Source organism: Sander vitreus, chromosome 4 (assembly GCF_031162955.1).
Source record: "Sander vitreus isolate 19-12246 chromosome 4, sanVit1, whole genome shotgun sequence".
Classification (NCBI taxonomy): domain Eukaryota; kingdom Metazoa; phylum Chordata; class Actinopteri; order Perciformes; family Percidae; genus Sander; species Sander vitreus.
In genome coordinates this window covers 9,661,426-9,733,514 of record NC_135858.1, presented here as the reverse complement: position 1 = coordinate 9,733,514, position 72,089 = coordinate 9,661,426, and the positions used below count along the sequence as shown (strand labels likewise).

The following is a 72,089-nucleotide window of genomic DNA, read 5'->3' as shown; positions in this document are numbered from 1 at the left end:
TTTAATCTTAATGCAAGTCTATTTTAGCCTTTAAAAGACTTTTAGGTTCAAGACACAGAATGGATTGACAGCCACCACACCCCCCTGCTCACCCAATGAGCATTAACAATGAAAACCAGGACAGTTATTCCGTTTTGGGGGTTTATAAGGATGTTGGATTAATCTGATGATAACTTCCTCAGCTGAACCTTACAATGGCACAAATCGGGGGAAATTACTATTCCCTGGAGCCCAAATGTCTTGTTTTGTCCGGCCAACAGTCCAATACCCAAATATATTCAATTACAATGATACCAAACTGAAAAAGACAGCAAATCCCCACAAGTGACAAGCTGATACTAGGTAATGTTTGGCATATTTGACTTTGCTAATTCGAAAAATTCAATACATTTTTTCGTCTTTTTTTCTCTCGATTAACTGATTAATCATTTCAGCTCTAGTTCAAGTATTGACAATATCATAATTCTTAACAGACAGAAGCTGAGAGAAGAATTGATCACGTAGTGTACAATAAGCACTGTTTGCTCCGCAACCAGATAACCCTTACGTAAGAAGTAATTGATGAACTCTGCTAAATCGAGGAGTAAAAAGAAGGAAAATCGGTGTGTACTGGAAGCCTGGGGTTTGGGAGTCTGAGTTACACAGCGGCAGTGGTCGATGAGCAAGAGATGAGGCCTGCTGTAATTATGCGCAGTACCGCAGACCTGACTCTAGCGTGTCATTTTAACTGGGTGGTGAAAGCTGCAAAATAAAGACATTACCCTAATTTTGGTGGCGTAGCTGGAGGAAAGTCTAGGGAGTTTCCCTTTCTTTTTACCCAACAAAATAGCGGAGGCAGAACAAGTGCTACTTAGCATGCAGTGAAGCAGTGACTCATCTTTTCCTCCTTTGATTTATTCACATCATGGCTGAAATGACACGCGTGTGTCTCATAATCCAGGGACTGACGGGTCCCAGGTTGGATTTAAAGACACAACACTGTCTGCAGAAGCATTAAACATTTGATAGGCCATCAATTCTAAAGAGTAATGGTCTAGTGGTCTGGACTAAATTAAGATCAACATGTCTGAAAAAACACCCTTGTCATATAAAAGAATATCTTTTAAAACCTGCACCTAACCTACACTACATAAAAAGTCCAGTGATTAAATATTTATTACTGAACATCCGGCCAACTTTTAACTCAGGTGGAGTTGAAGGAATACCCCACCAATTTTTGCATGAAATGACACAACCTGTCACATTTATCAGTGTAAATTTTGCAAAGTTTGCACCATCTGCATCCCAGTGTCCCAAATGGATACATCTAACTTGCACCTTCTAATTAGTTGACATAAGATGTCAATCAGCGGGTAATTAATTCTCAACTACAGACGGTGTGAACCTGAGGGACAGAGAGTAGAAACTTGTTAAGTGCTAATATAAGAAATAGTAACGTTTCATGCCGATGACATTGCACAAGGAGTGCATTCCTTAGAATATGGTCATTTGTGAATCTGTGTATTACTGCTGCAGTTTTAGTTGCTGTGAGATATTCATACAGGGAGGTGCCAATGTGGACCATGGCAGAAGTCCAATACCACTCATAAGGTAGCTTATCTCCTTCTGTTCTACTCGCCATTTCATTTCAAGCTCCTCCGTTGTCAGACTATGTGATTACCAAACAGGAAATACAGGCCATAGGTTTTCTTTGTCAAGTGCCCTGCTGCTTACAGAAAAGACACAAGTGAAAACTAAGCTGAAAAAAAGATTTGGACCACAGCCTAGGTGTTAGATTAACTTTCATCAAAGTCAATATTAAGTGATCATAAAAACCCACCGTCCACCAACACCCACCATCTAACAAAACTAATTAAGTGGTACTATTAGTGCCTGGGCGTTGAAATGAAATGTGATTGAGGAAAGGGCAAGATATAACAAAGTGGGTAAAGCGAAGGATCCAGACAGCATTTCAAAGAGGGATCATTTTAACTACACACAGACGTGCAGAAGAGAAAGGGGAAAGAGGGAAATAAAAAACCTCTGGCATCACGTTCCAAGAATGTCAGCAATGAGCTTACAGACCACATCCCAACACAAAGAGTCAGAGTCGGAATCACATCCAGACTTATAACAGCACTGGAGGAAAGAGAGGGATTGCTGTGGAACGCCTGAGTGGGAGAAGGAGGCCTTGTCTGACAGTCCAATAAGCATCCTCCATCTACATCACATGACGCAATCCCACAAATGGTTCTGAAATTGTTCCATGCTGCCAAAAGTTTCTCTTAAAGGGAAGAGAGAGAGAGAGAGAGAGAGAGAGAGAGAGAGAGAGAGAGAGAGAGAGAGAGAGAGAGAGAGAGAGAGAAGATAACGTAAGGCGATGTGTTTTACTGCATACCTCGGACTGGGTTACTACGAGTACAGAAGAGACAAAACATATCAGATCTGGAATGACCCGGGCTGCAGAGAGAGCTAGGCTACAATGGAAATACATGGACTTGTGATTCACACATAGAAGTACATTTAGGCCCACAATAATGGCAAAAAAGGGTGGGTGAAAAATGGAAATCTAAAGGAGGAGGAAGGTGGGAGTGAAGAAAAAAACAGGCACCATTAAAAGAAAACATGATCTGGGATTTGTGACAGAAGTGAAATTCAAATAGGCTATGCTTTGTGTTTAGAAATTGCCTAAGAAAAAAAAAAAAACATGGGGAGAACAGAAAGAGAACAATGGACAAAAAGAGACAATGTGGACCTAACAACAACAAAGCAGACAAACTGAGTCTGTAATGCAGCTAAACAACTGGCTGAGCAGACTAGTCCAGTCCTGTACCTTCCCTTTCCTCTCTCTCTCTCTCTCTCATTCTCCCTCACGTAGCCTCTACGGGTCTATCTCATGCTCTTTTCCTACGATCACAGGGAGCATGTTACAGCAGCAGTAATAGCACATGACAAGGTGACCTGTGCCCCACACAGGATGGGCTAAACTGGGGTGGAAGAGATGGGGGGGTCACATGTCCCATGTCCAACGCTATAGTCTCTGCACCACTTCCCCCCTGTCCAGGCCCCAGTGCTGGCCTGCAAGGCAAGAGAGAGGCAGTGGCGGTAGCCTGCCCCCTTATGCTGGGCCCCTTGCTGGACTCTGGAGAGTGGAAAGAGACGAAACAGGGAGAGGGCCTCTCCAACACACACCGAAAGTCCTGTTTATGTCTATGCCGAATTTGACAGAGAATGCACATTCTCAAGCACAGAGAGCCAACTGGACAGAACCGGACAGCAACAGACATGTGGGTGATGTGGGTACAAATGCAGTTAGCCCACAAGTCACAATTAGATAACCTCCATAAAATGCTGTCTCTCTTTCAGGAAATACTTTGAAAAAATTATTATAAGAAATGACAGCTGTTGAAAAGGTGAAAACAATTAAAATTTAAAATTTCATCCATAATCCAGTTATACACTGAGATTAATTTTAAAAAGAAATCTGGATATACATCCACTGTACTGGATATCATATAGTGACTTATATCTTGCTTTGCAGGAAAATATTTTTCTGCATGGCTTGTGCTGCATATACAACAAATATTACCTGTGTGATGTGTTTGGCCTAGAAACCATTAACCAAGGGAGGTAATTGAGGACCTAAAGACATTAGGGGGAACTTAACACTTCATTAGTCTCAAAGGCAACTGAACATATGCGGCAAACAGCATGCATGTACAGAGGTACATACAGGAGGGTCTTTACAGTTAAGTACAGCAGCCTCTTTCTATAGGGTTACATGTGAGAGGAAGCAACCAATTACTGTAGTCACGAAAGGGGGGTGGGGGCAGGGTATTTCACTGTAGAGGAGACCTAATGGACTGTACCATCACCACAGCACACAGTTCCATGAACAACCTGCTACAGTTAAAGTCAATAAAGACACCAACCATGCCCATTTTGTATCTTTTTATAAACATGTACACACTTAGTTCTACTTACAAATTAATTCAAAATGTATTCAATAGCTGAAGCATACGTTATCCTCATTTGGGTAGAATCTCCCGTTCTGGCCCAAATAACATGGTTATCTCGTATAGTTCCACATGATATAAATTCAGAACATGTGTGACCGTTGATCTCAAGTGCAGTGCACTGAGTTGTTGATAATTTTTCCGAAACAGGTGATGCAGCAGCTGACATAAAAACAACATCCTATCTGCTACTTTTTTCAAGCGTCCAACTGTTCATAAACAGAAATGGATAGGTGTGAGAATTATAGCACGGAGCTCATTGGGAAAATAGGTAGGAATATATAAATGTACTCCTTGCTATTAGATGTATTTGGTCCACCTCAGATTTACTTTGAAGTGGTGAGCGGCAGAGAGAGAAGAGCTGTAGGCTGTTTACATTTCAGATGCAAGAAAGACAAGAAGCTTGTAGTAATTAATTATATAATTATTAACCAGTGGCTCAGTTCTCTACAACTAGGAAGTGAGTGGTTAAGGTGTAAAAATATAAATAAGTGTAGATATATAAATAATTCTTAGAAAAAAAGCATTTCTTTATGTGGTCTAAATGTATGTTACCTGACAAGAGGGCATAATTCTGCAGTGATTAGTTCAGATCACTGCAGCTTATTCTCTCTTTTTTTATCATGTGCTAACACAATAAAAATGTGAGTTGATATTTCACGGATATTAAAAGCGGCTAACTAGCTAGTAGTAATATTAATAATTTATGGGGGGAATTTTCACTCTGTAGCTGTATGATATAATGTTCTCATTTGGACAGAAAAACACCCTATACCTAAATGGACTGTATTGATAAATTCCTTTTCTGTTGTGCATTTGTCATTACACAGCCCTTTAAGTCAGGCCTTTGGCTTAAGAAGATGTCACAAATGGACAGGTCACATTAAATTAACCTGACATTTTCAATTTCATTTCATTCTCCAATATTACAGTCGTATTAATGGCAATGTTGATTAGTTCATGGAGTATACTACCTTATTCTTACAGAGATTTCTTGTGTATGATGAGAGTGTGTGTATGTCAAAGTATCATAGTTGTGAAATCAAGAGACTGCAACAATCCCATGAAATCTGTGCAAAAATGTGTAACTTCAAAGCAACATAAATTATATATCTTTTTTTTTTTTAAAGACAGCAAGCTATCAAGTTAACGTTATACGGGGAATGCCTTAAAAGCAAAAGAAAAATGTCTCACCTGAGGTTTTTGCATGCCCTTATACAATAGTAAGACTTGAAACCGTTCTTCAGTGTATTCCAAGTTGTTAATCCTGTTCAAAACAAAAGCAAAATGGCATGTCGCAAGTCACTGAGTGGGCCTATAACGTCGTAGCTGACCTGCAGCTGCTCTGTTTATGTAACACTGAATTACTTTCAACAGCAACATACACACTCAATTGCAATCATCACATATAGCAGTAAGGCAAGTATGTAGGCAAATACATTGATAAAAGAAGATACTTAAACTGTGATAAACCTGTTTTTATGTGGTCTTGAGCAACAGAAATTACAATAACTCAAATATCGGTTCCAGCATTCCTCCTGTGCATGCGAGTTTCATACCTCAGCTCAACTTTTCCCCATCAAGACCGAGTTGCTTTTAATCCTCTTTAGTCGCCGTTTGTCGTCGTGTTCATGCTCTTGCAGAGTGTGTCCCCTCCATGTTGACTGGGTGGGTTCGCTTTGAGGAGAGAGGACCGCGTTGTACTAAACTCAAAAATGTGAGGAGACTTGGGGAGAACACGTCAAACTCGTACGCCCTTCCAGACGTTGGCTCACACAGCAGCGCTTGTAGTAGCTAACGTTAGCAACGTGGCTAGCTGGTTGCTTTAAACCTAAAACGCGGCGCCAAGTTCAGCCAGCTTATTAATCGATCTGCGACCACGGCCAACGAACATCCAATGAAAAAATGGCTGAGACGCAACTGTATTTCACTGACGGGCAAACGTACGCACCAACATGAAGAAAACTCAATCACACATACGGTAGTCCGACGTGAAATACCCCTCCTTCTTCAGGACCCAAATAGATGGTCTTTACTTTTTGTTATGCACCGCCCCCTCTACAGGACCTCTACGGAAAAGAGGGATTTCCCCCCCAGCCCCTCCGGTACCCAATCACTGGTGGGCTCGTCATGTCTCCCGTGTTGTGGTTGGTGACATTTCGGCCCAGACCGGCTTTGTTTGGCCGGCTACGGTGTCCATAAGGCGGAGAGCCGCCCCCTCAAACAGGGGTGTGTCGTTACGTCAGAGGTAAGGAAGAGGTAAACAACTTTGACCGCGTGAGGTTTAAAGCAACATCGTTTGCCTCTAATCTCTGAATCAATGGACACCGTGTGGGGGGTTACCGCATTAACATTAGATACGTGTGATGTCTCAATAGGTGGAAATAATCCAGTTGAGGTCCTGTATGTCTTTTGCAGCGGAGTGTCTTTGTTTTGCTGCTACAGGCTTTGAGCCCTATATTTGAAATACGCCACAACAGCATCACCATCTATATCACGCATTTGAAATAATAACATGAGCTGTCTGGTCGTAAACCTTTAATTTAATGCATTTTGCTCCATTTTTTTTGGACTGATTATTTCTCTTTCAGATGTGTGCAGTGAGGCGTGTGTATTAGAGGGGTGTGTCTACTCTGCAGTACACTGGTAGGCTGGAAAGCAATGCCGCTGCATGGCGATCTTGCCATACATTTGCAATGTATGAGAGACGGGAGAGCCTATGCTAAAAATAGACTATTAAACAACTCCTCTACACGATCAAACTGGGCAAACACTGCTGTTCTTAACCAAGATAAAATCTCATGTTTTTTTAGGTGGCATTTGTTCATTCATGGTTGTGTGCACAAGGAGCTCTGGTATGTGTGTGTGTGTGTGTGTGTGTGTGTGTGTGTGTGTGTGTGTGGGGGGTGAAGGTCAGGGGTGTGTCTATAATGTAAACAGAAAAGGCGACAGATATGAAGGGGAGAGGGGAAAAAGAGAGGAGGCCCCATCCGGTTTCATATATCCTCTTCCACCTAATCGTTCTTTACTTCTGCGGCAGCCTGAAAACAAGAGATTGGCCTAGATAGGGTGTAGATTGTAAAGAGAATACAGCTCTTTACAAATTACAGAGATTGTCATATGATAGGCCTACAACAGAATCTGCCTTTCAAGCACACATTCATTTTCACATTTTTTTAAATAATAGCATCAATAGTTTTACTATGGTAAAATTGTACTATTTCTATCTCATTTTCTGTCTAATCTGTTTGTGCTATTTTGAATTTATCTTTATTTTGGTCTTTAAGTTTGAATAAAATATTAAATAGGCTACAGTGCATTCAACTGCAACAGATAAGTCAATGAGTCAAAAACAGATTATAGCAATACCCCCAAAAAATGAAGGCTAAAATTATTGTGCCTAACCCCTCACAATTTAGAAAATGTCTAAATAAGCTAAACCCCTCTGTTGTGTTTATGAAATGTGTATCAGACATTTATCCCCTACATCCCCTGATATATCAGTCAGCATTGTGCTAGAGCTATAGTGTGTTGTACACTGCTTTTATACTTTCTATATCCTCTGCCAGCACTGCCTTGCCTCCAAAATGAAAAAAAGTTTCACGACAAATATGCCCTAAATATTCCAATCCACTCCACATTAGCAGTTATACATTTTTACCCTTTGTGTGGCTAAATAGTTCAGACCAATCAACAACAACGGCCACACCATAAAACCCAAGAATAATAACCTTAGAATTAGCATATCCTGAGCCCTCCAGCACCTTAGACATGTGTAAGCTTGTTGACTGTTGATTCATGTAGAGTAACTGGTGGTAAAGTGTGTGGGTGTTAGTTTCATGCTTATGGAGAGTTGATCCTTGTCCTTCAACTTGGGCAGTCTCCAAGTGTGGCACCAGTTCTGGATCAAGCCGTTCTGCTAACAGGGATTTATTTGGCTCCACAGCACCCATGTCAGGCATGTATCCTTGTCCAGCCATTTTGGTTCATCACATGCGCCGGCCCTTAACAGTATGCTGGCTTGCTGTTTGGAAATCAGTGGAAATCATAAATCAGTAACACGCACTGAAACTATCTGAATATGTATTCATGGCACTGGAGCAGGGACATAAATAACTTGCATAGTAACAGCACATACTGGAACATGCCTAACAGACAGAGTTAACTTTAGGCTGTTCTATAGTGCAAAGTACAGGACAGGTAAACATCAGTTGAACATACATATTTGGAAAGATGCTTTATTTGTAAAGTGGAACATTGGTCCATTATGGTCAATTATGGTGCATTATAACGTTGTCATTAACGCCCCAATAAGATGAATTAAAACATTAAAGAGAAAGAGCATCATTTTCTGAAGTGGTGGACAAAGAGTGAAATTACACAGGACACCAGGTGTAAGTTGTGTGCAAAATACTGTTCATGTATTGTTAAACTAAATAGTAAGGTCATAAACAGTAGCAGGGTAACAGACATCAAACAAATAACATCAGTGACAATAGATTGTCAGGGTACAAAACTGTCATGTTGCAAGGAAGCAAATCAGATTTTACGATTCTGAAGAGAAAAGCTGACATACACATGCACACACGTACACACATTTACAGTAGCTACAGCTGCAGGTACATGCACATCTGATAAGATGAGCAATATAACAGTAACCTATTTTATCTTCAATAAATACATGAAAGCGTGACCAAACATCATGTGTCTGAAAAAAGCTTCCATTACTTACAGAGAACAGACAGAGCCACAGAGGGAAGCCTAGTTAAGCGTCACATACCTCCCCCCCAAATAAGCCGAACACACCTTACACATGTTTTGATAATTATAGGATGACCCAGTATGTCTAAAAGAGTACTCACTGTGGGCAGAGCTAATGTGGGCAGATCACTCAGGTGCACCAACCCCCTTACAGTACCTGAAAGCCTCTCTGGCAGAAAGCATGTGCTGATCAGCTGGCAGCTGTCCTATGGATACACTCAGTCTTTGCCCTTTGCTCCAGTTTGTAACGTTTCAGTGCAACATGCATGTTGTGCCTATGAAACCTAGGATATCCTGCCTGAGGGACTACTACCCTATTGCACTTATGTCTGTCATCAGGCTGCTGGTCAAAACCCACATAGACTCCCTCCCCCCTGGGCAATCTACACAGTCTGAAGCTAGCCTAAAGCAAATAGATCAACTGCCATCACCGTCACCACACACTGCTCTGTCACATTTAGACATGGAGAGCATATATGTGAGAATATTGTTGATTACAGCACAGTCTTCAGTACAATTCTCTTCATTCTCAAGGACTACGTGTGAGCACCATCATGTGCAACTGAATCTTGGACTTGCTGAAAGGCAGATGAAGACTAACACTTCCTCCACTCATTCTCAGCACTGTAGACACCCAAGACTGCATGCTAAGCTCATCATGCCATTACTCCCTGATCACATATATCTGAGGCACAGCACAGCCCCACTGTCATCATTTTGAGAATGACACCACAGCCATCAGCAGAGTCACTTACTTAAGTTTTCATGAAAGAAGAAAGAACATTAGATTATTTCTGGCTTTCAGCAATAGCTTGATTTCTGAACCATCGTCTACTAATTAGTAGGTGTAATATTCAGAATCATGTACACATCAAAATAAAGAATAACAGGTTTCTTAAACAACATAATATTCGGAATGCACTTGCCATGACTAGGTTTAAGTCAGATGAACAAAGCACATGTAAACCCATTATTTTATTTCTTGCGATATCTGCTAATTACCTGTGTAATGTAATGTATGTGTGCACATACAAACATCGTATGTGACAGTGACAGGTCGGCATATGAGGCAGAGGTGAGTCTCAAATGTAGTCTCACAATTAGGTGAAGGAGATAACTGTGGACTTTAGAAAGCAGCAAAAACAAGGAGGAAACTCCTGCATTCTCATCAAGCCCTAAGTGTAGACAGTCAGCAGTTTCAAGTCCTTTAGAACAGCAATACCGCGGGATGTTGAAACCTTCTAGAGTACACTGAGAGTATCTGTAGCAGCTGCATCACTGTGTGGTGTCCAAGCTGCACCACCCTGGACTGTAAAGCTGTACAGCAGGTGATGTAAACAGCATAGTTTCTCACAGACAATAAACGACCAACCCTCCAGGACATTTACCACAGGAGACGCTTGAAGGAGGCCCACAGAATCATCAAAGACACCAACTATGAAGTATTTTACCTTCTGGAAAACATCATCAGAGTATTATTTCCAGAGCCAACAGTTTCAGGACATCATTGTCCTCAATGCCATCAGACCGTTAAATGTATGGCCAAATATCACTCGCTAATATAGCTTTCTTTTTTTCTGTATGTTCTGTTTTTGATTGCTCGGTAGTTTGTAATACAGATTTGTACTTGCAGTGTCCCGTACTGTTCTTTAGTTGAAGGTACAATTAAATTAAATTAAATTCTATTTTATGTTATTGTAATGCTGTAGCCAGTATCACATAAATTATGTAATATTCACCTGGATTATTTATTTTTAATTGGCAACAGTTCAAAATAGTGCAATTTAGTATCATCTGAAATGCAGTGATGTTAAATTATTAAGATTCACAAAACATTGAAATATTGAAATAAAGTAAGTACCTCAAAACTGTAAAGTACTTGAGTAAATGTACTTAATTTTCACCCTTGATGCTAGGCTTAATAATATACAATCAATCAAATAACCACAGCCAATAACAAGTTTTTGTGAGTAGACTTACTACAATAATAAAGGTAAAAGATACACACAAATGTGTGACATATAGTTTAGTATTAGTATTGTGTGAATTCATGTTTTTTTCCCCCTGAAACAAACATATATCTTTCTTTTCTTCAAAGTTTTGTATTGCAGCAAATACAGAGCATTATTAGAATTCCTTTTTTCTTTTTCAAATATTGACTTAAGGCACTAAAGGTTATTCTTCTTTTTAATAATTCCTCAGAAGATAGCTACGAGGGGGTGGAAGCTGTTCCTAGACTCCCACAGTTATTTAACTTCATAAAGCACAAAAACAACAGGCCTTATTGAAAACAGGTATTAGTTGCTACATGATCCAGCTCTCCTCTAGAGTTTAGATGGGAGCTGCAATATGGAGATCTGGCTACACAAGAGGATTACCATGGTCTATTACAGTCCCTCTAGTCCCCTCTTCTGGGAGGATGTGGGACAACATATGGACACTGATCATCCATTAATATGTACTATCATACATGGGTCAATACAGTGCTAAATCTTAATGTTGCATTTTGTCAAAATGGCACAGAGGACGTCAGCCATGAATCCCAGAGTGCCTGCCATTAAAATGTGCAACCGGTTGAGCAGCTGGTTGAGCAGCTGTTTACAAGCTATCGCACCAAAAGGGGAGCCTAAATTGTTCCTCAACAACACAGGAAAAATATACAAGATGTTATGCTATTATAGTATTCAAGATGCAATAACTTTATTGTCACTATGCAAGCCCAACGTAATTGCAAATAATATATTAGTGACTACCCCTAACTCATTATATCTCCCAACCCAGTCAACTGGATCAATTGTTCAAAATGGCTTGAAATGAGCTTTGGTAGGTGTATACATTGTGATCAGCATGAGTCTTTGCAGCATGTGCTGCTGGAGTGTAGGGGTTATGAAAAGGAAAGGAAGAAACTGAGATCAGCATTAAAAGAAGCTAAGATAAGCTTTACAGTAGACAATTTACTTAGAGATGCAGCATGGGGAATGCATGTTCACATCATGGTTCACAGTATTCAATATTTGAAAGAAACAGGGTTGTAAGAGAGAATTTAGTTTAGTTCATCCTAATTTAGTTTGGTTGGTTTGTTTGTTTTTGTTTTATTTAGTATTTAGTTTTATTTAGTTTTTGTTATATTTTATTTATTGTTCCTGCTAATCTACTGATCCGCATTCCAGTCCGGTAGGTGGCGCTAATGCACCTTAAAATGGTTGCCAACCGTCAATTAAAAATCTGAAGAAAAAGAAGAAGAAGAAGGAGAAAACAGAGCTTTTATTTAGAGGATCCTAAATCGGTTAAGGAGTAGCTAGCTAGCAGTATGGCTTGCAGACATTGAAAGTAATTGACGTGACCCTCAAACCTTAAGTAGCCTAATTTATTTAAAAACACATATTGCTAGGATCGGTTAGACAAACGTGCTGGAATGTCTGCACCTGCCTGATTTCACACTCCGTTGCTGCAGCAGTCTCTCACCACACAGCGATGTTCGTTAGATTTTCAGAGTTAACGTTAGCTAGGTTAGCTTTCGTTAGCTAACTTACGTTACTATTGCCGAAACACTGAGTAGTTGGCTTTCTGATTAACAGTTAAAACTCACCGATTATACATACTACAGATCAAAAAGATGGAACGTAGTTAAACCACAAGGACGGTCCTGTGACTTTCTTTGGCGGAGATGGTCCCATGGTGTAATGGTTAGCACTCTGGACTTTGAATCCAGCGATCCGAGTTCAAATCTCGGTGGGACCTCATCCTTTTTATCTGTCACTCACCGTTAAATTGTTATGAATGAATGCTTGTCATGAATCGTGTTGTTTCAAGGGGATAGGTAAGGTAAGCAAACCCTGAGAAGATGTGGAAAATGATACAAGACTCTAATGAGATGTAGGCCTACATTTTCTTGCTCTTAGCTAGTAACAACAAAAGGTAACAACATATTTGGTCTGCAAATAAGTACAACATCTTAAAATATATTTTAGATAAAGCCTTTGAATGATGAAGCATACACTTGCATTTTATTCGATTTTATTACTTAAATGTCCTGTCAAATAAGACAGATATACCATTCTTCTTATGGGCCTAAAATATATTACTTCTTTTACATAAAAATCCATTATTAAAAATAATAATTGTGCTGAAGTCAACTAAATACTGTATCAATTTATAGAAAACACACAAATACCAAAAAACAAAAGCATATAGATAAAAAAATCAAACATTCAAAATATCTTTACACAATAATGAAGTCTTTGGCATATTTGTTGCCATGAATATTGGTTAGTGAAATAAGGACATAGATGGGCCAAGACTAATCTGTGATATGGAGAGACTTTTCTATACTGGCTCTTTTTATAATGTCATCACTAAAATTGCAGAGATTGTCATATGAGAATGTCCTTTGGTTCCATCACATTTTTAACTTAACAAAGTGAGTCTTTTTCTTATTTAGCTGTAGAAATGTTGAAAATATTTAGGTCCTGTCCACAATCCTTTAAATTACATTTGTTAACTCTGTTTTAAGGCTGACCCCCCTTTTACTTGCTTATGTAGTTAGTAGCCACATAACATTTTGTTAAATCATCTATCTGTCTGTGTTTTAAATTGGAGGCAGGTTTAGCATAATACACTACTACATCTGTTGTTATCACTTCAACAAAAATACACTATAGTTGCATCAAGGACAAAATGTTGATTGTTACAAACGTCTATAGTGTAGTAGACACTTTCTTCCCGATAATCAAAATACATGATCTCTTACATATTTAATTACTTCATTTACTCTTTCTAACATTTCTAAGGACCACAATTTCATCTGGTCACTTAACACCTTAAAGATGACTCTTACATTTTACTACTTGTTAAAGACTTCTTAGCCATATTTCCTTTAGCTCTAACTTGAATACAAATAACAATGTGGTACTTTGTTATACAACATGAGAACTGTTTGAAACAGGATTACAAATTAAATAACTTTATCAACAGCAAAAAACAAAAACAAAAAAAAAAAGACCAAAATTCTCATTTCAATCTCATTTGGCAAAGGTTACCAAAGTTAGGTCAGTGTTTGGCTTATCAAACTTTTCCTCTCACGGTTGTGCTTTGTAAACTGACATGTAAAAAATACTTTGCCCTACAGAGCAGTGATCTGTCAGAACTGGATTATGTTATAAAAACAGCCACAGCTGAGCACAGTCATGCCACCTGTAGAAATGCAAGCACAAATGTAGTCACACACACACTTCATTAAAAATCATATTAACATCTCCCCCAGATCTCCTCTCTCATCTACGTAGTTGTGGTCCCAGCATGACTTTGTTGATAAAGTTGACAATGGCCACAGCTGGCTGCTCGGGGTCCATCTCTGCAAACAGGTGACACACGTTCTCTGTAGCGCTGCCTGTCCTTCTCGCAACAAAGCCAAACATCCTGCAGCAAAAAGGAGACGTAAGAAGTAATGGGAGAGCTATTAATAATTGACACTGAAAGAAACCCAGTTTTGTCTCATGAAGTCAAAGTGACAAATTGTATTGTGATTAACTGCCATGCAAAGTAGCACATTGTACCAGTCGGTAATATCACTCGCCAAGAAAGACGCTCAGTGAAGCAAGCACTTACTTGCTTGATGTGCTATCAGAATTAGTCCACCTGAAGCACGAGCACACAAATAGAGACACAGAGACAAAGAGTAGGGGAACATGAATAACAAAGACATGGAGACAGTGACTAGCAATCTACATTCACCTCTTAGAGTAAAAAAGCAGACAAATCATAGATATCTTATATTTATAAAATATAAGTCAATACAGGAAGTATTTGTACAGCAGCAGCAGGCGCACAGATGTTACCACCTGTACTAAAGATAATCAGCGGTAACACGTACAAGCACAAATAGTTTTTTTTATTAAATTATACTGTGAATGTTTTATCAATATGTCTCAGTGACCCACCTCTGGTCTTGGGGGTTGAGACTGCTGAAAGTCACACTGTTGATTGGGTAGTGTCTCCTGAAAAATAACCTTTGTACACACACACAATATGATGAGTCATTTGTCTTTGGTGTTGGTTTTAAAGGTGCTGTAGGTAGGATTGCGAAGATTCAGGACTTAGCAAAAAAATGTGAACATCAACAACTTCTCAGTCCCTCCCCCCTTTCCGCTAAAGGCCAAAACGGTCTCCTAAGCCCCTTCCCCCACAAGGGAGAATGAATGCGTGTGCATGAGCAGTGATTGACATGCAGTTAGACCTTAGACCCCCCCCCGGCCCTGATTGGTGCATCTGAACAGGGAGCTGTGGATTTTTGCAAATCGCACTACAGGCTGTAGGTGGTGCCAGAAGAGCCAGATATTTTTTTTAATTACCTGCTTCATGTAGTTCTACTCAAACATAAGGTCAGTTTCAGCAAATATGACAGAAAGTTAGTTTTATAAGTCTTACCTACTGCATCTTTAAGTATCCTATCTGGAAAGTTTTCTATCAAACATTGTACATACTGTGTCAGACCACTTTTACTTACATAAAATGACCAGTTACATCGACTGAATTGAAAATGTTAACAATGTTGTCAAGAGGTAAGATGGTTGTGTGTAAGATGTACCTTCTTTTGCTGTCGGTTAGAGTGATGCCCTGAGCAGACACTTTGAAGTGGACCACTGTTGCCACTGGACGTGGACTCAGGGCCAAAGTACACTTGGTTGCCTTTGAGATTGCCTCAGGGCCCGTCAACGACTCGGTTTCCACAGAGTTCAGGTAGAGCACGTTGCAAGCTTGTTTATGAGAGAGATGAGAAAATATAGATTAACATAAACATACGGTATGTGTACTTTCAGCTCGGAACTATGAACATATGAAGCTTGAGCATTCTCTGCCGGTCAAAGGTAAGAACCGCAACTATTGCACTGCATGTGATAGGTCCTGTATGGAAGTTCATGTAACAATGGAAAAACAAAAACAAGCCCATGTACTACCTGCTCCTTGTTTGAGGAGGTCAGCTGCTGTGCTGGTGTTTGTTGCACTCTGCAGCTCCTGAAGCTCCCCAACCAGATCTGAAACATCATAGTCTTCATCAGTTACACAACAACACTCTTACTTACTGAGGGTCCGGTCTGTAGCTGTTGTAATAACCCCAGGGTTCATATCTTTTGAAAAAACCTGGAAAAGTTATGGAATTTGAAAAATGCAAATTCCAGGCCTGGAAAAGTTTTGAAAACATAAAAAGACCTAGAAAGTTTTGGAAAAGTCATGGATTTTTTTTTAACACAGTATAATAATATGTGATTAATAAATGTATTTCACGTCGTCCTAACCTCACTGTTCTATTCAGGGCGCGATATTACGACTCCCACTATGAACCACATAAATTGTCATTCATTTTATTGTTAAACCTCTGAGGGTAAACTTTAACACATATTTTTATTCTTATTGTATAATGTTGACTGACATTTTCAGGAATACATAGTCATAGAAATTTGCCAAAACGTCATGGAAAAGTCATGAAAAGGTCCTAGAAAAGTATTGGTTAAAATGCGTATGAACCCTGTAACCTGTTATTCTTTGAGTGTTTCACTGTTGTCTCATAATAAATGGGTATTATGTGATTTTTTAATATATTTTTATATATTTTTTTGGAATGAAATTCATGGCGTCTAAGTGTAATGGCACTGATTTGACCTTTTTCTGGGATGCGAAGAGCACATGGCAGAGAGATGGGAGTGATTGAATGCTGGTACACCAGGGCAGATAAACTTCCTGAGAGAAAGACAGAAAGAGAAAATACGTAACACAGATTATGATAATGACAGTATAGAAGGCATTAAAAGGAAGATAACTGGGGACTGGAAAGGAGGTAAATAAAAACAATTTAGTTTTTTAGGTTCACAGGTTAAAACGATCAGTTTCAGTGTCTTGTACGTAACAAAATTTGTGAAACGTATTGCGGCAGTTGTGTCTCCCACGTAACTGACCGAAGTAGGACTCGTTCTGACAGCCCTTGATCTTCACTCCCCGTGGCCCTGTCTCGACGAGGAAGTGTCTGACCAGCTGTTCCAGAGGGTCCCCTGGGAGAGAGGAGAGGAGGGTGAGAAGGGAGGGAGTGAGGATGAAAAGTAAGGCTGTCTTGCTGAGAGCATATTCTATAAGGACGCATCAACAAACATACAAAAAATGTAAGATTCTGATTGCAATAGACTATCAAAACCATAATGTAACAGCATTGGTTGGTCACGACAGTGCCTAATTTGTTTTTCATTTCATGAACAGAAATCCTAAAAATATTGCATAAAAAAATATGGTCTATCATCAACACTTGTGCTTGCAGCAAAAAAAAAGATACATACACAGGAATGCATAATAATTAGGACTGGTTAAAAAACAGCACTTATTATTTATTTTGATACCTGTGTCATGTATTTGTTAGTACTAAAACTGTGCTTACACATTACATAATTGTTTTTCTTTTTCATTATGACAGAATACATGCAACTTAAGATAAAGGACGTCACACATTGGTTGGATCAGAAACTACTTAATAAGCACTTAAACTACTTGGATTGGATGTTTTCTGTGGTCTTATTTGCTGGCAAGTATCTTCCTCGCAAACCCAAAAGTAGTTCTCAAACCGTGGGTGGAGATACTCAGATTAAGGGACGGTATATTCTAATGAGCCTGCATGTGACAAAGGAAGGGGAGCCAAATCTGAATGGTTAGGTTGAATCCCATGTTTTCTGATCTAGGCATTCTAAGCTTTCTATACAGTTTGTTGAATTGGAATTGATGTGACTTGACTGGTGCCAAGAAAAACACCTACCATAAGCCTTTTTCACAGCAGACGTTTTGACTTGTCTGAGTAGGAACAGCATAGGTGTAGCTATTAACATTAACGATGGCTCTGTTGTATTCAAGAGTCAAATGTGAGGCTTGACAGTGTGACAGTGACCCAACATGCACAATACCAGGACCCTGGATCATGGATACCTTTGCTGCCAGTGACGTTGGCATTAGCAGGAGGGGTGGCCACCTTGAGGGCCAGGCCGTAGGCCCCCTGGAATGAGTTACTGTCTCTAATGAGGAAAGTTCCTGGTTGCTTGTCCTTCAAAACAGCAATGGCTACGGTAGAAAAGACACATTAGAGTATGGGTGTTGTAGTGTAAAAAAAGAGACGCAGCAATGACAATATATCATCATCCTTTCGTTTTAATGCTCACCTTGGTCTCTGGAGATGCCTGGTTTGTACCAGAACTTGGAGCTGTCCTGGACAAACTTAGCATTGACCCTGATGTCTGCCTCCTCCCTACAGCTGTGTTGTGAAGCTCCCCATCTCTGTTCTCCCACAGAAGTGGAGAAGGTAACATGGTGCATGGGGGAAGGAGCTGAGGAGGCCCTGAGTAGAGAGTTGTGTCCGTTTAAGGATCCTGGTGTGGACGAAAGCCGTTTTTTCTCGGGAAGCGGTGGCTGGATGGCGGGGATGGTGACTGCAGTGTACCCAGTGTATGGTATGTGAGGGACATTTAGTAATGGGTAGTAATAAGACGCTAAGGGGAAGGTTGGTGTATGATATCCTTCGGGCACAGGTGATGGTGGTTTGGTGTCAGCTGAGCTGTCTCTTTCCGGACTCAGTCTTTGTGCTATGTCTGTAGCTGATGTAGAGCGCTGAGGAGAAGACTGAAGGTCTGGGGAGCCAATAGGAGAATTTGGGGAAGTGGTGGAAGGGCTAGAACTAAGACTGACAGAAGGGTTCATGGATACACCTCTGCTGCTGTCAGATGTGGTATCACTAGGAAGGGCAGAGCCATTCAGTTGTACTTGGACTGGGGTGATGATGACAGTGGCATAGCTTGAAGTCTGTAATTGGTTAGATCCCTCTGCACTTCCTGTGATCTTGGCTGCTCCGAGCGTACCATCAGAGCTCAAACTCTGCTCACTCGATGGTTGTGTGGAGTTTATGGATATGTTGGAACTTTGGGTTTGTGCTTCTCTTGGTACTGGTGTGATGGCTTTGCTGCTATTTGAGCTGGACTCCAGATGTGTAGAGGTTTCTTGGCTTTGAGAAGGACTATCAGCAGTTACACTAAGGAAAAGGCAAAGTATGGAAAAAAAATAATTATCAATATATAATATACAATATGTATAAATTAGGGCTGCATGATATGAGGAAAATGCGGTATGCAATAACGCTGTTGAATATTGCGATAAAGATATTACTTGCAATAAATAAACAGATATTAAAGTGTACTAATTTCTGCTGCTTTCAGTATTCTGCTAAAATACAACAAATTGCTTGTTGAATTTATAACAAATGTAAGAAAATCGTTTCCAACATTCTTTTATTTAACAAATTGAACATTGAATTGAATATACAGTAAAATGCAGCACTAAAAAAGAATGACAGTTACATTTAAAATGCACTTTTCTACTGATATTCTCTTTCAACTAACACAAAAAAATCTGTCTTTTGCAATAAGTCGCAGCCTTTCCCGATGTGTATATTGCACCAGTTGATATTGCGATGACAATAAAAACAACGATATATTGTGCAGCCCTAGAATAAATGTAATTTTATTTTTAGCTTTAGTAGAGTTGTCAAAAAATAAAAGTTTCACCCACCTGTCTTCTGTGTGTGTGGGGCTGCTGCTTCCAATGATTGTGTAGTCAGGATCAGAGTCCAGCCCAGGGGTACTTGACTGTCCATTAGAGTCCGATTTACCCTCTGAACGCTGGGATTTGTCGTCCTCCAAACCGGCCTCTTCCATATCGAGAAGTGAGATAAAACAAGATGAGATAAAGGTATTACAAGGAAATGAGAAAGAAAAGAAGTAACAAACTTATTTCAATGTTATAAAAATCAACAACAATCCCTACTGTATCCATCCACCTATCCAGTCACCTTTGTGATGCTCAGCGTGCTGCTGGTCTCGAGATCCAGAGGGAGTCTCGGGCAGCCTGCCTCTCCCAGGAGAGGGGCTACTAGCAGGCAGAGGCGAGGCTGATCCAGAGTAGTACCCTGAGGCGTAACCCCGGCTCTCATGGCTCTCGGCTGGGGATGACTGATAAGGAGAGCAGGGACAGGAGTGACGGGGCTGTGGAGGGGTGTGGTAACCACTGCTGGCTCCATCCCGCACATCCATCAGAGACTGGGGGCTGGGGTAGCCCTGATGAGGTCCAATGGCATATCTAGGCTCCAGGTTTGGACTCTGATCCAAAGGGTGGCAAACGCGAAATGCCGGCATGGCTGATTTGCACTGCCAGAACTCTGCCTCTCTCGCCACCTCCCATGGATTTTCACTTTCCCATAGTGGAGGCGCCTCTCTTGTTCGTTGTACCCCTGCTCTTTGGGACCAGTGTGGATTTTCTGATTGGTCAGGGTGCAATGGGTGGAATGCTCTAACTGAGGCTGATTGGTGCTCTCGCCTGCTGGAGCAGTCCCGACAGTGGCAACCAGAGGACGGTGTTGGAGAGCTGAAGAACATTTCCCTGTAAGGGCTCGAGGGCAGTGATTGATGGGAGAGATGAGAGGCTGGATTGTGGCTGGAATAATGGAGGAGGTGACACTCTTCCCCAGTGCAGAGTCTGTTTAAGGCTGGGAGGGTGTGGCTGTGTGGGTGGTTGTGTTCAGCGGTGGAATAAGGGTAGCAAGGCCTAAGGAGACAGGGCAAGGGCGGGGCTGGGGGTGGACGTTCCCATGGTAACTCAGGTAAAGGATGGGCGCTATGTCGATGGCAAAGTTCCATATGAGTTGAATGAGGAGGCGGGGACACAGATTTGCATGGTAAGGCCGGCAGAGTTTGGCTTTTTGGATTCTTTTTAATGCTGCTGCAACGGCCAAGACAATGGCTGTCAGAGAGGCAGGGTTCTCGTTCCCTCTCCCATCCGCCATCTCCACACTTTGCGCCTGCTCGACCGCAACACGAGTGCTCTCGCCTCAAACCCCCAGGACTTTGCGGATCTCCGTCATCTAAAATCGCAGTCTCTCTATCCTTCTCTTTCCCTCTTCTTTTCTCCTTTGCTCCATCTTCCCCGTCTCCTCTCCTCACTGGACAGTCAGTGTTTTCTTTTTCTGGGCGGTTTATGGACGGAGAGGCGTCTTCCAGGTGATCAGAGGGGACTGAGGAGCGGCTAGAGTCTGATGTGTAGGTGAGAGACTGGGGTTGGCTGGGAGTTTGAGGCTTGACTGTTGGGCTGTTGGGTGACACTGCTGAGGCAGACGAGCCCGGCCCACGGCGCTTCTTCACCTGGGCGTAGAGGCTGCCGTCCAGAGGGCCCCTCGTATGACAGATATCTGGTAGAAACAAGAAGAAAGTTTGATGAGATGTTTGACCCTAACGTAAAGCTTACTCTTTACACCTGTGTGTGCACGTTTCTTACTTTCAATGCTGTCTTGGTGGTGCAGGTTAAAGTTCTCATAAGAATCCCATCTGACCACAGGGTCTGAGGTGTTGTAGTCCACTTTGATGGAGGCATCATTCTTGCGGTATTCTCGACCTTGGAAAGCAGACATTTTTGATATGAAGCATATGAAAATGTAAAACAACAGAAATGAAGTGACAGACAGACAGATGATAATATTCACCTTTCATTTTTTCTGGCCCATTGGAGAAGATACATTCAACTGTAGCATCTGGAGGGAACCTGTCATCTACAGGAAGACGAGGATAAAGGCAGTGACTAAAATATCCAGGCCGTAACTACAGAGACTTATAAAAACATTCACAAGAAAGTGTGATCTGTGAAGTGGAAACACCAAAGTTAAGAAATAAAGATACTTGCTTTCACTCCTCATCATGGAAACAGAATAACACTTCAAATACCTGAAATTAGTTCTCTTTTTACATTCATGGTTGCAGCAGCATGTAGCACTAAGAGCAACTGTCATGAGACTGCTGCTTACTGAGCCATGTACATGCATTTCTGTTTCATCTCAACAGACACTGTAATTTGATATTTGTCTCAAAATACACACAAACACTACAATGGACAGAAAATGAGTGGATCTTAAATTATACTACCGTGTAAATGGTCAAGGAAGCAATATAAATATACTGTACAAAAGAGGGGTTCCCTTTGTTTATTCATATATTTACAAAATATTCAAATTTAGTGTATGTGTATATATACCGGTCAAAAGTTTGGGGTCACTTAGACATTTCCATTCCACTCCATTATAGACAGAATACCAGCTGAGATCAGTTGCATTGTTTTTTTAACCAGGGCAGCACTTCTCAGATTACATTATGTGCTTACATAATTGAAAAAAGGGTTCTCCAATGTTTTCTCAGTTAGCCTTTTCAAATGATATCAGATTAGTAAACAGAATGCGCCTTTGGAACATTGGATGAATGGTTGCTGATAATGGGCAATGTAGATATTGCATTAAAGATCAGCCACTTCTTTCTACAACAGTCGAGAACCCTTTTGCAATTATGTAAGCACATAATGTAATCTGAAAACTGCTGCCCTGATTAAAAAACAATGCAACTGATCTCAGCTGGTATTCGGACTATAATGGAGTGGAATGGAAATTTCGGAGTGACCCCAAACTTTTGACCGGTAGTTTGTGTATATATATGCTATATATATGCTATATATAACATCCTCCCAGCAGTGATAGTTTTCCTTATGCACATGTTGCATAAATACCCATCACTCAACTCTCTTCTGCAATGCTTTCATGACTGTCCAAAACCTGAACATTGCCCCTACTTTCTATTCCATGTATTTCCTTAGAAACTGTTGAGCCTCTGTTTTTTATACCTGTGCAGGCCAAGTCCAGTTCAGTCTTGCCAAACCATAGCTGGGCTCCGTGGACAGTGCAGGTGTGGAACTGGACTCTGAACACCACCTCCCTCTCTGCTGCTCGACACCGCCGGTGGTAGCACTTAACCTGCAGAGGAGGATGCAGGTAAGAGAGTGATGTACTAAAATAAAGGGTCATTTCACACACACAAAACAGTAAATCAAATTTGAATTTGCTTATAGTGTTATTTTTATGCAGATCATATGTCTTTGGTGCCTGTTGCTGCTGTGGCAACTGATTACTCTTGAAGAACAGTACTCGTCTTTCTAGGTCGCTAAGGGCTCTGAATGTTTATACCCTCTCAAAGAGACATGCAAGACAGTGTAAGAAAATAATTAAGCATGCATGTTCATAGTCTACGGAGGATTTGTAGCTTAAGTGGTTAAAAAAAATAATCAGGCACAAAAGTTCATCAAAGTCAAGTTTTGTTTTATTACATTAGTTTAGTAAACATTTGAATTATTGCAGTTATTGCAGTGATGTACTGTATGAGTGGATATGGATAGGATTTAAATCAAATAGTGACACGATAAGCCATGGCTCACCATAATATCCCCCTTTAATAATAGCGCTGGCTCCATAGTCACACACAGCTTCCTTGCCCTTGAGCTCTGGGGATCACTGGACACACACACACACACACACACACACACACACACACACACACACACACACACACACACACACACACACACACACACAGAATAAAAAAACTGTCACACCTGCTCAAAACACACATTAAACCAGTCAAAACATGTCTCAGTTGGGTAAAACAGTGGTAAATAACATGAACTTCAACATAAGCACAGAACAGCCTACACCTAAACATAGACAGCAGTCTGTATAGACAACATCTGTCAGTTGGACAGGGGATGGAAAGGAGTCTGTCTGCAGGTGGTGAGCTGACAACGCAGTAACTTGACAACTGGCCATGTACTTACTAGAGGCCTGAAGTGTAGACAAGCTGTAGAGATTGGTAGATTTTTAGGAATGGATAGAAACCTGCAGATACAGAAAAAAAGTGGAGAAGAAAAACTGTAAAAAGGGGGAGAGTTGGCAGACAATGACTTCATTGTTTTTCCCTTTCAACGTTGTAAAACACATTTTTTTTTTATAACTATTCAATGCTAATAATTACCATAACTGCACTGCAAGCTATTATACAACCTTAATTTGTGTGAAACTTACCTCCTCCCGCCTGGAAGTTTGGTAGTGATGGAATAATGATCTGGTGCAGGAACAGAGGACTGCTGTTCATTTTGATGGTACCTGACAGTAACCCACCAAAGTAGTAGATGTACCTGAAGAAGGGAGGTGAGGAAATATGAGAGCAGGGAGCAACTGAGGCGATGACAGCAGCAGCACAAGAAGTGATATAGTATGTTGCAGAGGAAAAAATATATATGATATATGAGTGTGTCCCACCTGTTCTGAGAGGGCTGTAGGGAAGAGGAGACTTTGTCTTCACAGAACTTCCTCATAGCTAGAGTGGTGAGAGCCTGGTCCGCTCTGTGGACACAACCAGAGGTGTGTTAATAAAGGCTTTAGTACAGCCAACAAAAATAATCGTTAGTTGCAGCTCTACAGTAATGACATTGACCTAACTTTCACTGAAGGTGATCAAACAGGTTTTGGCCTTGAAGACAACAAAATGTAACTGTGAATAAAGTTTTTTTAAGTAGTTGTACAGTTGATTTGATTTCAGCATATAAGAAATGTATCGCTCTGGGTATGCACTTTGGCAATTTAAGAGCTAGGTATCCAATTTTTCTGGATTTAAATGCAGCTTTGATGGCAGATGTAACTTCCAAACAGATAACTGATCATCTGCACATGCTGTTAATAACGAGTGCCTTGTGTGATTAATAATGATGCAGATTACCCAGCTGATATCTTGCTGTAGTGCATATAGGCTGCCACAATGACCCCCGTCTTTCCTTTGTTTCCCTGTCAGAACACAGATCAAAGTGACCATTAAATAGCTTGCTAGCATTTTTCACAGCAAAGCAAAAGCAGATGTGGATTCAGGTTACACTGACCTTGCAGTGGAGGACCACCACATTGTGGGGGTCAGAGGTCAGCCAGGTCTCCATGGCTTTACAAACAGCACAAATCCTGTCCAGAGGTGGGGCGTGAACATCAGGCCAGCCGTAGTCCTGCACCTGAACCGCAGAGGAGGAAAGATGTGAGTCAAACCTGTCCATTAACCTTGAAAATACAAAGTGTGATCTGTCATCTTTTAAGATGTAAATACTTGTACCTTTGGGTTAAGTCTGGTGATGTCATGTCTCTTCTCTGATAAATTCAGTAACTAGAAAAGGCGGAGACACATAAGAAGATATTACAAATCTATTTTTACATATCAACCACAAACTGAGCAAGAAATATAGCAAAGATACAATGAACGGAAACAGTAGAGGAAAGGAAAGGCAGTTAATAGTCCCTATCAATGCCAAATAAGGACTGTTCTAGATAGTTACACAAATATGCAAATTAAACCTGTTTAATTTGTTTTAATAAAACTAACTTTTAATAGCAGCCATGCCCTCATTATTCAGTCCTTTTAGGAGACCAATTACAACATTAGTTGCCTTATGAAAGTGTAGGAGAATGACTTGTTGTTCAGACAAGAAGTGGTTTCATAATGTTTTCAGTTTTATGACTAACCAAGAACTTGTCTTGGTGCTTGGATTTCAGCATGGAGGCCACTTCCTGTAGGTTTCTGCGGTACCGCTGCTCCTCCAGGTCCAGCGGGAAGAAGACAGAGATGATCCTCTCCGTGATGTAGGTGAGGTCAAAGTCATAGTGACGCTCCATCACATGCTCCATCACTTGTTCCACACTTTTACTCCTGTACATTGTGAGAGTTCATTGTTTTAATGCAGCCAAAACAGCCATTAGGCGATTAAGATTAAGCTCCTTAATGTTTTTTTTACTGTGCATTTTATTTCTGTGTATCCATTTCACATATCAAATATCATTTTCTTTTGTTTGATGTGTGATTCAGGCTTCTTGGTACCTCAGTATAGAGCCTCTCTTCTTCTGTGGTGTAGATTTAGTGGAGCCGTGCTAAGAAAGAAACAGAAAAGAGTAACGCTACTGCAATGATTCATTGCATTTCTTAATATAAAACTACATTTAAACATTCACTTACTAGGTCTGATGTTGAGGTACAGGTGGGAGGCACCTGAAAGGAAATGAGCACATCATATTGTTGGTTTTTGCAGCAGTCACATGCCATGCACGCACGCACACTGGGAATAAACTAACACATGCCAAGTCATGTGTTTGATTTAAAACTCTTGGTCCTGCTCCAGCAGCGCAGATGAAGGAATGAAAGGATGGAGGGATAAGGAGGAAGAATAGTAAGATTCATTGTCACTTTCTTTCTGTCATCTGCTGCAGCTCGTTTAAAGAAGAGGCTGTCAGCACAGATCTGGCTGTTCCACATGATGGGTTAGTGATGCATGATGTTTGACACACACTGAGACACACACACACACACACGCACACGCACACGCACACACGCACGCACACACGCACACACACACACACACACACACACACACACACACACACACACACACACACACACACACAGTGTGTTTCACTATCTTTGTGGGGATCATTGACATAATGCATTCCCTAGCCCCTTACCCTAACCTTAACCATCACAACTAAATGCCTAACCTTAACCCTTACCCTCACCCTAACCATAACCTAATTCTAACCCTAATCCTACAACCAAGTCTTAACCCTCAAACAGCCCTTAAAAGTTGTGGGGTCCAGCATTTTAGCCCCACAAAGCTGTCCAGACCCCACAAGTATACTGTATTCCTGGTTTTTGGACCCCACGAATGCAGTTAAACAAGAACACCCACACACACACCCCCCACACACACACACACACACACACACACACACACACACACAGAGACTGGTGCACACTAACAAACAGAGACATACAGATAAAGACAAACAAGCTCCTGCACGCATGTCTACAGAAATGTAAAGAACTTGAGGACATTGTATTGACTTCTTTGAATTCTTCATTCAAACACTGTATACCTGATTGGTGTTTATTGTGCTGACCAGGCAGTTGTAAAAAAGAAGTGCTCAGTTTAATGAGAGATACTCAATAAATATGATTGATTGTGGTGTTGTTTTTGCCTGGTAAAGAAGAAGGAGAGGAGTGTGAGGGATAACATTTACTGGAGGAAGAGAGGAGAAAGAGGGAGAGAGGAAGCTGGGGTCATTTATTGTTTATTATGAGGATAACAGTTGACCCTCAAGTGACAAGCTAGTAGAAACTGGTATGTCAGTGCATGTGTTAGGGTCTGTGTCCATATTACGTCTATATGTTTACACATTGTAAGCTTGTTGTTAGCTGTGTAGTCAACCCCCTGTTATTAATGTAGCATTAAGTTAGCTACCTAGTAGTCTATATCCACGACGTCCGACTTCCAGGATTGCTCCGTTGCTGCCGGAAATTCCACCAGATTTCACTCTTTTCGGCCAGATGTCCGTTACCTTCCGCTTTCTTTGTGTTGGAATTTTAAACTACGGTTGATTTTTGAGGACTATGGTAACTGCTCCTCAGATCTCTGCAGGGTAAATCCAGACAGCTAGCTAGACTATCTGTCTAATCTGAGTTTTGAACGTACACGTTCCACCAAAACAAGTTCCTTCCCAAGGCTATTTTGCAGCGGCACCGTGGCTCTGCCCGGTGTTTAGCGCCGCCCATGGCGATTGTGATTGGTTTAAAGAAATGCCAATAAACCAGAGCACGTTTTTCTCCTATCCCGGAATGCTATGTGGACTAGCCAGACCCTCCTTCGCAGCGCTGTGGAGGAAGGTCTGGCAACGCTACCTAGCTAACGTTAATGTCGTCACAGAAACAAAAACCACGGGCAGCATTTTGAAGCGCAGGGATGAAGCGCTCCCCCAGCGCCATGCCCGCGTTTTTTCTGCCAGAGAAAACGGCTATATGGACACACAGGCCTTTACTTTTCTTTCATGAGATAAAGTCATTTACAATGCAAATCATATCAAATCAAATCATTAAAAACAACAAGAAATGCATTAATAACATGACCTAACGAATGGAAAATGACGGAAATGAGCTGATAAATGGAATATTTATTGCAGCACAACAACGGGCTCCAACTGTAAACCTTGACAGGTGACACCCTTTTAACCTTTGACCTTTGAACTATTCCTTGAGATTGATTGACAGCTGAGTTGCCCTCTGTGGCTGAGTGCTGACAGGTGTCAGGCAACAGGTTAACAAGTCAAATGCCTGCTATTACAATGATCTACAACTTCAGAAAAACAACAGCGACCGTGCAGAAATGCACTCACTACAACTTTTATATTGACAGAAAAAGCCGAGTTTCGAGCAATACTGTCGGACATTTTTAATGCTAAATTTTTAATTACAATTTTTTTCCGATTGATGTCACAACTTCCAGGTAGATTTTGGGTTTAAGGACTAATTTGTAAACCATCCCTGCTCTAACTTTGCCAAAACAAAGGCACCTAATACTCACAATTAATTGTCAAGCAAGTTTTGATCTAAGCTCCAGGTACATTTATTCATGAGGGTATTTGATTTCCCTGACAGTCGAGGTTGTATTTGTTTTTGTCTTCGTTCTTGTAGGCACATCATGTCATCATGTCGACAACAACAGCATTACATTGTCGAAATAACATAAACTGAGGCAACCACTGATACATTCATTTTACCATTGTAAGGGGCTTATGCATCAGTATCCTCATGCAGCTTATAGTAAAAAATGGCACCTGATTTGATTTGACAAGTCAGGAGGAGTCTGGGCCAACCCAGTAGTACTGTACTACTGTACTGTATTTTTATTAACCCGAGACCAATGTCTGTGTGGACGGTTCAAAAATAACACTAATAACCTATTAGATTTTTTGCTAATTGGCTTTAGTGTTTTAGCATTTCCAGAATAGAGCAAAGGCACCCTGGATTTTCTTCTTTTTTTAAATATTTCAAAAAGATTTGTCATGAAGATGGGGTTTTCTATTACATGGCATGGCAACACAAATTATAGCTTTCTTATTTCATGGCACACGCCACGAGAGAGCAAACGCCATTACGGAAGGGCACGGAGAAAGTCTTAGGAGAGTGTGATGGGGAAAGGGAAACATAAACAGACATGTGATCCAGGGAGGAATGAGTAAAAGGAGGACTGAAGGGGAAAGGGCATGCTGTAATTGGTTACTTGATAGAAGAGAACATTCAACAAAATATGCCACTGCCGAACTGACAAGATAATATCATTACGTAATTATCATCATGCAGGTCTCACACAGACTGACAGCCGATATACTAATACTCTGTATTTGTTTTTTAGTTAATATTTGTTCAAATCTATTGGTCTTTAGGCAATCAGTTCTTTTCACATTCCACCCGAGCACAAGCATAATCTGTACTTTCCAGTATGTTAATGTACAACAACAGATCACAAACATGTTATTAAACCTACAGTAGGAAATTAAAGAACACAGAGATTCAGCCATAGGGGAGAACTCCTCTCTTAATAGGTTTAATAATGGTAGTAAAGTGGATAAAGTGGTCGGCTTCAGGAAAGAACAGTAGGAGACAGACACAACATGCACATGTGTACCTATGTGTAAACACACACACACACACACACACACACACACACACACACACACACACACACACACACACACACACACACAAAGAAGACCAGGGTTGAACCGATATACAGCATGAAGGCAGAGGAGGAAGACACCAGAGTCAACAGGAAGCAATTTGCAACAGGATGTCAGTGCTGGTCAACCTAGGTTCACTTGCACATGCCCATGCACAAAGACATACACACACATGCAAAATGTATACATGTTTTTTGGTGGCTCTGCCAGCCTCAGGATCTTCATTAATGTATGTGGGCTGTATGCTGGAGCCACTGGGAGCATAGCCATCTGGTTCAGTTTGTCCTGTTCACCAGCTAGCATTTAGTAAGGTGCTAATGACAGAACTCAATCCTATCCTCAGTGACTGACTGACTGTAGTGGACTGAATAACTAGTCTGTTAAATGGTTCAGATTACCTTGTTCTTTAAATAACACTTTGTATTCATTTATTAAAGCACAAATGGCAAACATTGTCTATTTTCAGCTTCTCAAATGTGAGATTGTGCTGCGTTATCTTTTGATTATTCGCCAGGGGTGGGATGGATATGAAGCTATTGCCAGCAGCCAGCTGTCTAGCTTTGCACAAAGACTGGAAACAAGGAAGCAACTGGTGTTATTTTGTTGAAGTTTAAATAATCCTCCTTCCAGAACCTGTAAAACTCACTTATTAACATGTTATAGCTTTTAAAGGTGTTGGTAAGTGGCTTTTGTTACCTTCAGACAGAGCCAGGCTAGCAGTTTCACTCTGTTTCCAGTCTTCACCTTAAGCTAAGCTAACTAGCTGCTGGCTCCAGCTTAATATTGAACCGACAGATTTGAGAGTGGCATTGATTTTCTCATCTAACTCTGAAAACAAAAGCACATACATATATTTCACACAATAACTATTGTTAGTTGGGCTCTGGTAAATTGTGATGGGCATTTTTCATTACTATCTGACATTTACAGCTCATCTAATCAGCTACAAATTTGATTGATTGGTTTATCAGAATTATTCTACATTGAGTATTCATTGAGTGTAAGTGGATCTGTAAGTGTGTTCACAGAGTATCAGTGGATCTTGAATAAGAGTTTCCTGGCAGCTCCACAACAGAGTGACTGTGGCCCAAATCTTAAAAGTTGTCACTGCCACATCTTAAATCATCACTCCTTTTCCAGGGAGAGAAAATGTAACACAGAGATCTGCCGGAGTAGCTGAGTCAGTTACGGAGAAGCGGGATAATTGTGAGTGTTTGAGACACGGGCGTTGGTATGCCGTCCAGGAGGAGCGAGTTTAATTCTGACAGTCGACTCAGAGCTGACGTCACACTCTGGAGAGGGAGAAGTGAGTAAGCTATCCCGTTTGAAAGTGGAAAAGCAAAATAACCATGGCTCATTCCAAGTTCCATCATCTCACAAAAAACACTGAAGTCCACTGAAAGCTAAATAAAACTCTGAGGGTTTTTATTTTGTTAACATTTCACCGAGGGTACCAGAGGGCAAATTTAGGAGTGGCTGTGATTTAGGAGGCTTCACATGAAAGTATGACATCCCCTCTCTTTCTTCTCATTATCACACTGCCTTTCTTGTTTTCTCTCATCTTTGATCCCTCATTTCTGCATTTCCTAACCCCTGCAGTCTGTGTCACTCCCATTTGCTTACCCCTCTCTTGCTACATAAAACTCTGTGTGTGTCTCTCTCTCTCTCTCTCTCTACTTTTAGTGCCTGGGGACAAGGGACAGGATACATCATCCCTGCCGTGAGATACAAGTATGTGCTCCCCCTGAATAAACAACATCAGATGACCAAGGACACCTCGATAAGCATCACACATAGCAGGGGCATATCCCTATGTAACTGGCCCCGGAGAAGGAGGGAACAAGAGGAAGCATGAATGAGGGCTCAGGCAATAAAAACAAAAAAAAAACTGTCCAGGGAGTGGAGATATAGATGGAGCTTAGAGGGAGAAAAAAAAGGCATCAGGAAGACGGGAAGTAAGAAAGAGGAGAGGCAAACAGAAAGCGAGAGCGAGCGCCGGATGGGAGAGAGAGGTCAACAGCTGAACATGCTGACCACTGACACACATCAGAGAGATTTCACAGAGCTATTTTGATAGAGCTCCTTATTTTAGAAAATACGTCCCTCAGAACACTTAAAGGCTCATTTTGTCTATTTGTCCATCAGTCGTCTCGCAAATCCACTTGCCTTTCTGGCAGCAGCAGTGACATTTTCATCAGATCTGCCAATGGATCTGTACTACAAGTCTATCTGACTGCATCATGGCAACATACATGTATTTGGTCCTTGCTGCTTTGCCTAACAACATTTAACATCCAGTAATTGAAAAAAACACACAATTATCACAACCTACTGTCTAAATATGTCTGAAATATATTATAAAGGCTCAAAGAAGCTCAGATTGTTTAAAAAGCCATCCCAAAAATTAGGAATTGTATAATTCCTAGAATTCCAAGAATCACTTGGCTTGGGCTCTCAGGAAATGAAAGCAATTGGTAAATATAAACACTGTGCACGTGTGCACGTGTGTGTGTGTGTGTGTGTGTGTGTGTGTGTGTGTGTGTGTGTGTGTGTGTGCACTGTCCCTGTAATAATAATTATTGACGAGTAAAGCAGTAAAATTAAATTAACCATGATAATTATTTGTCCACAGTGCACAGTGCTTCCACCACCTGAGTTCTCCATCTCTACTGACTTAAAGCTGTTTCTACCTTCCCACTGATGTGCCATGGCACGTAGAGCTATCACAAGACAGCATGTCAACCCGTTCTCCCGTGGTGATACATGAACACAACAGAAGAGGTTGAAAAACATGACACTTGCTCAAGACAGCTGATAGGAGAGACACCACAACAATTCACAACATCTGGATAAAAGCTAGACCGATACATGAGCCGATATGAGCATACTGTAGATACATCAGTATCGGCATAAATTGCAGCCGATAATTAACAAGAAATGCCAGTTTGAGTTATTTTAGAAACACTTTCAGCTCCACTAGCACTAATTAGGACTATACTAAAACTCTACAACACTTGCTTCTTACACAAGCACACATTCCATAAAGCATCATAGTTGCTATATCAATTCATAAATCATCAAATTATCAGAACAGCTGGTGTGTATGAGCAGACACTGCAACCATCTGTATGTCACTACACAACATTAGGATTCATCAGATGATGTTAGGACAGCTGACTGTGTCTGGGATACAGCCATTTGTCTCTGTCAGGTGCCCTTTGGGTGTAGATAAGTGTCTATACACAATACACTACATAGACATGTACACACAGTGTTGAAGTAGATAGCTACAGTAGATAGAAACGGTGGGAAATTGCATTCTTATCAGAATCAGAATCAGACATCAGAAAAAGCAGCAGCATACACAAAGAAGATAGTATAAATGTTGATAAAATTAAAAGTAGAAAAAGTTGTGCATACAAATAGATGCACGCTGGTGTATGCAGACAAGTCTTGCAAATGCCCACACAAGCAAACAGATGCATGCCCACAAACACATCTAATCTATATTTCTAAACAGTCTGGCACAGCTTTAACAGTTTTACAACATTTTACATTTAAAGGCATGTATAGCAGCATATAGAGAAGTGTTTAGGTACAGTTTCTATAATTTCCTGACCTGCACATATATGGACAACTATCTCATTAAAAAGTAAATCTTTCACTCTCTAGTATTAAAAATTAATATCTGTGTATTTTTGTAGGTCACAGCAGGAGTCTCTGCTTCATTTTCTGCACTTGCCTTAATCACAGTAAATGAAATCCTCTTTCTGGGCAAAGCAAGAGCTCTCAGGCTACAGCTTTAATGGAATAATATGCACAATCACATGCCGCATTATCAGAGCAAACGCTGTGAAGAGGCTTCAAGGTTGTTAGATTGCAACTCAATAGAAAATAAAAATACACAAAGTACATAAAAAGTCAAAACTGATGTGCTGAATACATATGAATAAACTAAACCCAAAGCTTTACTCAGTAAATACAGAGCATGTTTTACCTCTCAACAAGCAGCTTCAGTCTTTCCCTCTGCCTCTGAGCAGTCCTGTCTGTAGAGTGGGAAATACTAGCTCCCTCTCTCTCCCTCATACAAGCTCTCTGCACACTCTCTCTTTCACCAACTCCCTTTGCCTCCCTCCCTCTCTCACGACAACACACACACACTATCACTGTGTCAGCAGCACATCCAACATAGCTTTCCCCTCTCGCTCTGCCTGTGTCATACGCACAGAAACAGTAAAGCATGTTGACTGTGCGAGTGCTTTCCCCTTCAAATGCACTTACACACACATCAATACACCACATGCAGACACTGGGCAGCCCTGCACAGTACTTCTGTCCAGTGACCTCTCCAGTGGCCTGAGGCTGACAGAGAGATGACAAGTGGCAGAATTAGATGGACTGCACAACCCTCTGGATGCAAAAAAAAACAAACAAAACAAAACTAGTGGTGACTGTTATGGAGATGGTACTAAGCTGGCACAACACACTGATAAAAGCATTTAAGACTTGAAAAGAAGACAACACAATTCCAAGCAGAAGGTGGGAGAAGCTTTAACTGTATCTATAAAACATCAGGAAAGAAAGGTAACGTAGATGAAAGGTAAAAAAGATGATGACAGTAAGACGCAAGAGATGAAAGAAGTAAAAAAAAGCCAAATGTTGACATATGAGCAGCACATAGAAACGTACAGTGAGTGCATAGCGTGACATGAAGCAGACAGCAATCTACAGCCTTGACCCAATGTTCCCCTTTATTTATGAATACCCCCAAATGGGACTGATTACATACACACAGTCTGCCTCCCCAGCTGCCTCTCACTTATTTGTGTCCCCCCACAACACCAATGATCACTCACTGGCAGGCATCTACGGCACTCTTGTTATTTTCTATATTTACTCGCTTAGACTTCTCCTATCCAGATTGATCATCGTCCCGTGTGACGATGTCCACTCTCGGCACCTGCCTCTCCTGCAGCCACCAAGAGTTGTTTTTGGCTATCGCCGTGGTGACCAGGGGGACGAGTATGACAAAAATAATAATCCTCTTTTAATACATGCTGCTAAGGCACAACAGCTGGTAGTGCCCAGTTGTACACCATTGCAGTGTTTGGAGGAGGAGGGGGCAGGAAGGCAAAGTCCACCCCATGTCATAAATCACATAACTGAGCGGAAGAGCTGAAAAATAAAGCATGGGTCCGAGTGCCATTGTGCTGTTTTTTTTTTTCTCTGTTTGTGTTGTTGGGCAGCGAGGCACAACAGCACAGTTAAAGCAAGGTGATGAGCTCATAGTGGTGTGTGACACTGAGCTGCTGTGAGCGGGGTCACAGGGGAGCAGAGGAGAGCTACTGCCAATGGTTTGACATCTGTCACCGAAAGAGTGCTTCTCTCTTACACAGTGCAAACATGTCCTCTCATAATAAAAGAATCCACTTAAAAATAACAAAGGCTTTTGTTAGGCAGCTCTCTCAAAACACAGTCTTTTGCATGACAGATCTATTAAAAATGTGTCCCTACTTCCCTTATGATGAATTTTACCTTGTGTGATTGTTTAATGGTGACAGGAAGCTATTTTTCAACACCTCACATTTACCACTGATATAAGGCATGAAACATTTCTGCTATTGAGCTCCATTGTAGCTGCAAAAATTTTTCAGGTCATTTTTTTCTCTTTGGTAGCTTTAATTCTATCATATACTTTACTATTTTAGGCAATAAGCTAAAGCTTACATTATTTTGTATACACTGTGATGGCTGCAATATGAAAAATGTGATTTATTTCACAAACCTCATATGTTATATGAAGTGTCAAGCCATTATGCGCTGATTGATGATAATACAGAGAAGTGAGATAAACAGAAAGAGCAGGGGAAAAGAGGGGATGCCTTGAGTAACAAATCCTAAAACAAGAGAAAATAATTTGTGCAGGGGCTTAGATCATTTCAGTAACGTCACTAAAATCTTTGACACAAGTTGAATTTATTTAATCAAAAGCATACCACTTCCTTTTCTTTGTCTTGTTTCTGGAAGAAAATTCCTGATTCAGGTCATCACCAGTAACAATGGACACTTCTTGCTAGTTGAAGCCTTGCATACATACTAGTAATAGAAATTCAATGAACTAGAATGCTTCTATAACTCAAAACAGTGATTGGAAGAAGTTCAGTCCTCCACTTGACTTTCTTTAATACAGTAAACAGCACAGCTAATCTATTACAGCCTAGTCTATATCCTTGACGTTCCACTTCTGGGATTGCTCCGTTGCCGCTGGAAAATCCACCGGATTTCACTTATTTAGGCCGGATATCTGTTGCCTTGGGCTTCCTTTGTGTTGGCATTTTAAATTCCAGTCAATTTATGAGGACTGTGGTTAACCTTTTCTCAGATTTCTGCAAGGTAAATCAGCTAGCTAGACTATCTGTTAGAGGATAGATACCCAAACCTAGCCCGTCGGGACACAGCGGTACACGACGGGCCGGGCCGGGTTCGAACAGATATTTAGAAATGATGTTCGGTTCAGGTCGGGCTCGGTCACATCAGCGCCATAAGACATTGAACATTTTAAATTTTAAAAAGCTTATAATGTAGGTGTGCACCTGTGTTAACGTGCGCTTGTTGCCCGTGTGCGCTGATGCGCTCATCTGTTGACATTTCCGAATGCCTTCCTACAAACGTACATGTGTCATTAGTGAGAGAAAAAAATGAGATTTTAACTGTGTCGGACGCGGGCCGGGCTCGGACAGAAAAATGCGGCCAGATCCGCACTCTACTATCTGTCCAATCTGAGTTTTCTGTTGCATGACTAAAACAAGTTTTAAACGTACACGTAGACGATTGTGATTGGTTTAAAGAAATGCCAATAAACCAGAGCACTTTTCCTCCCACCCCCGAATGCTATGTGGAGTAGCCAGACACTCATCCAGCGCGCTTTGGAAGAGGGTCTGGCAAAGCGAGACTAATTACAGCCTGACACACAGACAGTTTCCCTCTGCAAGCTGCCATCTCCCTAAACTGTTCTGCCTCTTGTGCTTTCTCCCCCTCTGACCCCCACCGAACAGCTCACCAGGGCTGTAGTACTTGAGTAGGACTCAAGGTGCTTTTCTGTTGTCTCTGACTTGTCTTGGACTTGTTGGTATTTGGACTCAGACTTGTCTCAGACTCGGCCATTGGACTCGCCAAATATTCCAGTTGGTCTCGACTGAGTCCAGCACTATATGATTTTGTTCTACAGTAACTTCCTCCTTCAAAACAAAACCATAGATGACGCGCACTCGTTCAGAAAAAAGATATTAGTTTAATTCAAAATCCATCTAGAACGGGCATCGAGCTTGGTCGCCTGGTATACACCTGGCTGCATCATATACCTCAATCATCAGGTATCAATCATTTTCATTTTGGCCACAGACACAATGTCAGTGAGCACTTCGTACTATGAATTCTTCAGGACAAGTAATAAGTTCAAGAATGGGAACATTTCCATATTATATTTTATATTTTAAGTAAATAATATGGCCTAATCTGATCCTATAGTGTGTTACTCTGCACTTGCTTTTTGATAATTACAATTAATAAAGCAAATTATCATCTTGTAATAGAAGATTTACTGTCTCTCACATCACATAAATTATAAACAGGTAAGTAAGTGGTCTTAAAGAAGATTCTTTTCTTTTCTGTCTCAGTATTGACTGTCTCTCATTTGGACTCGATCTTGACTTGGACTCAAACTTTTTTGGACTTGTGCTTGACTTGGACTTGTCTTGGACTCGACAAAGGTGGACTTGACTACCTACAGCCCTGCAGCTCACGACTGCCCCCTTCGGATAAGCCTAAGAACAGTTCTCACAGACAATGCTAATAAGCAGTGGCGGTTTTTGGCACGGGCGAAGTGGGCAGCCGCCCGGGGCGCATTGTTTTATGACTCATGGGGGGCGGCACGAGCACTTAAAAAAAAAAAAAGATCCTCGAAGCAGTTTTCTACTGTATTATCTATCATTTCACCGTGTGGGGAATTGGCAAATTTGCGCCCCTGCTTGCTGAGAAGGTGCCGTGCGCACACTGCACAGAGAAGCTGTGTGAGAAGGGGAAAGGGGAGGGGGGAGCGGGGACAGTTCACCTCTGGGTCGAACGGGTTGCTGTGCATAGGTGCCGATACCGTTGGTGCTCCGCTAATACTGAGCACCCACGAAGCTGATCGCGGATATGTGTCAGTTAAACTTTTCATCTCAATCCTATCCTGAGTTGAAAGAGCCTTGCCTACTTTACGGCTTTATTATCGAGTTGATAGGCGTGTGTGTTTGTGTCGGCCATCTGAAATGCAAACATTTTTTGACTACTTTTTTTTTTTTTAAAGGGCGTTGCGCCCGTGAGCATTCAATAGGGGAGCAGATTTCATACAATAACATCATTGATGATTTTGCATCAAGGAAGGCCAGAAAGGTCAGGTTTTAGTTTTAGTTGTGTTTTTCTGTTCTTAGTGCAATAGTGTAACAGTTAGATTCTCTTTAGTGTGTTTTCACATTTGTGTGATGAAGGATTTGTGCTATTTAGAATAGGCCTATTTATTCTATATTTTATTTGTATGTTATTCTTATTATTTTATATTATTGTTGCTCTCTGCTATTGTTACAATTTTTATATATCTGATTGTATATATTTTTGGCACATTTATATATATATATAATATATATATATATATATATATATATATATATATAATATATATATATATATATAGATATAGATATATATATATAGATATAGATATATATATATATATTATAACAACATAAGTAAAAGAGAAAATTATATTTCTCAATTGCACAAATCTTTCATTAGAACATTTGAAAAACACACCTAAGAGAATCCAGTTATTTAACTATTGCAATTACAACAGTTGCACAATCTCCACCTCCAACATTTTCAAAAGACAATGAACACAATTCTGCACAAAATATGACAGTATAAGTTATCAGAACTTAAAATAAATATACACTATAATGTAGGAATTTTGCAAAAAAAAATCTTTGGGGGGGAGGGGGCGCTCGAAGGGGGTCTCGCTCTGGTTGTAATTCAATGTAGAACCGCCCCTGCTAATAAGTATCAGAATGTTTTGTAAATTATTGTTCTTTAATAAGCACAAATGCTTCATATCAATCATATCAAGCTATATTAGACAGCAACTGACTTCCCGGGTGTTCGAGGACTCTCAGGATCTCCTGTTATGCCACATTAACACATGACTGAATTGCTCATAGCAACCTGGTTGGTTGCAGTTCGGGGGGCTTCTTTAACCAGACATCTAGGTCAGTGCACACGGCTTATTCCACTTAAGAATCACAACATATTAACATCTGAACATCTGACTCAGGAGCACAATTTGCTCAGGACAGGAGGAAGGTAGAGTTGTGGATTCAGTGAGGAAACGTACGGCTTACCTTGGCTTCACATGTCTTGTGAACTGCAACCTTGCACTCTGCACACAGAAAGGAGAGTACATGTTTTATTGACAGTGAGACAGAGAGAGGGCACTCAGGGTGAGCTCATCTGTGTCAGGTCTAGGTGTATATCCATGCTGGTCAGTTGTGTCTATGCCTGACCTGACTGAGACGTGGACTCACCCTTACAGAAAGCCCCAGGGTTGTCGATGTTCTGCTTGCACACATCACACACCCGTTTCCTCTTGAAGCTCTTCTCCGTGAAGGCGTGGCTCCCTGCTTTGGCAAGCTGCAGGCACACACACAAAATTGAATTAGTCAAGAGGTGAAAACAATAAATGCTACTGAAACCATATGAATGAGTATGTGGTTGTGACATGTTCAGCTTTAGCAGATTCCCCATGCGTCTCAAGGCATGCGTCTCAGCATTAAACTGTCACTGTCCCCTGTCTGGCTGCTGTCAGTACAGATGTGCGCTGTTTCCGTGACACACCAGCATGAGCACTGATGCCCTACCTGCTGTACATTTAGCGTCCTCCTCTAAAAACTCCTGTCATATCATGCTGTGTTTAAGGCACCATGTTGTCTTGTCTTTTAACTTGTCCTCATTCTGTCTCAGACTGTGGGGCAGCTAAGATGATGAAAAACAAGCAGCCTTCTGATATGCCACACTCATCTAATGTGCTGTGTGATCACATGCAAGCTAAATGTAATTGACTAGATGGACATAATGTTCATTGTTTTAGTGGTGTCCCTTGTGATGCTGTTAGCTTTCTTCAGGTCCCCAGGTGTGTCTGTCCAGACTGAAATATCATCATAACAACGTTTACATGGTTTAACTTTACCATTAAATTTGATACAGACATTCATGTTCCCCAGAGGATCAATTGTAAAAACGTTGGTGACCCCCTGACTTTTCCTGTAAACATCAGGTCAACATTTTAATTTGTCCAATACTATTTCAATCCTTAGCCTTAGCCGTATTTTGTGTTTAATGCTAATTGTTAAATGCTAAACGTTAGCATGCTAACACTTTAAACTAAGATGCTGAACATAGTAAGCATTATACTTGATAAACATCAGCATGTTAGCATTGTCATTGTGAATGCTAACATGTTGCTATGCTAAAGTTAGCCTATGCGTAAGTACAGTCTACAACTAGTATAGAATTTTGTTTAAATTGCGCTGTTCTGCGCTCTTATATTTTTCATCCACCTTCCCATATTAGCCAATCAAAAGGCCTTTTGCCTCTCCTCAAGCCATTACAATAAATGTAAAAAATGGTTTAAATAAATACTGGGTTAAAATATGCCTTGACTATATAGCAATAATACAGATAAACAATTTACCTTGAAGACAAATCTTTTGCCACATACCTACAGAGAAACTGAGCATTAAAGCAAACCTAAACCAGGTTTGTAACCAAATCTATTAGACAAATACCGTGACATTTATTTTCCTTTGTGATGACAGGCTTACCCTCCTTTCAACACAGCAAGGTGGTACCACACTGGACTAGCCAGCTGTGTAAACACGAGACATGAGCTTCTGTGGGCAAAGCAAAGAAAGAGACAAACGTAGACAGACCCACTGTTTGCTGTCTTTCTCAAAATGTTGAACTCATATCTCTGATACTATTATTAGTATTATTGGCAGAAAGGTTTACAGTAATATACTATAAAAATATTTTATATACTATAAGAGTATGAATACCCTAATTTAACTGAATGCTACCCAATAACATTTAAATTAAATTGATAAAGAAAAGAAGACATAGGCCTACCATAGACTATAACACACACACACACACACACACACACACACACACACACACACACACACACACACACACACACACACACACAGTGTCCTAAAAGCAAATAAATGTAGTGTCCTGATTCATAATGCATGAATCTTTCTTTTTATAAACCAATACATTTTCCAATACTACAATAGGAAAGTGTTTATATAAAACTGTGGTAATGCTCTCCCAAAGCAATGCTTTCTGACAGCATGTGAAGCACATTAAACCATTAAATCTTTCCTTTAGTAGAGAAGGAGGTGCCTGGAAACATCAGGAGGGAGATGGTGTTTGTGTGTATGTGTGTGTGTGTGTGTGTGTGTGTGTGTGTGTGTGTGTGTGGCAATGTGAGAGGTGGACGGCCACAAACAGTGTACCTGCACACACTGGTGTTTCTCTTCCTGTTAAATGACTCGATGCATTTCTCTGGCCTTGAAAAAAAATCTTTTTTTTACTTTTTCCGATGGCTGGGTTTTTCCAAACAGGAGGGGCATTGAATTTAACTCTGAGAGGTGAAGGGGCTAACACTCTCACAAACATTTTTTATTGACTATGCAACACCAGAGTCTCACTTCTCCTCCCACCATCTTAAATTATGAGGGGAAGGAAACACATTCTATTAACAACAATGTATAATAAAACAGCTGTGTCTCTTAAGAGGAGAGTGCACAGTCTAAATCCTTTATGACTAGAAATGTATAATTCATGTTTTATGTAGCCCTACCCTGAGCTTTGTCTGGTTACATAATGTGAACATAAAGGCTGCTGATTTGCTATGACTTCCCAACCCTCAACAAAACAAAATCCAATTTGTGACTTGCTTCAATAAATACTGTGAATGTTTTTGTTTTTTTTTCATTAAAGGGGAACTATGCAGTTTTTTTTAGCTTAATTTACCTTAACTGAACAGCTTCGGAGTCATTAGAATGGTTATATGACTTTTTTTGGGTTGAATGGTGGTCGTCTCGCTTCCCCCTAGCGCCTGTGAGCGGAAAAACCCTTGCAACTTCGGGCCGGCGGTCACGTGATATCAGGTCTCGCAATGTAACGGATTGCTTTATGGCACTGCACACATACAGGAACCGGCTACCTATAAGAACAAGGTAGCAATGGAGTTTTTCACGCTATCGTCATGGCTGAGCCGGCAAAAAAGAAGCAGAAAGCTAGGAAAGCATTGTTAGAGGAACAGAGAAAGAGGAAACGGCAGACTGACCGAGCGAGGACTCAGACACAAGTAAACATTGGACCTGCGTTTTCAGAATGCCGAGAACTGAGACAAACAGAAGCCTGCAAATCCAATGCTGACTAGGCGTTCTTGCTGTTGCACTTCTAAGTATCTTTGGGATAAACTGATAAACTAAAATGTTTGCTATTGTCTGTAAAGGTTTTTATTATGATTGCTGTCTGTTACAGGCTTACTAGCTAGCTTACTAGCTGTCTACCTCAGTGGAAATGGCTCTGTGCGTTCGCCAGCTTCTTTGAAAACAAATGCACATGACCAGAGGGAGAAGATGGGAGGGGGGGGGGGGGAAGAGTCGCCAACGAGTTTTTAGGACAGTGTTGCCAAATATCTATTCTGAAGCTGTAGGGGGAGCTCTATAGAGAACCCTGCGAGCAAAAAGCGCAAAAACAGCGAAGAAATTGCCAAAACTGCATAGCGTCCCTTTAACATTCAATCTCTTACTAAATTCAGTTTTTCAGTTGTTAATCCACTTGATGCTTGCAGGTGATACTAAGGCTAATCACAACTTCATTAACTATACAGGCAACAAGTCAGAGCTTGAAAGGAATAATTTGACATTTTGGGATATACACGTATTAGTTTTCTTGTTGCACATTAGATGAGAGGATTTTTACAACTCTAATGTCTGTGTGCTAAATATGAAGCTACTAACAACCTGGAGATGGTAAGCATAAAGCATAGAGAATAACGGGGTCACACAGGGTGTTTAAAATTGTTTTAGGATGTGTTTCACCAATTGAAAAGCATCAGTTAACAATATATAACAAATGAATAATAACAAATTATTGTTCACTTTTGTTACCATTGAGATAGGGTATTTGGCCTTGCTGGAGGTCTGTGCTCTCCAGGTGCCCCTCTCGTCTTATCTAACCAGAAAAACCCTCTCTGGTGGAAAAACAGTGTTTATTTTGATCACTGACCCATACTGATCAGATGCTCGAAGGCATTGATGGGACACATTACCATTATGCTGCATGTATTGATCTTAAAATCACACAAGCAGAGCAACACTGGACTATTGACATACTATGGACTCTGCTGTTATGATGAATGGAAGCTGCTCTAAACCATGGCATCCACTGAATGTGTTGAATCTAGATCTCTGTGTGGGTGCTAGTGTGTGTGTTTGTGTATGGGATTTAGGAAGAGAGACGATAGGCCTGGGAACCTGACAAAAAGAGGGCATGTGAGGGCAAAGGAGGATCATCATCCCCTCCAGCCATTTACATTTTAAATGTTATTACATAACTTGTGAATTGTGGAGCTTAAATCGATTGGACTTATGTGATGGCCCACTGAGTTGCTGTACGTGTAACCGTGTCCCTTTAACCTGACATGAGAGCACCAGCAGGATAAAAAACTAGAGGACAACATTGAGGAGTTAGTTGGACCAGACTTAGGAAAGATAAGTTTTATCAGAGTCACTATTTTTCCACAGTAGGATATTCCACAATATACTGAATACACAAACATCTAAATCTACTGAATTCTCTGCTACAAGAGAGAAGTTTAATAATGCTATAATATTTCTCAGGCTATATATAATATCATCTGGATATATCAATATCAAGATATAAAATATCAACATTAAACCATCTCAATATTAAGAATCTTATTGTAAGTATTATATAAGTAACGTGATATTACAGAAGTTAAAAATACCAAAATAACATCAATAGCTCAATGTGACTGGACACTGAATAGATTTTTCTTTCGCTTTCCTTTTCCTTTCCTTTGCTTGGGGCCAACTCAATTACAAATGTTTTTTACATGTTTATAAAATTTGGGTTTTGTGGCTGCACATCTGAGCAAAGTTGTACAGTTGCATTAAATTCGCTAAAAACATAACGAGTGCATTGGTGTATTGCAGGTTAATGACTTGGGGTACAGTGTCTTATCCTTCTTAAAGGTCTATGAACATCTGAGATGATTTCATTTTGGATGAACATTATTTCATCAGTTCCATGTTGAAACCTCACCGCCATTCATCGTTTGATGCCAGTGACAGTTTGAAGTTCAAACTAAAAATGCAAGACGAGGCAATAGCACGGCCTGGTGGACAAACAGTAGTATAACTTTATTTTTAATGACGCAGAGCTAGTGGTATCTAGCCTATGTTGGAAATGTCGCTAAAATTAAGTGAACCATATCTTAATCTACAAACCCATATGTTCAAATCCCTTTATTCCATAGCCCTTATTTTGGAAGTTTAGGGGACAGGCTGCTTGAATTATATACTTCAAATTACGTAGTTAACCTCCTGATGCAACTAATGACATTTAGGTTTTTTAGTACATTTTTTCCTGTTAAATGCATGCTCATTCTATACACATTTTAACTTAAGTTAAATACTAAATGTTTTCAGGTGCATAGGTATAGGATTCTGTTTCCTGTGCTAACATCAAGCATGATGAAAAGCTGTTCTACAAATTAAATCATGTTACCAGAGTTGTTAGCAGTAGGTCGGTGAGTTAGCACAATTTTAGAAAATTGTGTTGTAATCATCTGTCATATAATGACAAATGGGATCAAAGAGCAGTCGTTAAATATAAAACTGACAAATGAAATGACTCATGAATCTCACAGTGTGGGGGTGTCTTATTACAAAATTGGCGCAGCCTTTTCACTTTTCTCCCAGTTGTTGTTCTTTCCCTCCATTTCTCCCTATCAGTACATTAGCGGACAGTAGAGGGAGAAAGCCACAGTAAGGGTGTATACCACTTTAGGAGCATGTGCCACATAATACAATCCAATGACAATGAGAGTATTTGTTTAATGCTTTATAATGTTGAGCATTTTATTATTATTAATAATAATAATAATAATAATTGTAAAAATAAAAAGTGCTTTACAATAAAAGAGAGAGGTAAATAAGATCCAGAACTTAAGATATAAAAATATACAATAATACAAATAGTTACAACAAATACTATTAGCCTTGGACTGTACAGGTGTTTGTGACATGTATGTACTTTTGATACCAGTGAAAGGGAACTTCAGATGAGTGGACATTCAGTCTCCGGAGGCTCCAGTGACTATCAGCAGTGTTGCAGTATTGCATTGCAGCATTAAAGAACCCCACCCCATTTGGATTTTTGCAGCCAAAGCCTATGTCATTCTACAAGCATCTCTGACCACTGCAGAGAGCCCGAAGCACTTCCACTATAACAGAGGAGAGGCAGCAACAGAAGCATAATGGAATTCTTTATGTGACTGTGGCTGCATGATTATTACTGCTTTTTATTACTGTGAGGACGGCAGCAGTAGTAGCATTTTATTATTCCTGAGTTGTTTTGGAATAACAACTTAGGACCGAACAACTTAGGACCTTACCTTAAAGTCTTCAGCCTAAAATGTAATGATTTACATTATGGGGACTTGTATTTTGTCCCCAAAAGGAAGGCAAGCCCCCACAATGCCCCTGTTAGCTGAGGGGGATCCTAATAAACTAAACTAAAATGTGACTGTAAAATGATTTATGTCCTCACAACATGACACCCCCCTTCCCACACACACAGTAAATTAATACAGAGTACAGTGACACACCCCCTCTGCACTAAATGCTTTGGTCTGTGTGAGTGTTTTTTTCAGTGACACCTAACTTGTGATGACATGCTGGAGAGCAGGAGCCACAACCTCTAGCTTACACACACACACACACACACACACACACACACACACACACACACACATATGATCCACTCAGGAAGGGACGGGAGCAGGTGGCGAGCCAGGGGTATACTCTAGTTCTGGCAGGGTATTTATAACCTGCGTGAGCAGGGGCTGTCACCTCTAAACAGCCATGAAAATGCTGAAAATAGGTGCGGGAAAGAGTGTGTGTGTTTGTTTGCATGTGCAAGAGAGAGAGACAAAGAAAAAAAGCAGACACTACAAACAACATAAAGAACTCCTGGACTGGTTACGTATGACATATTTCATTCCTCTCCACTGCAGAGTCCACCCATTCAGTTGGGACTATGTTATCATAATTTGGCATGGTTAGACACACAAGCAAATAAATTCAGAAAGACACACACAATCAGGGCTTTAGGGGATTTGAAGCCACATGTGATCTGAGTAATGTTTTTGTTCCAGTAAGATCCAGAAATGTTCTGTGCAGCACCTCGCAGCATTGTGTGAAAAGAGTGACATTACTTAAAATTACTTTTCTTTCTGTTTGTCCTTTTACTCTGACATGCGAGAATGTACACATTCTTGTGCGTAGCCTTGGTACTAAACCCACAGACACTTTTTTATTATAAGTCTCTATAAAAGTCCTCCAGAGGCTTTACGGGGCTTGCTCCTAAATCCATACATGTTCCTAAATAGAGCCAGCAGCCAGGCAGACGGCAGGTCAGAACCGGACAGTAACTTAAACCACTTCCTCTTGAACCTTGACCTCGCCCCCAAGAGACATGATTAACAGAGATCAAGTGGATCATCCAATACTGTCTGAATCTATTTTTCTCATTTATTGCAACTGATCCCTTTGAGTGTCAAGTCTGTCAAAATCAAACTTTTGACAAATCTCCTCTCTATTCATGCTTCTGATGCAGGTCTAAAATGGGACCTGCAAAACACACGTTCATCCTCTGGTATGCAAGCATGTGCAGCACAAGATGCTTCTGTTCTATTTGATCCTGGCAAGAATACAGAGGAGGAATATTTCGTAAGAGAGAGAGAAGTGCTTTGGATCTAATTTGGAAACATAGAGGTAATTCTTTGGATTCCTTTGGTTGATGTCTATAAATAGTATGTGGTGAATGTAATGTATAACAATTAAAGTTCAGCTTCTTCTGCTGAGTCAAGCGACAAACACTATCTATGGTTATCCATGGCTATTTGAAACAACTGCAACAACAATGTACATCCAGGACATCATGCTCTTTGCCTTTAGCAACTAATAGACTTAACATACAGTATGATCATAAGAGAGACATTTCTGCCATGTACAATCACAATATTTACAGTTTCCTAAAGAGCAGTTATATACAGTACTCACCTCAGCAAACTGAAGGATTCCAGGATGCACCTCAGGGTCTGCCTTTATGGGGATTCCTCCTGTGTCAGTATCACGTCCATGTGTCTTCATCCTGCCGGCGCTGGTGCTGTGAATGCAACCCATACTTCCAGTAGACACCTATTTTGCCTTGTGTCTTTAATTCCCTCAAATCTTATCCTGACTTCCACACAAGTGCTTTGCTCCAGAAGGTCCTCTTCTCCTCCTCTCAGCGCTTCATGTTTTGAAGGGCCTCCTTATGTTTCTGCGACAGCTAACGTCTTCCTCTCCAACATGTTTCTTCTTCCCCAGTGACTCCTCACACCTCTGCCCTTCTCTCTGACAGCTTATCCTGCCTTGAAATCCACCCCAGATTACTTTTTTCTCCCCCCTCCTTTCCTGCTCTCCTCTTACAACCCCTCTTTCACCCCCTCCAACAAGTGTCACCAAGCACAGACCCTCCACTCTTTCCCCCACCTCTCCTCTTACACTCTTCCCTGTCCGTGGCTCCCTGGCTATCCTCACCCTGAAAGCATACACTCACCACCTCTCTCTTCCCTTCCCCCTTTCCACTTGCCAATACCTTCGTCTCTTCTTTTCGCCTCTACAAACCCTCAAATGTCTCGTACGCCACTCTCTTCTGCTCCACACTTACAGACCCTCCAGTCTTCCCCTCTCTCTCTCTCTCTCTCCATCAGGCTCCTCTTGCTGTCTCTCCATGGGGGAGAAGGGGGCAGCTGTTTTGGCTTGTTGATGTCAGGCCCTTCCCCTTCCATTTGGCTTCACTTCAGCCCCTCTCACTCTCCTCTTCCTCATGGGGGAGTGATTAGATAGAGCTTCTTTCACACATGTCATCCCTCTAGACTCTGTAACTTTGCACATGAGAACATACTGTAGGCTTGATCCCACTTCTTCCTCCTGTCAGCTTGCTGTTTGGAAGTGAAGGCTTTTTACTGCTTGTGTGGGTTTTCAGTAAACAGGATGTCTGCATATCTCTCTTAGATGTGAAAATGCTAGATGTAATGAATAATGAAGTCCAGGACCCTGTTTGATAGGATGCATGACACCAACATTAATGTCCTCTCTTTTATTCCCTCAGTTGCTCTCCACTGAAATGAAAACAATGTTAGGCTCTGTGCTTAAATCTTAGATCTGCTTCTCCCGTCATTGAATTCCTACAGCGCTCTCTCTGTAACACACACACACACACACACACACACACACACACACAATATTTCTCCAAACTGGGTTTTCCAGACAAAATACTGCTTCAAGCTGGAGGTTTTAGGGTTGTGAGGGGAAAATCTGCAACAATAAGCTCTTTCTAAAACCATGTTTATGGCCTCCAGTTAGACCATACAAAGCGGTCCTTGGTTTAAAGTGAGACAAATCTGTGGCTACAAGCTAAATTAGGCGACAAAACCATCAACATGCATGAAGAAGTGCATTAGTAACATTTTCAGCCTCTGTATTTCAGTTCCAGTGTTGACATCAGCAGACTCAGTGTAGTTGACCATGACAGATTTTATATTTAAAATGAGTACTGAGCAAACTTCACTTGATATACAATACGATACAACTTTATCAGTTTACACTGAAATTCACTTTGCGTTCCCGAGCAGCTCCGCCCAAGAAGAAAAAACACACAGCGACATCATCTAGGGACCTGAATGACGCAAACCCAGGTCATGTTGTGGCTTGAAGTGGAAGGAAAGACCCTCCTGTGTGGACCAGCTGCTGATTCACATAGCAACACGGGTGGGGGCTAATGGTGGTGGGTGGGTGGCTATAGGGTGCGCATACACACAGGTTTAAACTTCAGGATGCGGCCCTCTTTTTACTGACACACACAGTAGAGGATAAGTATTTTTGATCTTTAAGTAAAAGTAGCAATACTACATTGTAAAAATAGCATGCGTTAATGTGTAAGATAGAGCACTAGATGGTAGACTTTAGTGACTAATACACAAATGAGCTGTTGCTGATCCGTTTAAAACTTCAGAATATTTTTTTTGTGTGGAACAAATGCACTTACTACTTTGTATATGTGCATATTGCTACATATGTATAGGCATTTGTGTCATTAGGTGTTAGTTGCAATGCTTTTTAAAAAGGTATTACAACCATCCCAATCCGTCTGTCGTTATTTAGCAAGCTGTGGCTGCAAGGTGGTTTGAAATTAGCATTGATGAAATACCTCACATTTTCTAACCTAATACAGGTTACATATTTGTAATTTACTTAATTCTAACTAACAAAATCTATACTAATCAAAATACAGACTTGGTCCAAAAAAAATGACTTATGAAAAATGAAATAACTGCACACAGCTATGATATTTCACATGCAAGGTCAGAAGGAGGGGGCCACATTAAATTGATCTCATAACTACACTGAATGTACAAACTAGCAGTGACAATATCCATATTTTACTTCACCCTGATGTTTCTTTCCTCTTAGAATGGCACCCGAATTCAGATTTACGTTCCCTTAATAGTGCCACCATTTAAAGACGGAGAAAAAAATAAGCAAAAGTCTTTTGTAGCTTTCAGACAATTGTCCTCAGTGATTCAGCATCTCTCTGTATTACACCCACACACTTGAACTACGCTCCCCGAGTAGCTACTTTAATATAACCAATTTACTTTAAAATGATTGAACTCTGTAAACAAACACAGGGCCGATTTGTTTGCAACAGTGACAAAAGAAGGCAACTCTGATGTTCATTCACCGAGCTTTGACATACACAAACTCCTTCATAAGTCTAATTATTTCTCATGATATATTAAACATTTAAATCTACATTATCAGGTATTTTTGATGCTACACTGACACATGCTTGTTCCAGAACCAGTTCCACTGTTCGCGTCTAGTATGCTGATGTCCATTAAAAAGAGTGGCCTGCTGCTGAGGTGTCTGGAGGAGTCCTATCTTACTGCAGTGGGTGCCCTCTGTGTGGGATGTGAAGCTCAGCAGGATCCTAACCAGCTGCCACCACGAGTCCAGCCCTCAGCAGGGGGTTGAGACTGAAGAAACATCGTGGAAATGTTCTGTCTCAAAGACCACACCAGGAGAACAGTAAGCAGAGGAAAATGTTGTTTGGAGATGCAACTCACCATCCTGCAACGGACTCGGTTTCATGGTTCATTTAGAATGATACGCCATCACAAAAGTGCGTAGGGGGTAGTTATGTTAATAGACACTTTACTATTAGAGACGAGCACAAAATCTGCTTTAAAGGTCTTTTTTTTTTTTAATAAAGTCTTGGCCCGAATCCCTACAGTAATGCATGCATGAACACTAAACCACATACTATTTTAATGCACATTATGACTCCAATTTATTGCAAATTGGAAGACCGGTTCATGTAATCCCACGGAAATCCTCACATCCTGCTATGGGCAACTTCAGTTTCCCCAAATATTTGTATTACTCACTTCAGGAAGAGTGAATGATTTAGACAGCTGTGGAGACTCTTTAAGACGGCTGGAAACAACCATTATAAGCCTTTAATCGAGTTGATTATTTCATCAGAAGGTGTAGAAATAGAGAGACATTGGTACAATGATTGGGGATAATAGTAATGGCACTTGATTGATTCTCTAAGAGTGAGAATCGCGTAGCGTCCATTTTCCTTTCAACATACAAGTCACTCCTTCAATACTATATTCTATTACGGTCCTCTCTTGAAATACTGTGAACCAGTGAAGAACAAAAATTTAAATCAGCGCTTTGTTGAATAGTGCACACGACAAATCTTTGTAACCAGTCTCAACATTCATGACTTAGTATTGGAAGACAGGATTTTTGACAAATTCTCATGAATAAATTTTGATTTCAAATTATTCCACAATACCAAATTATTTACTAATAAATAAAAATGGCTTATAATGAATAGTTATGCATTTAATTTGGAAATGATGTCAATGTAAGTTAATCAGTCAGTTAAACACTGGTTCCACTAAACATCTTCTGTCATACCCAACCTCACCATCCACAAATATACAAATTCATTTTTTCCCCACTTTTTCCATTTATTTATTACAATTAATTCAATGTTATCCATCACTTTTCCATGTGTCAGCTACTCATCGTTTCCCATTTAAAACAAGTCCAGTATGTGACTATCCTTAAGATGAATAGTCCTGACGGGGAGGGAGGATGGGTGTGTGTTTTGAAAGTAAAGGACAGTTTTGTAGGAGGAAAGAAAGGAGGAAGTGATGTCCTCCCAGGAGCCTCTTCCATGTGAGGAGTTTATTTTTTTCATAAGCTATGTGAGATTATTTTTTATTCTGCTGTTGTTTCTGTCCTCTTCTTGCGCTTTCGGGCCTTGTCTTATTTTCTCTCTATTCTACGTCCTCTGCATCGTCTCCTTCGTCTCCGTCCATTAGCAAAGCGGCATACTTACTGGCTGAGCTGAACTTCTGAAGGCAAAACAAAACAGAACCCGGATCAGTACAGTTAGCCTTGGATGCTAAACAAATTAGAGCGTAGAGAGATTTTAACGTTCACAAGGAGGCTGAAACATCATTAGGGACAATAATTGCATGACTGATGAAGGGCAGGTTATTGCTGTAAAAACTGTTTTAAAACCTATTAAAAAAAAAAATAAAATAAAAAAAAAAGTACTGGGGAGCACTGGTAAAAACTTCAGGCTTTAGGGAAACCCTTAATGAAGAATAATTTAGGTGACGTCAATGTCTGACTAATCCTTGGCAGTGAAGGACTTACGGGGATTGGGGTTTCTTCGAATTTCTTTGGCTCTGGGGGTGGTCTGGAGTCTCGGTCTCTTCTGTTATCCTTTCTACAATCAGAGCGAACACTGAGGTTAAAATTTATTGGTAACCTCGGTGCTGAAAAGTTGACCCTGGCTGTGAATCCTCAAACACACAGCTAAAAAGACAAACTAAAAAGGAGCACACATTTTGCTCATTTGTATCGTCTGAAAGCTTACATCTACAGCACTCAGTTCACACCGTGCTCAGTTCTCATGTTCAGAAGGACAAATAAAATTCAGAAATGTCCCAAATTTCAGGCCAAATTTATGTTGTACTGTTGATGTTTTAGCGCTTAAATGGATAATTTCCCGTGCTTCAGCATGGGGATTATTACTATTTGAAGTAGAAAAGGTAAAGCATTTAATGTGCCCACCGTAAATCATGGTGTTCTTCATGGTGTCCACAACACTAGGAACAATGAATGCATCACCAGTTGTGTAACTGAGCATAGGCCATTCTTTACAGATGCCCAGTAAATGTCCTCCTTGTCTGATTAAGAACTTTGGAGTGGCTAGCTTTGGATGGCTGACCTGTCTGCCTCCTTCCTTCGGTCTCTGTTGGGCCCCTCTCCTCTGCCCCGCCCTGCTCCAGGCCCTGCTGGAACCCCTCGTGCCCGTGGGGGCCCCCGGTCCCGACGCACACCGTCAGCCTTGTTCTCATCTTAAAGGAGATGCCAGACAGTTGAGTGAAGGGAGGTTGTTGGACTTTATACAGTAGACTACACTCAACACACTGCAGCATAAAAAGCCACTGGGGTGAAATATAGTGTTCGTCACTGATATAGGGCCAAATGAGAGGTGTACAACTGCTTGAATGCAAGCTGAGCTCGTACAGTGTAACTTATTTCATTTAAATTTGATATTGGCTTAAAAGTTTTGCCAAAAGGTTTACTAAACAGTAAACAAAAAAAACAAAAAAAGTATAAATCTGAAAAGGTCTTACTCTGATACAGCACTGCAAACAATTGAATAGGTATATTCAATGTTTTCACAATTGGCCAGATAGCTTGAGTTGCGTTTGAGTAGGGTTGGGTATCGTCTGGATTTTTACGATTCCTAAACCGATTCTTGAAAAACTGAAAAATGACATCAAAGAAATGCTCTTTTATAGATTTTTTTTTTTAATAGAAAATTATTTAAATTTAACAATATTTTAACATTTAGTACTTAAATATATAATAAGTGTGATATTTCTATGTCCGTTTCGGAGCGACAGAGGGGAAAATATTTCAGTTGACACATTAAGTGGAACCGAAATTAGCGTTCTAATCCGTTCCGATTCCTACTGGTTGCGTAGGAACCGGTTCCATAGTGGAACCGCGTTTTGGTACCCAACCCTAAGTTTGAGCGCGATATAATTTTTCCAAGTCAGAATTGTGATGCATGTGCATATTATTCTGCACCATATATGTCACTTTGATCATTTGTATACCAATGCAGACTAATAATGTGAGACATACTGCAGTGCTCCCCTTGTTATGAATAAACTCAGCAGAAAGATGAGTTCATGACCGGCTCCGGTCAGAGACAACTCACTTTGCCAAATATGTCCACTATGATACAGGTACAAAGTAGTGTGAAATGTAAGGATAACAGCTGCTCTTGCACCTCGTCGTGTGCATGAGCCAGTCTTGATGAAGTTGCGTTGTTTCAACAATGTTAAAAACATGTATGGAGGCTGAATATCATTGGGTTTAAGCTATGAGCTGAGGAACAAAAGATAGCTAGACGAGGCTAATTTATACAGTAAAAACACTGCAGCGTTATGCTGTCCATCTCAGCTAAAAATGTCTTGCTGAGTCGAGTGATAAACTAACAAACTGGTGTGTGGAGCCCTGTAGAGTATCTGTATGCTAATTATATATTATATATAGATTAAGTTAACAACTTGGCGTTTCCACTGGTCTGAGACTTTGCCTCACCAGTAGTAGGGATCTAAGAGTGGCTGCCGACTTGAGTCTATTTCAAATTCAACACATTATTGCAGATGTGTGCAAGTGCTTTTCGTTTACATAAATGTTTCCCTTCAGTTTCCCTTGTTTTTGTTGACTCCTTTTATAGCTGACATGGTTTGTTCAATTGTATTCAGTCTACATGCTGAGGTTGGTTTTGGGTAAAATCCCCCACTCATCAGAATGGCCTTACCTTTTTCAGATCCTCTTTCATCTGCAGAACTTGGGGAGCTAAAGAGAAAGTAGGAACAGTCAGGAAAAGGTATTTAAAAAAATATATAAAAAAGTACTTTTCTTATAGCAAATTTGGGGTGTGAACGGTTTTAAAATGGCCGTTTCTGAGCAGCGCGTTCCTGAAAGTCTTCCTAACATGCAGTATAGGGGTTTTTCCATACACGTGGTGTTTTGGCTTGACTCATGGCAGGGATTTGCATTTTCATTTCAACAGGGCTGCCCACTTCGCCAGTAGCGTGGCGTGACTTTTCTGGCTACGACTCTATAGGTTGCTTTGTGTATTTTGGCCGTTTTCATATTTTTTAAACATTCTAATGTCACAGAAACTACTAAGAGTGACTCTTGCGTCCGCGATGCGTCATTTTTGTCGCGGTGCTCTACACAAATGTGGCACCCACTCGCCTGCTGTTATTGCCGGCTCTCTGGAGCTTGTCTGGTAAAAGGCGCGGTTTCAGCAGCACCTTGGTAGACAATAACCTTATATTTTTAGGTTCATGAAATATACCCGCATTTACAAATATCTAGTTCTTTTAGAAGCCCCCATACGTCTCACTTGAGTTCTCACCGGAGCTTGGGAGGAGCTGAACCACTTGGGGAAACAGGAGAGACTGGAGGTCGTCCATCACCCTCGCTAGAGCCTGTGCTGGCTGCACTTCTCTTGGCCCAGACGTTCTCCTTTGGAGGAGGTGCAGGCATCACCTTCAACGGCTCCTTGGAGGAGCTAATAGGGGGGGGCTGCGGGGAGGCCCCGGGGGAGGTGGGCTCACCTTCTCTCCCACTGAAAACCTCATTCTCCCCAGAGCGCTCGCTATCTCGACACCGGGAGCCTGGTGGATGAAAAGAGCAGCACGTTGTTTCTTACGGTTTTACACCACTGAAGTCCTTAATTTATAACACTTTTACCACTTGATCATTTTTAGTTGGTCTTGGTTGTTTTGTTTGAAGATGTTGAGACACAATACAAAGTCTGAAATGTACCAAAAATCAAAACTGTATTTGTATCATCTAACAGCCTACAGACTTTATAATTATTTGTTTCATCTAAACGGACTACAGAGTTTATAGGGCGAAACCAGATTCCTGAAGGCAAGCTCTATCGAAACGGAATGCAGAGGTATCTCACCTCTTCCAGAAGTACTTCCTTGCTGTGAAGACTCGCTTCCTGTGCGAGATCGCTCAGTATGAGGTTCTTCATTGCGCCAGCTTGGGTCCCTGAAAACAATAGAAAAAGCTTACTGTATGGTTATAAGGCAGCAGCCTATTTAATGAAGCCAGAAATAGTACTCTTGGTGAGGTGTGGCACTGGCTGGCTGAGTCCTGATCAGAAGCTTCGAATGTTCGCTATTGATTAGTACAGAAGCAGCCCTACTTTCTCTGTTGCCTATAATATAATTTCCACTCAGGACGGTTTTACTACGTTAGAGCTAGCTGGCTAACCTTTGCTTGCTTGCTTGCTAACGTTACCGCTAGCAAAATACTATCCAAGTGGATATGTTAGTTGGCTTGCAAAATTACTTTTACGCCAGCTAACATGATCCATGATACCAACTTACGTATTATGACCAACAGAGTTGATTTTACCCAAAAAATGATGTAATGATACAAGATACTCTCATATGTCATGTCACTGTATTGGCCAATGGCCAGGATAGGCCAGTATTTAAATATAAACTACACACAAAATGTTTTTCATTGTACACATAACCACGTGTCTTCACATGATGTTAGATTCTAGAAGTGTAAATAACTGCTTTGTCTGTCTCCTTAACTTAAGTGCAATATAACTGCAGAGTATGCTGCTTTGTCACAAATCAATGTTGAAATATATTTAAGCATAAACAGACTCCTCCAAAAAAAAAAAAAGTATTTGAAAACACTTCATAAAAAACACATTGAGTTATCACCATCTCATCAAAAATTATGTGACCATCCATGTCAACTCCTGACCTGTCTCGCATCTTTCTGTCGGGTCCCCGGCCTTTGTCCTCCTCCAGCTGCCTCTGCAGCCTCTCTTCCTCTTTCTTCAGCCTCTCCTCCACCTCCCTCTCCTTGGCTGCTGTATCAACCGGCTTGGCTGCACCAAAGATGGATGAGGCCCTGCTGCCGGAGCTCGGAGCTGCAGCTGGGGAAATACCACCACCGCTGCTGCCACCACCACCGCCGCCACCGCCGCTGCCTTCCTCCTCCTTGGGCACGCTACGGGGCTTAAGGTTCAACTTAGGTCTCTGCTGAGGACCTGCTGTGATAATAGGAAAACAAATTATATCAATATGGAGTAGTGTGGAGGTGAATATCAGAAGATGGTGTTAGCACAGTCAAACTGACAAAAAATAAACACGCTAAACTGCAGATTCTGAAGGGAGTGTGAAAGCTGAAAACTGTAATTGCTAACTTTATATAAAAAAAACAAAAAAAACATCCATTAGTGTTACACCAAATTTTCACTCAAATAGCCCTATTTGATAGATCAGTTAAAGCAGACAAATCATGCTCATTTTCAGGTTCATACTTTTTAAATGGGCTCCAGACTCCAACCAAATCACCGTTTGAGAGCAATTTTTTTTAGATAGTGCGAGTCATTTTTTAAATAAGATTAGGACTTAGCCTTAGGCTAACATTAGCCCTCCTCTCTTTATCCCACTTTGTTTACGGTCTCAAACTGGCTTGCGTGCACTTCAGGGTTGGCTGAGGTGTGTTCAAAGACCTTGGCAGTGTTGTATTCTGTCTCGTCACAAAATTTATCGCAATTTTACTCAGTGTTGTCTCGGTCGCAGACAAAAAGGACGGGATATTATTTAAATACCCAAAATGCTAACGTCAACTCCGACATTTGCTACACGCTGCGGTACCGTTTCCTCGCTTGGCGAGAGAGGTACAGCAGAGGATGTGACAGTAGAGACGGCTTCGGAAAAAAAAAAGAGATATTTATTTATTTATATATATATATATATATATATATATATATGCTGCTAAATATATTACTATTTACCTCGTGAAAACAAATAGTGCTTGTGTCGTGAGCTCATCTGTCTCTGGCTCCCTCATCACTCAATATTTCCCACACTGGGTGTTAGATACTCCCCTTTCCATGGAAGTTTGATCACCTTAAATATGTTTGTTATTTACAACAAAAAAACAGAAGGGAGGAAGGGAGAGCCTGTATGAGGCAGAGGCAGTAATACAGTATATCGACAGAAATAGTACTTTGATTACATTTCTGAATGTGCATTTGTTAAGCATCATTCAATTAAAATGTGACTGAACTAAAATAAGACAGCAGATTGTAGTTCCTGTATTTATTACCAAAGCATTTATCAGTAATACAGTTAAAATGGGTGACTGTGCACCCCTATATTTTCTGCCTGTGCCCCTACAATTTTTTAGTTAGGGGCTACAGTAGCCTGGTCCTACCAGACTCTCGTACATTTCATTTGTACAGAGAGTCTGGCCACTCTCCATTGACAGGTGTTAACTTCCTTGACAGGGTGTACTCTGTTGAAGTTTAATACTATTTGATCTGCCCAGAGCCCCTCTGGTAGCCTGGCTCCGCCAGGAGAAGTTGAAGTATCAACTCCAGCATTTTACTCAAGGTAAAGTGTAAAAGTACTGGTTTCAAAACTACTTAAAGTAGTATAAAAGTAAAAGTAATGTAAGGGGGAAAAAATGCCATTAAAAGGACAAAAGCTTAGCCCGCCCCACAGGGGCTTATAGTGCACTACCCCACCTCCACAAAAAAACATTTTTCTAATGGCCATAATGACTATAATAATGTTATATTAAAATCATACCTGCAAACTCAGAAGGGCTGAAAAAGGTGACATCTCTTCTGTGTTTTTCATACAACGGCAGCTACAGTCTGGTGTTACAATCCTCTCCAGTGAAATAAACACTTTTACACCGTTTAGCTGTCAGCATTTTAACTGTGTTTATGCCAGCTGCTAGCTAACGGTAGGCTAACGTTACCTGCTGCTAAGTGTAGTGTTTACTAGCGTCCCGTGCGGCGATGTTTCAGTTCCCTCTATCGTCTGTTTTTGGAGCATCAGAGAGAAGTGCAGGCATTTAAGTAGCACCTAATGAGGCACCGAAATCCGCGTTGCTACTCGGTCTGGTAGATCAGTAAGGCACCGGTGCCATATTAGCACCGGGTCTGTGCAGGTGTGATGGATCGCATACAAACCAATAGAGTGTCGGATGGCGAGATTTGTCTGGATAGGTTTTTGTTTAACCGGAATGAAAACAAGCCGAACTGAAATAGGAGTAACAAGGCTATTTTTAAAATGTAAGGAGTAGAAAGTACAGATAATTGCGTGAAAATGTAAGGAGTAGAAGTAAAAAGTATGCTGTAAAATAATTACTTCAGTAAAGTACAGATACCTTAAGTAGAAATTTTGGGTAACAAAGTATTTGTACTTCGTTACTTGACACCTCTGCAGGCTAACAAGAGGGGAGACGACAACAACTATCGGCTCAGCATCGCTAGCGTTTGCCTTAGACATCTCCTTCACCACTAACTGAGCGAGCTGGAAAATCAAACTTTTCCCGAACCCCATGGGGAGGAGGGCCACAACATCATGGCCACCAACAAAACTCAAAGATTGTTCTTGCTCGGGCTTTAACTTCTGGATATTCGGCAGCGTTGCCACAACAGACCGAATGGCTTCGCTCACATCTTTCTTCGCCACCATTACGGAACTACAACTCAAACTAGCACACGACCTCAACGTCGTCGTTCTCAGCCACTCCCTCTGTTTGCCGATTGGTCAGAGAAAACCCAAGAATATACCGCAAACCCAGACGGTGTACTGAAGGAAAATGAAAATTGAGCGGAAGTACGTATGAGGGCGGAGTTAGGCTAGGGGCTACAGTGCGCCTAGTAAACTTTAGTCTGGAGCCCTGTATTTACATATTTTGGGTTTCTACTAGAACAAATCAGTCTTTTTCCTCATACCGTCTATCTGAATATACCTGTATACCTGTCTGAAACGCTCTCTTTAAGGGCTGCTACACACCAACCAGACGGCCGACCGTCGGCAGAAAAGGCAATTGGACTGATCAGTCGGGTCCCCGAGGTCCAAAAAAAAATGCCTCAAAACACACTGAGGAGACGCCGACTTGAGCGTACACTCTGCGGGTGCGTGAAACGCAATACGTCTCCATAACAGCAGGCGGCGCTTCTCTGTATCGTTTCCCAGAAAATGAAAACCGGCAGCTGATAGGACGAATGCGTCACGTGGGTCTTTTTTCTCCGGAAATTCACAGCCAGACTGTCATGGCGGCTTGTTCAGAATACAATGTCATATTGTACTAAAATAGTTCACCAAAACGTGTTTCTGAAAACATTTTAAGCGAGAAATAGGCCATGCAGTTGCTTAATCTGTCTTCATTTCAGATCATCAAAGGTCAGTTTAAAAGATTTGTCAGATTTTGAGAGGCTCATCCGCTCGCCGTTTCCGGGTGAGTCCCGACTGCCCTGTCTCCGACTGAGCATGTCATGTGGGCCAAAATGAAGGCCGACAGCTCCTCCGACGGATGGCGGCACGGAACACACCGAACAGACTCGAGTCACCGACCTCGCCAGACTGTCCGACGGCCGATTATCCGGTTGGTGTGTTAGCACCCCCACCCAAAAAGCCCAGTCTGCTCTGATTGGCTTGACAGAAAGATATGGCACACCTTTGCAAAGGTAGTACTCAAGCTGTGGGTAGAGATACTTGGATGTGGGAGGTATATTCTAATGAGCCTGTATGTGAAATAGGGAGCCAAACCTAAATGGCGGAATCCCATGTTTTCTGATCTAAGCAGCCCACAAAATAAATGACTGGGTTGTCTTATAATTTAACAGTTTGTGGTATGTACAAGCACTGAAAAAGTTAATTTTCATATGTCCCCTTTATTAAATAATGCTGATGAGAAGTAGTATTTGTATATTCATACTCACTCTCACCTCTCTCCTCACGCCTCTCATCCGTACGTCTCTCGTACCGGTCCTCGCGGTCGCCATAACGATCCCGTTCCCCATAACGATCACTGCTACCTCGACTGTCATCATAGTCACGACGGAAGCCACTGCCAAAGGCACGACGACTTCCTCCACCACCACGAGAGTCAAAACCTAGAAAAATGGCAGGAGAGAAAAAAGGTTTAGAGATGAAAATGGAAGTTTATAAACAAGTGTATAGAATTGTATTTAAAAGCTTGCAGCAGGTAGTCATGTAAGCCAATGACTTGATTAAGATGTTATGATCAGGAAGCCAAAGAGCTGCTGATACAGCCAGGTGGATCTGAAGAACAAGAACAAAGACACACCTCCTCTATCGAAGTCTCTACGATCCCTGTCATCATAGCGATCCCGGAAGCGGTCTCTTCCTCCATCATAGCGGTCATTGTCCCGCCGTGGCCCATCTCTGAAACGATCCGGCTCATAGCGGTCCCGTGATCCTGCAAGAATTGTAACAGAATAATTTGTTTTCACTTATGGAATTCCTGCGCTAATGAACTGTTGGTCTGACTGGGTTCTGATTGTACATCAAATAGAGTTTGGAAGGAAGAAATGCATTATTTTTTGTAGTCAACATTTTGGATAAACATATGAAAAGCTGTTATCATAACCCTGAAGCAAAATTAGGGGAAACATTTTGCAAAGGGAGTGAATTTGAACAATTTCGAATAGTTAGCTTGGTTTAACAAATAGTTTCAACTAATATTCCCCTAGGACATGAAAGTACAGACAGTTTTTTATGCTAGTTAGGATGGGATTGACACCAGTGATACTAAGACACAGGTCGTGTCTGTCAAAAGCTGCCAACACAAATACTGGGATCAAGTGTGAAATAAGTATAGATGTCAAAGAACAAAAAGCCAATTCTGACTCACTCTCTCCAAAAGCCTCCTCTCTCTTGGGAGGGCCATCGTCGGCATCTGAACTGGGCCGAGCCCTCCAGTCACTGTCTGTCTTGTCGGGACCCATGTCTGACATCCGTCCACCTCTGTCTCGGCCTCCCATAGAACCATTGTCTCTTTCTGAGGTGTGAAGAAAAAGGAAGAGGAGATATTACGTTTATTTATAGAATGTAAAAGGTTGAGGGATATATTCCCATTTACTTTATCACTATAAATACTGGCTAGAAGAAGTCACAGCAAAGAAAAGTTAGCAATGTACCTTTATCATTAGACTGGTCTGCAATATCCACACGGATCCTTCGGTTTCCCAGGTTCTGTTGACATGAACAAATAGAGGGGACAAATAGTCATTCTTCCTAATACATTTTGATGATGGAAAGAAACGGTCATTTATAGCACAACTATAGATCTTTGTGCTTTTGTGCAGTGAGGCCAATAAATGAATGGTAACCCAAGATTTTATTGTACAATACAACTATTGGGAAAGTCGTACGCTCATGTTAGTTCAGATCCAGTGGTTAAAATCAAAATGCAGAACTATAAAACCAAGTTCTTGTTGCATCCGCTCACCTCCTCGTTGAGACTCAGAGCCCTCAGGAGGGAGTCCACATCATCAAATTCAGCATAGCCAAAGCCCTTTAGCCTCTCTGGGTTACTGGGCTCTCGAGGCAGACGCACTGCACTGATCTGGTGATGAAGACGGTGACAGAATTACATATCCAACAGAGAATGCACTGATCTGGGCCCAGCACTGTACAGTTCACCCGTACAAGATGAGAAGAAACAAAGCGCAGTATGCAAGTGAAAGAAAACGGAAGAAAAGGGTGGACTTTAAAATGGAGGAAATGCCAGATGAGAAGGTTAGTCATTAATTTCTGCTCTAACCCGAAATATAAAATGCACAGGTCAGGACTTTAGTGACAAATCAGCAAGGTTATTTCGCTAATATTTGTTGACCTGCAAGGTTGTGACCATTTTAAGTCCCACTCTTTGACTTGACAAGCCAGAGGCAGGCGTCAGAGGACTTCAATTTAAAAGAAAATCATATGTATGCAACTGAGACATTAACTTGAGTTTCACAGTTTGTGTTTCCATGCAGTAGCTGTAACCACAGAGTGCTATGCGTTATATGCCCGACACTGCATGTGTGTGTGCTTGCTACACGTACTGCCAAGCCGCGGAAGAAGTCTTTGATCGAGTCCTCAGTGACATCATAGGGAAGGTTGCCCAGGAAAGCCGTGTAAGGCGGGCTGCGGGGCAGTCGGGACCGGTCGACATTGGGTTCACGAGCTGAGCGAGGTGCTGTGGGCAGGATGGACCGGTCAATGGGTGGTGCCCGGAATGAATCCTCCTCCGTGTGCCATGAGGTCGAGACTGGAGGGATGAAAAAAGAGAAAATTTCAAACAAATACCTAAAACTTCCCTTCAGTTACTGAACAACAATTGATTATTTTTCTCTTTGATACTTGGCCCTTTACTGGAAAAAGTATATGCATTAGTCCCATTACATTCAAGAGACACTAGAACAAATGCCATCTTCCATTCAAATTGAGGCATTTTGTGGCAAATAGTTACCGTAAAATTTAAACCATTGTCGTCACACGCCCTTTTAGTTCAGCAGACACTTGAGTGTTCTGAGACAAGTGCATAATGCTGTTATTGTCTGTGTATTCGGTCTGATGCTGGCCCAAAACCCTGGATCAAATAAAGTGGGAGCGTGTGATGGACTCAAGTTTATGACACAAAAACTCTCTTTGATCATGAGGCAGATTATTACTGTACAATTCTTATCACCTTGCACGGCAGCTGGACTCACAGGATTTAAAAAAAATATATTCTAAAGTAGGGCTGCACGATATTTTGTTTCATCGTCTACATTGCGATGTGCGCATGTGCGATAGTCACATCACAGGACGTTGATGCTACAACTTCTTTGCTGCTTGATAAAAAAGTAAACTTTTACCGTTCTCCTTTTCCATGATTGTTACCGGCCTGGGAAGTGAGGCTCTCCCGTGTGTAGAAAAGTACCGTAAGCAGCAGCTGCCGCTGACACAGTGATGCACATGCTTTTCCATGGGTAGTGAAGCTACAGGATTCAGTGTTTTATGTTCGCTGCAAAGACAAACTAAATCACCTAATCACGACATATCCCGACCATTTCTCACCGCAGAAAGCTGCTACTAGCCAGGCTAAAGCTAACATAGTTAGGCTAAAAAAAAACAATGGTTATGGTTCGGAGCTGCGACGCTGGAAACGTAACACTAATCTACAACAGCAGTCGGTTTCTGATATAACGTCATTTACACTGATTTAAGTGCTCTTGGATACACAGTCTGTTGCAAGAGTGTGACATGCAGGCTCTGCATGCACAGCAAACCAACAATCATGATCAATTTTAATCAATTTATCAAACAACCAAAGCAGGCCCCGCTAGCTGACCACAACCTGACATTTAGAGGAAGCAACATGCATGCATTATTAATATTCACTTTAGCCTGGAAAAATTTCTTTTTTTTCATATCGCAATTAAAAAATCTCTCTCTCTCTCTCTGAAGATTTCAATGAGCATTAGAGGTAGCGTTACATTGACATAAGAAAATTAAAACCTGTTTCATGAACCTAAAAATATTGAAAAATGTAGGCAAATGTGGAGCTGTGTCTCCCTCCACGTTACAGAAGAGCCTGTGAGCAAGTGGGGGCAGAGTTGCCCGGAGAGTGTGAGAGGAGAGATGCAAACACAGGCACGGCTTTATGGAAGAAATGGGTTATGTAACGCAACATCAACCTATATCGATAAACAGTAATGTCTCAGCCCATATATCGTTTGAAAATACATCGATATACCTAAAAAAGTCGGTATTCCATCGAGCCCTAATACAAGCCACAAAAGGATATGGGCAAGGGCTCATGACAAACTCCATCCAATGAGCGATAGTTTATAGCTAATAAAAGAATCTGTGAATTTACTCGGCCAACCCTATTGCTCGGTTCATAATATGTTTTTTGTGTGATTAATGTAACATCCAAGGCCTTCAGGTAGGATTGTGCGATAGTTTCTATTTTCGTATAGTGCAATCGTGGTTACTCAAGATTGCCGATAGGCGATCCCACAGCCAGTCTGACAGGCAGGCTACATTGAACGCGTAAGTATCGAAAAATGCCTCGTCATTCAATACCCAAATCCAATGCCTAAGGAGTAAATCTCATCAGCGAGCCAATAACCATGCAGCATGCTTTTACCGAGATCTAATAATGTTTGTGATTGGCTGTCTGACGTTACACATTGTAGAGGCAGGCAGGAAAAACTCTACATTACACACAGAGACGGGGCTTGTGTAGTAGGAGCTGAAAAATAAATAGATTTGTGCCGTAATGTTGCAATTTATTTGTTTTATTAAATTGCTATCGAAAAAAGTATGGTTTAGGAACCAGTATCGAATTTACGGTATTGATATCGGTAAATGGTATCTAAAGCCCTAGTTAGCTACTTTAGCGTGAGAAAAACAATCGATCATCCCTTCAATGGCCGATATACCAACCCATCGGCAATTGGCAAAAGCCTACCTCAATCCACTCTATCCAACCACCATTTAGAATTCAAAACGGCCACCCCAAATCTGTACAAGAGAGTTAGGGCTTTCTTTCAAAACAGGGCAGTGGTAAGTTAACATGTCCAATGTCGTTACTAAATCTGAAAGAAAACTATAAAGATTGAAGTTTTACATTGCAAAAATGTAAAACTTGCGCACAAAAAAAAGCAGTTTAATAACCCGCAGCAATTTTTTAGAGTTATGTTGTCATCTAAAGGTATTTAATTACTTTATTAATTTAACAATGTATGTATCATGGTTACAGACTAGAGGGTGATTGATTAATCGGCTGGCTGATTTGTCATTTTTTACATAATCGGTATCGGCCAATATCCGAGTATATCAAGCAGATTAATAGGCAGGAGCATCTGCGGTCACCCTAGTGTTGTTGCTGCTGCCCCTAGAGTCATTTACCAGCAGAGTGAGCAGATCTCATCCAGTGCCTTTGGAGGAGCCAAGTTCCTTGGAGAAAACGGTAAGGATTAAAGTCCTATATATTTAATTAGTTAACTATGACATGTTACTGCCAACTTAGGAAAAAGACATGAATAGGCGACATAACGTTCGGCTACTTTGGATATTGATAGCAATGCAGAGAAATAAGTTGTAAACATAAGGAGGGACCACCGCACCGAATCAGGCTAGTGAAGGACTGGCTTTGCTAGCGTCGTTGCTAAGCACACCGTTTCCGAAAGACCAGAGGCTCCAACTAATGCTTTTGATAAAGCATCCTCAAAATAGCAGCGTGTGTAACGCGACTAACTTTATAACTGCCGACAATTCAATTTTTTTATTTTATTTTTTTTTTATTTTTTATTTTTTTTAAACTTATTCGTATGCACACCTCTAGTTTGGTGTCTGAGAGAATCACTCCCTCTCAGGCTGTGACACACACACACACACTTCAGAGTCAAAAGCGTGATTGCACTTTACTATAGTTGTTGCTGGCAATGCTCCTTATAATATAAATGCAACTAGTCATTTGGGCACATGACTTTCACAATTAACTTTCCTCATTACGTGTGTCTATGGTCTATGGGTCCTACATAGCATCTACAACGTCATCGCTAGTAGCCGGTGTCGTCCTTGCATGCAGGCTGTGTAATACGTTTCCCCCCCTCCATTTTTGTGATCATTAGGTTATGTCCATTAGGCTTTGTATGTCAACAAACAAACCAAAAATACACGTTTCAGGACAGTTTTTGGGAAGATAATAGAAACGTTTTTAGCCTTGTATTACTTACAATGCATTATTAGCTGAATTATAAAAAAAAATTAAAAAAAATAAATATATATATGCCCATCTATAAAATGACTTGAAGATGAAGATACTATACAAAAATACTAACAACCTTGTATTTTCCCCCTTTTTTAGTCATTACAGTCTGATGGCTGAAAAGAAAACCACCCCCTTATGACAGCGCTTCACCCAGCCAACACCAGGGAAGGCCAAATGCATGTTTATATTTTTATACATTTATAGAATATATGTTTTTACATTATACATTTTTAATTTAAGTATACAAGTGCAGATTGGTGAAGTGTTCAATAAATGTTTTTGTTGAGAAATGTTGTGCATCTTAAGTAATTAGTAATAAGTATTAGTGTTACATTTTATCTTTCAAATAGAGGTTTAAAAACAAGCACATATCGGCCAAAATAAATCGGCAGCATTTATCGGCCATCGGCTGACCCTGATTTCTAAAGATTGGCCAGAGAAAAACCCATATCAGTCGACCTCTATTACAGACAGCTATTTTAATAATGTAAGGGCTTAGGAGACATTAGGAAAAAAAATTAGTATCACTCATGTCAGCAGAAACTCCATGTTGTGATATTTTAACAGAAAAAATGATCTACATGGTTCACTGATTTCCTCTGCGTTTTTTTAACTTAATAAGGCCTGGGAAGAAAAGACCAGTAACAGTCTGCCACAACACATTTACACTTAAAAGAACACAGTTGCTCATTTTATGTTCAGTGACTGCATGCTTCAATGCATTTTCCATTCAACCACGAGACAACATAAGCAATAGAGTGATGAAATTGATCCTAATACTGTTAGATGGCAAAATGCAAGACAGACACAAGGTATGCTAGGTAAAGACTTTTGTATTTCAGTGTGCGCTCACCATCTCCCTCCAGCTCATCAGTCTCATCGGCCCAGCTAGTGGACTTAGCTGGGTAGCTGGGGGGCGCATTGCTCCCTCCCTTGTCCTCTGCCAGGAAGTCAGTCAGAGTAAGGGTCTTCCCCTTCTTATTCTTCTTCTTAGCTGGAGAGGAGATGGACACAGTACACAGTCAGCCATGGAAGGAACATGCTAGGCCATGGGTTCATTGTCTATATTGATGTGTGTCATGGAAGTTTTTAAAAGACTTTATCCACCATCCCACCATTTTCTAAAAGCTCTAAAATTGACCATTTGATACATTTTACCTATTTGTTTGGAAATGTACAGATGGCTGAAGAAAACACTGAGTTTGGGCGTAGCGGCAGAAGTGAAAGATGGTATGTAAATTTCTGATAATTACAGTGTCAAAACAGTGATATCAGATTGCTTCCCTGCCTTGTATTAGATTTCACCTGAACAACTTAGTGTAGCATTACAAAATATAGCTGTTGAAGCAGTGAAATGCCACACAACTGAGTCTGAGTTTGTGTGTCTCTCTACTCATGTGGACAGCTGCATCTCTGTGTAGACAAACACTATTTGTAGTGTGAAATGTTGTCCAGCTAAGCCAGATAAGTAGACTACAATTTGTGAGTGATAACAATACCACTGACTTATTTCCCTTTTGGAACGTAAACAAACAGGGAGTGGTCTGCCTGTCCAACCTAACCAAAAAGGCTTGCATCCTTTTGATCAGCCCCAAGTATACAATGCAATCATTGCGACAGGTTCAAACCACTCGACTGGATGTTTGAGGAATACACATTAGGGCCTGAATGCTCGATGAGTCACGTATCCATTGCAGAACCTTTCCTCAAAGTGTCTAGTTGAATTGCAAACAGTTGCCAGTTGCCCATAGGGGCTTCACACAGCTCAACTCATAGAGCAGGTCTGGTTTGTTTTGGTCTGAAGCAGAAAAAGGGGAGCGACAAAGCTGGCTGTGAGCTTCATTGTAAAATCCCAGCTGTCAGGACATTCTTTACATACATAGTTACAAAACCTGCACACATACAGAGCAACACAGACGGTTAAGAGCTCTTTCCCAGTACATAATGCTCAGTCATTGTTTACAACTAACAGGCCTAGCTGGTCTTGACTGCTTGTAGCCTGTAAAACCGAAGAATAGTATAGTAGCTTTCTTAGCGCTCCGCACTAATGTGACATTAGCAAGCTAGGAGCTGCGTAACGTTAACTTGTCAGTAACGTTACTGACTTTTGCTAAAACTACGGGCGCCAACAGTTAACTGCCTGGCTACATTACAAACGCAGGTTTTTTGTTTGCTAGCTACACAGATCGCTTTTGTCTTTAGGTTTATGCAGGCTTAGTCAGCAAAGGAGTGCTGACGGGGAAAGTACCCCTGCTTAGCTGGCTAGGTTTTAGGGCCTAGTGCACGTCGCAGCGCCAGGATCCAAGTGCGCCATCATAGGAGCAAGACTTTGACCGGCCGGATGGGACGGCTCAAAGTTGTGAAGCTGCCAGGGAAGTATTCAGGATGCGACCTAACAGGCCCAGCTGCCCCGTTAAATCAAACACCGATACCAGGGAGCCAGGCTGCACACGTGGGGAGACTCCTCGGGCAGCCCGGACTTCTCGGCCCAACCCCTCCTCCACGACACGCGCTTGCGCCCGATGCCTATCTGCTCTAAGCGCCACGGCGAGCTCCGCCACGGAGATACAATGTGCCAGAGCTGCACGCAGTTAGCAGCATTTCATAACATGTCACACAATGTCCAATACATGTAGTACTTTGCAAACTCAAAAGCGGACAACACAAACATGGCAATAACATTGTTCATAGAAAAAGACCGCATGTAATCTGTAGGTTAAGTGTTCAGATTGTGCAAGTCGTTGCTTCGTTCATTCGCCTTCCTTCAGCAGTTACGCCTTTACCGGGCCAAAACAACCGAGGAACCGATTTATACACGCAGGACAACTATGCCAATCAATAAGACGAGGCATTAACAATCTAAAAACTTAATATGTTCAATTGTATCGACGTATAACCCGCTGAAATTCCCCCCATCCGACCCAGATCGTTCACCCTCATAAACCTCACCTGACGCCGCCATGTTGGAGAACGAGTTCTTCGTAGTAGTTCCCGGATGAACGCGTCAGAGGTTTATTATCGGGAGCGCGCATCGCCGTTCACGGGCCTGCTGTCTCCTCCCTTGGTTTGCTTACCCACCATGGATGAATGTCACCAACATCTGCTCAGCTTGACATTTCTTCTTCCTTTTCTGTCATATTTGTCACTGAACTAACATTAGTGTAACTAACAGGGCTGTTCATAGATTTATCTTTTATAGCAGTCTCTATCTCTAAATTATTGGACACAAAATCAATATGCAGCTTTAAATATTTATATTTATCAGAATCTGAATCCGCTTTATTGGTCAGGTAGGCTATTGCATCCTACACGTACAAGGAATGTGACTCCGTTTTTTTTCATTATCTCAGTGTAGGCTACTTACACAGAAATAGACAACAGCACAAGAACCACAAAGCTGAACAAATAAAGGTAAAGAATAGACAGGACTATTTCGTTAGAAAAAAATGCACAAAAATAAAGCACAAATAAAATGACAAACAACCAAAATAAAATAAAACGCCTGTATACAAGTCAAGGGTTTCTGTAAGTACATAAACCATACAAATAGTGCAAAGAAATTGATTATGTACAGTTTGTGCATATACATGTCTATATAGGCCTACAGTGCATTGTAAACTGTAAAAAAAAAAAAAAAAGTTTATAATGGGAGCAAGGGGATGTTTTGTTGTTGTTACAAGGTTGTTATTGACACACTGATTTAGGTGTTCATCATGGTGAAAGCCTGAGGGAAGAAACTGTTCCTGTATCCTGTGGGTTGTTTCGGCATACAGTGCTCTGTAGCACCTACTAAGGGGAGAAGTTGAAACAGCTTGTGTCCAGGTGGTAAAACAGGTCTGCAGTGATATTTCCAGCCTGTTTCCTAACTCTGGAGGATTATTGCTAATTCTTCTTGCAGTCCTGGCCAGTGCTGGCACAGGAAGTACATCCTCTGCTGGGCCTTTTTACTGATGGTGTCTATATGTTAGGCATCCACACAGGTCCTGGGAGATGGTGGAGCCCAGAAACCTGAAGGCCTCCACAGCAGACACAGTGTTAATAGTTAGGCCTAATATAGTTAAGAAATAATTATTTATTTGAAATTTTAACAAAACGTCAACTCTGACTACTTACCAATTTATTTTATTTCCCTTACGCAATTGTTTAATAGATTTAATAAATACTCCACAAAATAATCAGTTCACACAGAGAGTTTTTAGTATTCACCAGGTTAATCACAAACAGCAAGGGAAACTCTGCCACAATGTTCATGTTTTGTATGCTACTAGTTTCAAGTATATATTTAGAATAAGGGACTGCAGTGACTGCAAGGAGAGGGACATTGTTTCACTAAGAATTTGTTTATTTTGCAAATGGCAATAACTTATTTTAATTCTGTTGGTGTTATTGGAATAAATAACTCTTCAAAAAATCGCAACAAAAATCTTCATACTAAACTGAAAAAGGCTAACAAAGTCTCATCTCTCGACCTGATGCTTAGATTTTTTAAATTAAAGAAATACATTTGTTTCACAGGGAAGCTGTGTGCAAACAGGAATATATAGGCTATATTCATTAATTAAAATAAAAAAAAAATAAACATGCATCCAGAAAAAAGGGCACTTTCTCTTGAGGAAGAAAAAGGGTAGGTGCTCAAGACCCTTTTGATGTCTATGTGTGCACGTACCTGCTGTTCATTATGGTGATGGGGTCTCCTCCTGAAGTCAACTGTGACCCCCACAGTTTTGAGCGTGTTAAGCTACAGGTTGTTATGACCAAATATATGCTTAATTTTCAATCAGTCAGTCAATCAATCAATTTATTTGTGACGTCAAATCATATAATATATAGAATTTCATTTCAGACTCATGTTACAATAAAAAGACAGCACAACACATTTAACCCTTAATACATAAAAAACCCAAAGGCATAATACAATTTCATATAAAGTATCTAAAAATATATATGTAAAAAAAAATAATACAGCAACTATACTCTACATAAAAAGAGGCATTTGTTCCGTTCTCTCCATAAGTGAGACAGTAACGAACAGTACTGAATCTGATGTTGGATATGACAAAGATAATCTCACTCACAGAAGCGTCAAGTCGGCAAATACATTTATACACAAGATTTCTCGATTAACTCGTGTAGACACAAATAATTCACTAGCACTACACCATCTAGGCCTTTTATTCTCAAAGCATCATTATATACCTGTAATCTTTTCATGCTTCCCTTCTTCTAATTGACCCACAAGTGTGCAATACAATACGTTTTAAACAAAGAAATTTCCACAGCATCAGAACACATACTAAACCTACGCGCAAGGATATTAGCTTGTGCATAAATCTTACATCACTGCCTGTAAATCTCATCATCATCCGTAATTTTATCCGTAACAAAATGCTCTAGATATTTCACTCTGTTACAGACATTGAGATTGTTGCCCTCCAATTTGAAATCTGGAAATTTGGAAAATACAATTTCAGTGAAATTAAAAAAAATCTTCATACTAAACTGAAAAAAGGCTAACAAAGTCTCATCTCTCGACCTGATGCTTAGATTTTTTAAATTAAAGAAATACATTTATATATATGTATACATTTATACATATATATATATATATATATATATATATATATATATATATATTATAATATTAGACTAATGCATTTAAATGTGAGCAGCATTTTGTTATTGCTGCTAAAAGTGATGCTAATCCTATAACTTTATACTGTTGCATAGTTGAGCTACAACTATTTTTAGCCTAGAAATCTAGACGTACCCTAGCGGCAGCAAATTTTATTTGCAGCCAGGGGGGTCTAGGCACTCTCCGTTTGCTTGCGAGCTGGAAAACCCAAACTCTGGTCAGACCAATCACATCATGTATAGAGTCGGTTAGCTGCTGCTGCTGGGAACAGCGGTCTTCTGGAAGACTTGGAGTTAAGCTTTTCTTTGAGAAAAGAACAAAGAATGACACTGAAATCATTTAAAAAAAAAAAAAGGAGCCGACCGGATATGGCAAAAGTTTAATCTATCAACTAGCTTTGCTACCTTCTTCGTTGCTCTGCCTGGTTGTAGCGCTATCCTATTGCGTGCAGAGGCAATTTGAAAGACAACCGTTTATCCCGCCCCTCGGATTGAGCTCCGTCAATGGTGAGTTCCCAGACCCAACATCTTGATGTGGGTCTGGCTTGTCAAGCTATCATATTTTATAAGTTCAATGTATTTTATGTCAAATCTTTATCTGGACACAAGGAACTAGCATACTGATGTCAAATAAAGGCAGTGGAGTAAAAAGTACACCTGACTGCGGTACCAGCAGAGCTATACTTTTTGTCATATCTCACGGGTGATTTATTCGCTCAATGGTGTTTTTTTTGCCTCCAACGGCGCCTTCCAGGCAGCTAACCCTAACCTTAACCCTAAACATAACCATTGCCGTGCTGCCTGGGAGGAGACGTTGGGGGCAAAAAACACCAAAGACCGATTTATTCTATCATTCCAATTTTTCATGACTTGATACTTGAGATGAGAGGTCAAGGAACATTTTTGCATATGCCAGTGCTCCCTCGCCAAAATGTAGCCTAACTTTGGAGCATTATTTAGCCCACCTCCCGAAAAGCTAGCATGACATGGTTTATACCAGTGGATTCCTTAGGT

The 72,089-nt window shown here is 40.8% G+C and overlaps 3 protein-coding genes and 1 non-coding gene across 12 annotated transcripts in view; 1 reads left to right on the top strand and 3 right to left on the bottom strand.

The window, feature by feature from the left end:
- Nucleotides 1-6,146, bottom strand: part of LOC144516642 (vitamin D3 receptor B) — a 28,516-nt gene extending 22,370 nt beyond the window's left edge. Inside the window, exons 1-2 of the mRNA XM_078248111.1 lie at nucleotides 5,555-6,146; nucleotides 5,190-5,262 (exon numbers count right to left, since the gene is read on the bottom strand). The gene's annotated coding sequence lies outside the window, so the exon portion shown is untranslated. The remainder of the gene's footprint in view (nucleotides 1-5,189; nucleotides 5,263-5,554) is intronic.
- Nucleotides 6,147-12,425: 6,279 nt separating this feature from the next.
- Nucleotides 12,426-12,497, top strand: trnaq-uug (transfer RNA glutamine (anticodon UUG)). The gene has a single exon. It is a non-coding gene; the product is annotated as a tRNA-Gln (tRNA).
- Nucleotides 12,498-12,764: 267 nt separating this feature from the next.
- Nucleotides 12,765-47,091, bottom strand: LOC144516641 (tensin-2-like). Of its 3 annotated transcripts, XM_078248107.1 has the most exons (27): nucleotides 46,716-47,091; nucleotides 38,853-38,958; nucleotides 38,670-38,707; nucleotides 25,688-25,720; nucleotides 25,553-25,602; nucleotides 25,201-25,384; nucleotides 24,794-24,844; nucleotides 24,573-24,695; nucleotides 24,416-24,480; nucleotides 23,959-24,042; nucleotides 23,722-23,834; nucleotides 23,475-23,535; nucleotides 23,079-23,154; nucleotides 22,491-22,620; nucleotides 21,310-21,375; nucleotides 21,105-21,221; nucleotides 19,627-21,018; nucleotides 19,347-19,485; nucleotides 17,948-18,810; nucleotides 17,718-17,849; nucleotides 16,709-16,801; nucleotides 16,416-16,493; nucleotides 15,713-15,790; nucleotides 15,343-15,511; nucleotides 14,696-14,764; nucleotides 14,364-14,393; nucleotides 12,765-14,174 (listed from the first exon to the last, which is right to left on the bottom strand). In XM_078248107.1, the coding sequence occupies exons 1-27, from the start codon at nucleotides 46,836-46,838 to the stop codon at nucleotides 14,030-14,032; spliced, it is 4,608 nt and encodes a 1,535-aa protein (XP_078104233.1). In that variant the 5' UTR covers nucleotides 46,839-47,091; the 3' UTR covers nucleotides 12,765-14,029. The 3 variants fall into 3 exon arrangements, with proteins under 3 accessions (XP_078104233.1, XP_078104234.1, XP_078104235.1); XM_078248108.1 differs by lacking the exon at nucleotides 14,364-14,393; XM_078248109.1 differs by lacking the exons at nucleotides 38,670-38,707; nucleotides 38,853-38,958; nucleotides 46,716-47,091 and adding an exon at nucleotides 33,236-33,310.
- Nucleotides 47,092-50,188: 3,097 nt separating this feature from the next.
- Nucleotides 50,189-68,458, bottom strand: eif4ba (eukaryotic translation initiation factor 4Ba). Of its 7 annotated transcripts, none has more exons than XM_078248099.1 (15): nucleotides 68,394-68,458; nucleotides 66,298-66,438; nucleotides 61,744-61,949; nucleotides 61,146-61,262; nucleotides 60,835-60,889; nucleotides 60,549-60,695; nucleotides 59,982-60,113; nucleotides 59,614-59,787; nucleotides 55,623-55,914; nucleotides 54,799-54,887; nucleotides 54,241-54,502; nucleotides 53,635-53,672; nucleotides 52,021-52,150; nucleotides 51,444-51,516; nucleotides 50,189-51,136 (listed from the first exon to the last, which is right to left on the bottom strand). In XM_078248099.1, exons 1-15 carry the CDS (start codon nucleotides 68,404-68,406, stop codon nucleotides 51,059-51,061), a joined length of 1,947 nt encoding a protein of 648 aa, XP_078104225.1. In that variant the 5' UTR covers nucleotides 68,407-68,458; the 3' UTR covers nucleotides 50,189-51,058. The 7 variants fall into 7 exon arrangements, with proteins under 7 accessions (XP_078104225.1, XP_078104226.1, XP_078104227.1 ...); XM_078248100.1 differs by having other exon boundaries at nucleotides 55,623-55,911; XM_078248101.1 differs by having other exon boundaries at nucleotides 59,620-59,787.
- Between the last annotated feature and the right edge of the window lie 3,631 nt (nucleotides 68,459-72,089).

Coding starts and splice junctions, on each gene's coding strand:
- eif4ba (XM_078248099.1), bottom strand. Junction 61,950..66,297: donor TGATGAGCTGGAGGGAGATG/GTGAGCGCACAC, acceptor TCATCCCTCCAG/TCTCGACCTCATGGCACACG. Junction 60,696..60,834: donor AGACCAGTCTAATGATAAAG/GTACATTGCTAA, acceptor TTCACACCTCAG/AAAGAGACAATGGTTCTATG.
- LOC144516641 (XM_078248107.1), bottom strand. CDS start 46,838: ATGGGTTGCATTCACAGCACCAGCGCCGGCAGGATGAAGACACATGGA. Junction 38,959..46,715: donor GAATCCTTCAGTTTGCTGAG/GTGAGTACTGTA, acceptor GTGTGCCTGCAG/CTTGCCAAAGCAGGGAGCCA. Junction 24,043..24,415: donor TACAGCAAGATATCAGCTGG/GTAATCTGCATC, acceptor TTGTGTCCACAG/AGCGGACCAGGCTCTCACCA.